Here is a 72,089-nt window from a genome sequence, read left to right as displayed (position 1 = left end):
GCTGACGCGCGCTCCTGACCGTTCCATCGTTTCCCTGGTGCGCAACTAAATAACATTTTTAGCATTTTATGAAATTTGTCACCGGCGCCATTTTTTATCAATAATTTCGACGGCAAATGTCGATGATTTGATGCCCCAAAACCCAAATAAAAGTGTTTTCCAATCACTACACTAATTGTTACCTCATTCCCCACCTGTTCCAGAATATTTAACACACTTTCACAGAATAATCAATTATCATTTTACACAAAGATATTGCCCAGTGTCTGTTTTCACCAAATCTAATTTTCCGAATAACGTTTAACACTTCAAGGGGATGAATTAACAGTAAAAAACTCAAATAAATGTAAACGTTGTCTTACCTGTGTGGGTGTAGTTCGTCTCAGGCAGGTGCTCCGCCGGAAACAGGGTCTGCTGAGGGCCTTTTTCGGGCTGGTTGGTTTCCCACGAAGTTGAGTCGTCCAAGAGTGTTGTTTTCCAACAAGATGTGCTTTCAGTAGATTATCTCGCTCGCTCAATGAGTTCGCTTTCCAAAGTTTTGCTCTGGTCAAAATCCAAGTGCAAAAGGAGGAACCGGGAAGTTCTGATGGCTTTATATAGGCCCGCATGACCTCATGGTCGTTCTGATTCTAAGCGTGTTAATGACACGCCACCTACGATCCATACGGAAGAGACATTTTTCATTGTTTCATAATTGTTAAAGCAGAATCAAATGACTTATTTTGAACATGATTTTCTGAGTTTCATAATGCTGCTGGAGATAAAGTAGTTTTGTCTTCTCCTTTATCCCACTGTGGCACGCACAGATATGTACAGGGCATCATCCTGGACAGTTAAGCATTTATTTGTCACCTGTCTTGACAATTTAAAGGACCCAGATCGCAAAATATTATCCAATTTATTAAGTGTTCAAATGAATAGAAGTGCAGCTGCATTGCATTTTCCTTTTAACTTGCTTCCTCATTTTTCATTTTTTATTATTTAGAGTTTTGTAAGGTTTCAAAATGTTCCAGTTGTCTTTCCCCCAACAAGGGACATCACAGTTGGGGGAAATGTGGGACTGATTACCTCGGGCCCCAATATGAGGTGAAAAGTTGTTTTTCCCTAACTAATATGTGCAGTAACTAAAATAAAACTGGCTTAAGAAAAATGTGTTAAGGCTAATCTTTTAATCAGAAACAACAACATTGGAAGCTTTCGGAGATTGCTCTCACCCCTTAAAGGTGCGAAATGGTTTACTCCCCAGAATTTGGTGCTATGCCCCTGTTTGTAGTATTCAGAACCTTTATTTATTACCTCTTAATAGTTAATTCGCAGTACTTCCAGTTGTAAAGAGGACTCTGGGCTGCTTAGGTGAGTGACGGCACAGGCATAGACTTCATGGGGACACAGGGGTATTTACAACGTTTGCATTTACATTTACACCTTAAAATGATGCAAAAACCACACAAGTTGGTGCACGAACCAGAATGCTGAAAAATGAATGTTTGGAGCTGAAAATATTTCTTGTTGAAAACCACCAAAACCCTCATTTCACGTGTGTCCCCTCCCCAATGTTGAAATGAACCTATGCCCTTGATGTCCAAAGACCCTTCACCCCCTGGTGCACGCCACTGTCTTCTACACAGGTGGCCCATGTAGTAAAGTGTACAGGGGCCACAACTATGCGGACAGTGCTGATTGTTCAGTGAAAAATGGTCTTTTGTCATATTTTGACCTTTCAGCCATAGAACAGTAACTCATATAACATTAAACTGAATAAAATATGTTTGGTGATTTTTTTGGGACCTTGGTAATCAAATAAGGTTACATGAGTCTAATTTCAGTGACATGAAAACACTTTTCTCATCACGATTTCGTACAATTAGATTTTTTTTTTTCCATTCACCCCACAACCATAACAAACAAACAGATACTGTAAGTGGTCAACAAATAAACAATATGTTCACTCTTTGGTAGCACCATATGGTTAAGCTTTGGTTGTATAAAGCTGGGCTTTTGGAAACACAAAATTTTTTACCATTTTCTGACGTTTTAAAGACAAAAAATAAATCAAGTGATCAAGAAAATAATCAACAAATTAATCACGACGAAAATAATCTTTAGTTGTGAGTTGCAAAAATGTCATTGTCAAGGAAAGGCAATATTTAATATTGAGGAAAGATATATAGCGTGAGGATACACACACGCACACACACACACACACACACACACACACACACACACACAAACACATACACACATATATATATACACAATTTTAATTCATTAAATTTTGTTTTTAATGTCTCACTGTAGATGGATTTTTAAAAAAAAAATTAATTAATTAATTAATTAATTAATTAATATATTTATTTATTTATTCATTTATACTTGGTGTTCTGTCTGTTGTTGTTTTCATTGTCTCGTTTTTTCGTGTTGTGCCAAATTCTCCTCGGAATGTTAGCCGGAACCATTGTATGAGAAGCGGTTTCTTCGACCTCTGAGCAACGCTGCACTGCTGGCGGAGGAAATGGCGTCCGTCAGATGCAGAGGAGTTTACAGTTGCCAACCTGTCAAGTCTCCTCGAAGCTGACACGTAAGAAATGTCACAGCCTCTCACCGTACCAGGCTCAGCGGGCACAGAAATATGTTTTTAAGCGCAGAGAGACGCAGCTTGTGTCGGATGTTGAAGACGTAACAGGTAAGCGCCGCTGTCAGACATTTCCTCCTCTCTGTCCCCGCACACAGGCGTTAGCTCGGCGGCTAACCCGTTAGCTTTAATCCCATAATCTCAGTAGTTAGCCGGAGGTGGTTTGCCTCTGTGGGTACGGTGCCCTTATCGAGGTGGCAAGCGTGTTGGTGTCTCCCTAGAGTTATTTCGTCAGTAGTTGAGTGTGGCTGAGTGGGTGATATTAAATGAAACGCCACGTGTATTTGGCAAGCTAAACAGTTAGCCACTGTTAAACCAGTTTCGACAACACCCACCTCACTGTGAGCGGCTGCCAGGACCTTCAGTCTGACTGTTACTTCTTCCAGAGCCAGCACCCTGAACTGACTGTCCCCCCTCTGTCCCGTGGGCCTGCTGTGATCTCTACATTAACATATTTGCTGCTGAGCCACCATTTGTCCTGCAATTAATACTCATATTTAAAAGTGAGTTAGCTTTGCAAAAAGATTTCACATTTTGGACGTTCAACGGGGCGCCTTCAAGTCCTGAAGAGTCTAAAATAGTCTGATTACGAGAAAAAGAGTCACTTTGGTTTTATGTGTGAGGCCCCACAATATGACATTGTCTAAGGGTCGACAGATTATTGGCCTGGCCGATTATTGGGGCTGATATTTGACAATGATCACTATAAAATCAATTCTTTAAAAAGTGCAAAGAAAGTGTCAGCATGGGGGGGCTCTTAATTTGTGAAATCATTAACAACTAATAATCCGTATTGGTTTCGGTCCTAAAAAAACCCAATATTGGTCGACCCCTGTATATTATCACGATACTTAAGCCACCATACGTTATCATTGCAAATTTAAACGTTTTGCAGTATATGTATTACGATATGTTGAGATTTATTCCATTCTCCAAAAGGCAAATTGTGTGTCTATAACTCAAACTTGGTCAACATCTTTTTTTATCTAATACGATAAAGTCTCTTAAGTCTCTTTAGTCGTTCTTATAGCAGCAACATTTTTCTAGTTGACTGAAAAGCAATTGAATATATCATTCTAATAGGTTACTAAACATTTGATTGAAATTTGCAATATTAATTTATATGATAAAAAGCAATACCTGGCTTCTGTGTATCAATACAGTATTGCTACATAAAATATCAAGGTACTATGCTGTATCAAAATCTCCCCCCTACCTCTAGTACCTTCATGAAATGTAACGTGTTCTGTAACGTGTGCAGTGGCGGTTCTTAGTTGTAAAACATTTAGTTGTACGATCATGTTCAGTGACACTAAAGCTGTTCACTTCTAGGCCGTTTCAAATGCTGGACAATTCTAGCGGTACCAAATGTATGAAGCACAAAGCATAAAACAATAAACACAAGAATACTCATTCAGTGTTAATGTACATGTTATGTGTCACTGCCCAGGATTAATCACAATGTTTTTCTCTTTGGATGAATTTGGAGTGAAATATTCGCCACAGTTAGGGGGTGTCAGAGGGGGTCTGTTCAATTCTGCAAGGAAGACAACATTAAATTGATGAAATTACCATACCATAACCATCTCAGATAAAATATTTCAGTTTTAGGTATCACCGTATATTATTTCTATTGTTGTTGTTGTTATAATGACTATTAAATGAATGAAAAGAGAAGGGTTTTGAAACCATGAAACAATTTTTAAATGTTGGAATGAGTAAAAGGTTTGACAGACAGTTGAGGGGGGAAAGGAGATGCGTGCACAAGTGAGATTCTCTCTCCAGTTGTGTCTTTTTCCAGTAACTTAGAAGAGCAAATGTACACGGTACAAAAACCATCACCTTTGATTTGACAGTGTAACCCTGCAAACCCACTGAAAATTATAAACATGTTTTTATTCCACAAACTATGCCAAACTTCTCAGTGCATCTGTGTTCATTAAAAAATGTGATCTGAAAATATGAAAAATAATCCAGAGTTTCCTGATTTCCTGATACATCAGGAAATATCTCTTAAGAAGCAGTTTGTTCCAACCCGCAATACTTTAAACCTTTCCATAAGCAGTGCTACAGGACATTTCATTAGTCCTCAAAGTGCTGAATTTTGATACTCAGCCCTATTTTGAATAAGAGAACTTAATTTCTTGTCAAAGCTTCATTTCTTCTTAAAGAAATGACAGTAAATCTACCCTGTATTTTGCTGTCTTGACATTTTGTTTCTGTTTTTACTGCTACAGGAACTCCAGACTCTGACCTTTGGGAGCGTTGCTGGTACTGTTGACCCCTTGCAGAGAAATGGCCAATGAGCAGAAACACAGCAGGGCTGAAACATTTGTGCTGGCTGGATCAAATGGTCACAATGGCCAACAGTGGCAGACTGGTCTGAGTAACTCGGTCGGTCATCCTCCAGGCACGAACCACATGTCGAGGATGGCCCGCGTTGCTTCAGATGTGAGACATAAGTGTGCGGCCTACGTGCTCGCACTGAGACCATGGAGCTTCAGTGCCTCGCTCACACCAGTGGCCCTCGGCAGCGCCTTGGCGTACAAACTGGACGGTTCTGTGGACTTGGTCATCCTGATGGTGTGCGCGGTGACTGTCCTCGTTGTCCACGGGGCAGGCAACCTTGTGAACACCTACTATGACTTCTCCAAAGGGATTGACCACAAGAAGAGCGACGACAGGACTCTTGTGGATGAAATCTTGGCACCGCAGGATGTTGTAATGTTTGGAGCGCTGTTATATTCTTTGGGGTGCTTGTGTGCCACTCTGCTCTATTTCCTGTCTACACTTAGACTGGAGCACCTAGCCCTTATTTACTTCGGGGGACTGTCCAGCTCTTTTTTATACACTGGAGGTGAGTAAAATATTAACTCAAATCTCTTGGATTGCTGCATCATTTTGTCATCTGCCGCCCCAGTCACTAAAAGCGTGCGCACACACACACACACACACACACACACACACACACATCTAATGTTTAAAGGAGTTGTATGTGACTTTCATATCCATGACTCAGAGTCTGAGCTGGGATTGCCTGCACATGGCCCTCAACATGGAGGTGAACAGTGCTAACACCTTGAATGTTGCCGACAGCCTGAACTATTAAAGGCAACAGTGCCAACAGAGATGACGGTTATTATACCAACGCCGTCCTGCTGCTGTGGGTCAGGAAGTGATTATCAGCAGTAGTTGCCGTATTAGCGCAGTGCAGAGCAGTTGCAGCAGCTAGCCAGTGGGAAACACATAAAATTAAATCTTGCGGCTCTTTTATAATTTTATCGAACCAGATGGCTTAAATCTAGATAGTGAAATGAATCCTATCGCGGGGGTTTTGACGCAAAAAAATCACTTACTGATTTACAGTCGTCTCTTTCCCAATGTAAGTCGATAGGGAAAAGTCTTTCAGGGCGGGTCATGCCTTGCTGGTAAGTACATATTTTATTGGACAGAGACAGGTCGGTTCAATCAAAACAAAAAATCTCACGTGCTTATCCTTGCAGCTAGTTTTGACTTTAATATGTCAAGCTTTAGGAGTTGGGAATATATTTTTACTTTACATTTGGCAGACATTGCCGTCAGCATCGACTGTTCCCCAGATTTCTGCTAACTGAGCTGCAGTCACCTGTATGTTGGGATTTTGGTGAACTGGCCCCTTTAAGGCAGTTGGTATGTTTTTCAAACATTACACCAATGTGTTACATTTCTTCATGAAGCGAAGTGCAACTCTGAATGAATGGCTATTTATCATTCCCAGTGAAGTCTGTCTTACAGTCTGCACCGTCCATTAGAATCTCATTTAGCAACACAGGGAATCTTGTTAAAACGATGGGATTTTCTATTCTGTTACAGCCAAATGTTGTGGGTCTAAAAGTTTGCCAGATCAGTTATCTGCTCCACGACTCAAACTGCTCAATCACATACTACAAAAATAAATAACTCAGGAGGAGTTCAGCCTGGGCTGCGTTCATGAACTCACAAAAATGTCGGAATTTAGAGAGGTATAATAAAAAAGGACGCACAAGATTAATAATAATAAAAAAAAAAAAAACGATCTCAGGAGGGTTGACACCCCCTACTCCAACTCTATTTCTGTAGGAAACACTACAAATATAGAACAGAAGTCTTCATTACAACCCGAGGGTGATGAGTTTAAAAGTTCACCAGTCAGAGAATAAAGAGATGATACTTGATGCATTATGGGAAGTGCAGGATCCAGTGATTTTTAAACCCATCCATGATAAGGACTGCAAGTCAGGATACCACTGTTCTCTGTACACAGATACTGAAAATGTATGCAGGATTTCCAAGTAATAGGACAAGATTTGGGTATCACAAGTGTTCTGGTTTATCATCAGACAATACAGTGTTTCCCGAAGAATGACAGTGTATGTGTGGTGTTTTTATTTTTTTTTTTTTTGAATGGCTGTGTCTCCCTTAGTATCATTCTGTGTCCTCTCCCTAAAATCGGAGGTTTGTCAGGTTGCATAATCGCAGCGCAGTGGGCAAACCTCTCCATGACTTCTTTTTTTCCTCTACAGCGGTTTGTCTCTTACAGCGTGCAAAATTGATCTGTCGATCAGGATACCACCGCCCCTGCACCATTGATTTTGACCATTCTTTTACTAATACTAGACTGATGGAATACTCTTCTATGTACACTCTCACTCAGAGCCCCAAAGACTGTGTGCCTAGTGATTAAGGTAGCTTTCACTCATATTTTTTTGCATTAGTGTAGTGAGTTTTCCTGTGAGGCTCAATATAACATAAATTTTAATCTGTTCCAAACACTACAAATGACTGTCATGATTTGCACATATTGAACCAGAGAGTAAGAATGAAAGCATACACTCTGTACGCTCAGGATTTAATGACACTTTGTCAACAACCACTAATCAAAATGTTAAATGTGGCTTCTGTTTGCTCTTTTCCCAAGGCATCGGCCTTAAATACGTGGCCCTAGGAGATGTGGTAATCCTCATCACATTTGGCCCGCTGGCGGTCATGTTTTCCCACGCGGTGCAGGTCGGCTACCTGTCAGCGCTGCCGCTGGTCTACGCCGTCCCGCTGGCCCTCAACACAGAAGCCATCCTCCACAGCAACAACACCAGAGACATGGACTCTGACAAGCAGGCAGGCATCGTCACCCTGGCCATCCTCATAGGCCCTACGCTGTCCTACGTCCTCTACAACCTCCTGCTCTTCGTCCCCTACGTGCTCTTCTGCATCCTCGCTACCCGTTACACCATCAGCATGGCGCTGCCTCTCCTCACGCTGCCCATGGCCTTCCCCCTGGAGAAGCAGTTCCGCAGCCGATGCTACGCCAAGATCCCCCAGAAGACGGCCAAGCTCAACCTCCTCATGGGACTTTTCTACGTGTTTGGGATAATTCTGGCACCTCCTGGCAGCTTGCCGTCACTGTGATTAATTAGCTTTGATATTTCAAAATTTTGTTTTAATACAAACTAGTTTTATGTACCTCTTTGTATTTGTACGAAGCAATCTGAGGGCTTTCACCGGCTTTAATTTATTGTCATATTTATATGTTGAACAGAGATTTAGATGAGGTCCTGCTCTGTGACACTGAAGGCATAATCAGGTGTTTTTTTCTCAGTATTAAACCTGCTGTAGTATGTTGGCAAAGGGAAGAAGTGTTGGTGTTATTTTGTAGAGGTAGGCAACATTTTCATCATCTAAGGACTGACCACAAACCTACAGTTGCCATATTTGTTCTTTAAGACATAACACTGATACCTAAAAGCATAAATAAACCATTATTCTCATATCTCAACATTGTACTTATTGCACGGTACATGCTGTTAATTTGTTCATTGTGATTTTTTTTTTTTCCTTTGGAGAGCCAAATAGTATTTCATTGGATAATAAAACTCACTGATGCTGCTGTCCCATGTATTCCTTTTGGATCAAAGTTCACTTTTCTTCCAGCTGAAACAAATATAAAGTCCAAGCAAGCAATTTGACATAAAAATGCTGAACAGTTTTTACATTGTTTTTTGATTTACGTTGAAAATGAGATTTCAATACATGCAAAAACAGCAATCTCCTTTCAAAATGTGGCAGCTAAATGACTGCCAGACAGCTTAAATTGACTATTAACTGCATTTTTGGACCTTATAAATAATATGTAAAAATGTAGGTTCTAGTTTCACCAAGTCATAAATCTACAACTACACTTTAGACCTGCATATATTCATTTATACAGACCAGACCGCGGTAATATTTTATTTCTTTGTGACTTGTGATTTGATAAGCAACATGCCATAAACCTATTTCCATGTATGTGTTCTGACAAAGGAGGACTTGTTTCATTAAATGCAAACAGAAAACAATAATTTCACAATTTAACAATAATAATAATAGATGGAAGTGACCCATAATGTAAGAAAATGCATTAAAAAAATGTACTTTTACAAAAAAAAAACTCGTAATTTGTGCAGCACAGTCTTTGTCAGCAGGGGGCAGTATTGGACAACCATTTAGCCACCATGCATAAAAACCTGTACAGGCTCTTTTATTCCTAAGTGTCTTATTTGTAGGGTCAGAAGTATTTGTTTGTAGGTCAGCTTGTAGGTCTTATCTGCACATTTTGGATCTTCAAAATGTATTGGGGTTGAGCCCAATACATGAAGGAATCCAGTTTCTGAATATAATGTCTCAATATCTCCACTCCCAATGAAGGAAAATCCTCATTTGGGTATCTTTTTTTCTTGTGATCAAAATGATTTGAAACTCATCCTGAGATCTCTCTCTAAATACTTAAAAAAAATTAAATAAAGGAGCATCTGATCAAACTATGTTTAAAAAACCAATTTCCAAAAATTTCCAGTTTTGTGCCCGTTTAAAACCCCAAACATTCTGAGTACAGATACAGATCATTTGGTTGGTTGACCAGATACAGAAACATGCACAGATAATGATGTACTCACTCATCCCGACCATTCATTTTATTACAGTGTGTAACGCTTGAGTAACACAGTTCTTTTAATTAACCCATTTCCATTTCTAAACTTTTTTTTCATTACTCTCCTGTAACATACAGTAGCCCACATAATACTTTATATCATAATCGGTTACCTAAAGAAAGAAAAAAAAACCAAAAACACGTATCACTTTGCGTGCAATCTGCACAATGTGCTATTCAATGTCCTTATTTATTTAATACTTTCGTAAAAATAAATCAAATCAGATCAAAGTTTATCGATATAGCACCTTTCATACAATCGTGCAGCCCAGCAAGCAAGGTTAAAATAAATAAATTAATAAATATAAGTCGAAAAAAACAAACAAACATGAGATTAAAAAAAAAGACTAATGAGCAAACAAGTTGTTATTTCATGTTCATATTGTTTACACTGAGTACATTTAAACTCCAATACATTGTTATGTTCTCATTAAGAATCTGCTCCTCACTGCATCTGTATGGGTGCTCCAGTCTCCACCCACAGCCCCAAGACATCAGTGGGCAATTAGAGATTTCCACTCCCATGTTGTAAACATTAATTAATTTTCTAATAAATAAGTTCCTGTTTGTTTCTGTTAGTGTCCAGAATATAGATTACAATATTAACATTAACATACTGTAAAATTTAATGCAGTTGTGGCTATTCATTTAGTTGTCTAAAGTGACTCCTTGTGGACATTAATGTGCCACTTGGATGGAATTTAACATGAGGACAAATAAGAGAGAGAGGGACGCTTATCAGGAGACATGAGTCAAACTAAATGGCTGACTTTTGAAGCCTCTATGGCCACCAGGGGTCCGACAAAGACCTGATTACTAGTAATGATTTGGGGAATTAGGGTCTGTTTTTGTGCTGATTTTGTTTTTATAAATGCACTTTGCAAAAAAAAGGCAACTCCACTGATCAGATTCGATTTACCTTAACCCTTTCACATCTGGATTAACACTGGTTTTCTTGTGCTGCCTTGTGATGCTTTTCACAAGCATTTGAACCTCTGACACCTGAAAAAGATGAGTTTAATTTGTTTTGAAAACATGGGAGAAGGGCGAAGAGCAATGTGGCAAGAAATCCCTGCAAATTAAAAAGATTATCCCCCTCCCTCTCTCTCTTTTTTAAAGCATTTTATTAAAGTCTTTTTATTTCATTTCTGTTTCAGTCATTTTCTTTTAACTCCTTACTAATTTCTTGCCCATTTTGATGCCATTCTTTGTTAAGTTGCTCATTGTCTTCTCCATGTATGTTTGAAAGAAATCAAGCCAGTTCGCTCACGTTTCAGAGGGTACAATGATTTTGTAGGTTTTTTAATATGGATGTTTGCACATTGCAAAATTTATTACAACTTCTACCCGACTATAGTAAGTACAAGCTATACTCTATTGCTGTGGCATCCAGCCTGTTGAGCAGTTGTTTTGGGGGTAACGTAACAATGGTTATTAGTGAAAATATCTGTTAGTATTTGTCTTTTAGTACTCATCACTGCAGTAATCTGTAGTGAGTAAGCTGTCTGTTTGCTGCAGGATGAGAGGGGAAATCAAACTGTACGGATAAAACGGCATCTGCCATAAGCTTGGAGGAGTAGCGGGAAGGCCTTCAATATTTTTTTAAAAGCTCTCTCCCTCTCCCCAGGAAATGTACCTTGTTTGAACCGTGTGAATTGTAATGCCACGATCAAAGGGCAAAATTTTTTACATCCTCACACAGGGAAAAAAAAGAGAAAAAAAAAGTCAGGAGTAGAATCACAAGTAGGGCCACACATGGGGTCCAACTGTTGAAATGTCCTTGTGGATTTTGCTATGTGGGCATGACAAAAAGGGAATGGAGAATTAAAAAAAAAATTAACTTAAGAGCAGCATCAGAAATAGGGGTGAGAGGTCTCCTGTAGCTGGACACGGTTCAGGTGTGTTAAGGCCACTGCTGAGGAGAGGAGATGAGTTCATACATGCACATGCATGCGTTTTCTTATTAGTAGTATGCAAATCAATTGATCACTTTTCTGGTTATTGCAAAAACAAAATGTCGTATTTTTGTTACCCACTAGTATTTATCTTTTGATTATTGTTTTGATTGTTTTAGGCCCATCTGTAGTTGTATTTTCTTTGGAGGTTCTGCTACACAATACAATACAGTGAGTTTACATGTGTACATGCATTTTCTATTAATAGTGTGATGGTGTTGTTTTGATGATCTGTATCAGCTGGTGGTTAATCAGCTGTAGGTTCCTGGCTGTTGTTTAGTAGGGTGTCACACCCACAAATGTTTCAGCTGAGGAAAACCCAGAGGGTGGGACACGTCCGTTTCCCTCTGCTGCTGCGCATCATTAAAAGTGGTACATTTGCTAGTGCTGACAACTTCATTTGCTTATTTATTAATAAAAAAATCATTTATTTGATATTTATTGATAATTTCAGGTACAGTGTATAATCCACGCCACACCACAACAAATGAACCATACAAAAAAAAAAAAAAAAAAATCACAATAGACCTTGTTTAAAGACATAATTACAAAAATGATCACAAATCTTAAATCTTAAATCTTTTATCTAATCTATTCTTAAAAGAGTTATGGAAGGAGCCCTCACTACAACCTGTGGAAGCTTCTTCCATGCTTTTACACAAAGTGTGATTTTTTTTTCTTTCAGAGATACACTTTAGAGTCATAATTATTATTCCAAAATGGGATGACAGGCTCAGCTGTAAAATCACATATTCTGTCAACAAGCTGATAGATCTCAGTTACACAATATCTTTTCTTTCTTTTCTTTTTTTTTTTTTTAAGAAATCAAACCAATTTTCTCAGGTTTCAGGGTATAAATGCTTATGAAAAGGGTTTAAATGCAGCACAAAACTGATATTTCTCCAGGTTTAAAAGGGTTAATTTATGAGGACACCAAAATGAACTTGGAATTGCAAGATATCTGTCTAGTTATTTCTATATATTTTTTTGCGAAAATATATTCTTATTATTGCCTGCATAGAGTTTTCCCCTAAAAACGTTTTATTGTGTGGCCTATATAGTATATTTTCAAGAGGAATGAATGTAGGTTATTTGTAATACTGTCACCTCGTGTTTGTATTTCAAGTAAAATGCAGATATACAAAACGATCTACTGCCACCTACTTCTATTATACTGATCGTCCAATTTAATAAAAACAATGCAGCAATTCATAAGCACGTCGACCTGAGAGGATTGTGTTTTCTGCGGCTGGTTTCCTGAAACAAAACCTACTTGAATTGAGGTTTTGGTATGTTTATTACGAGGAGCACGTGAAGGCAGCATTAGCAGTGACGTAATGCATGGGCGTGTTGTCATGGCTGTGTGCTGCAAAACCTTTCAATATAGTAAATACTTATTTGTCCTAAAACAAGCCATGTCAGCGTTAATGACGGACAGCGACATGGAATTATATTTGACCTCAAAGTAAAAATTCCTGACAAAGGCCCGGTAAGTAGCTACATCATGAAATAAGTTGTTTTTATAGCATTAAAGGATGGCCAAACATGGGTTAGCTAGCTAGCGTCACCGTAGACAAGCTAGTAGTACGCACAAATGCACCGTCGGCTTATTTGATAAAGCCACGCAGAATTATTTTCACATTATTGATAAATTAATGCAACCCCAAGTGTAGTTATATGTCATAGTATATTGCTGGCACATGGTACATGTTATCCTGCAAGCAGCGTTTCATTTCTTTGAAAATGAGACGTGCCCAGTGAATTTGCCTGTCACAGATATTTCTAAACTACAACAGCGTTGGTGGGCGAGAGGAAGCAGCTCGAGATGATTGTTAGCGCTAGCTGTTAATTTTAGAAACTGACACTTGAGCCATGAGAACAAATGCTGGTGGTTAATTCATATGTTTGCCGATGGGTTTCGCCAAAAATTTCATTGTTGGTCTGCCCTTTTTATGGTCCAAGTGCCCTTTACAGTAACGGAAACAATGAAATGTGCACATTTTTAAACGACGTTTGGTTTGACGTTGTCTCGCATTACAGGACGGGCTGAGTCTGGGCTTTGATTTGATTAGCGGGTAAGCTAAGTTTGGCTAGCTGTCTAGTGGGGTGTCATGTTGTTTTACTGTTCTTGTCAGCATTGGTTAAGTTGTCAGTTTGTACTTCATAGAGCACCTGACTTATTTTTCTTTATATTTTTTAAAGTACTGAAGTATGGGAGCATAATGAGCACACTTAACCGTTGTCATCGATGATATGATACTAGTTGCAGCGTGCTGCACTGACATGTTAGGACCATGATATTCTGTATAAAGAGCTGTGGCTGTTGCACAAGATCTAACCAATTACTTCCACTTGTCATGTGTCTGGTCATTTTGGTAGTGATGAAGCAGAGCCCAGCAGCAGCTGCCACATACTGGAGCTGCAACTGGACATAGTCAGGATTGCTCTCAGCCACACCTACTTTGGAGCAAAGTTTCAGTCATCTGCTGTGTCTTTCTCTTGTTGCCCCCCTTGGCTCCACAAATCTAAAACACAAGCTTGCTGGCTTGCATCACAGAAATGCCCTCTGGTTTAGAGATAATCGCTTGCAACTGAGAAGAAATGGGGAAAATATTGTGTGGAAATTCTCAAGGTAAGAGTTCATGGGTACACACTAAGGGATAACTTTTTGGAAAAGGGTTACCACTTTGTTCATCTCGCTGTTGGTATTTCAGGGGTGCATTGTGCAAAAACTGTCTGTGGTAGTGTGGGTCTGTTTTTGTCTGTTTGTGTTTTCGTGCCTGGTCTCTTAATAGACCTTTTCCCATAAATTCCTGGTACGCATTTCTGCACATGTTTCTTTTTAGGAGTTTTAGACTGAAAGTCAAATGACTTTTACCCAATTACTGCAGATTCCACACATACGGATCATTTCTAGAGATATTCTTTAAAAATATGTAGAATTTATGAGCATCATATTTACAGATGCACGTTAATAAGGTTAGATACAAAATGTTGCGCTTTTATAGTGAAATTTGGATGTTGCACCAGCATAAGGACAAAAATAAGGACAGGACCTAATTTGTGGATTATAGCAGTTTGAATCAGGAATGCTTGCTGTGTTCTTGTGTAGCTTTTTAAACATGCAGTGTGTTTTTTAAGGAAATTATCAAACTAAAATTTAAAAGGAAAAAAAAAAACATACCTTGCTGACACACTGGCATGATATACCAATGTGTAGTCTGACAGTAGTTGACACCACGACAGAGTGGCAGTGTTCACAGTAAACAGTATGCCCAGCTAAAGGCCAAACCTGTATTATGTGATTGAGGTTGCAACAACAGCATTGCTGCCAAGTAGCCACTGGCTTTAAATGTGATTGGTTTGTGCTATGCAACTGTCCAGTGGAGTGTAATTCCTCCTGGGGTGGAATGGTCTTTGCAAGTCTGAAAACACTTTTTTTTAAAAAGGAAATTAAATGTTTCAGAATCCTTCCAGATAATAGGCAACAATAATATCGATTCAGTTCTATAATAAGCGATCAGTAAAGCCCTGTCATTTCCATTATACCGCTACTAGATGACACTGATGGGCCAGTAATCTTGCAAACAATTAAGGCCTTTTTTGGAAGTTAAAAATGTCAGTATCAAAGGACAGTTCACCCCAAAATCAAATATTTTCCACCTCACTTGTGCTATTTATTAGTCTAGACTGTATTGGTGTGAGCTGCTGAGTGTAGGGATGTCTGACTTCTTTCTTGTAACTACATGGCACTCAGCTTGTGGTGCTCAAAGCACAAAAAAAAAATAAAATAGCAATTTCTGTTTCCAGAAACCATTTCCCTGCTGTATCAAAGTGCAGGAGGGAGCGTGTGTCCACTGTTAACTCACCTCGCACCACTCGTCACACGTCACAGCTCAGCCGAGGACGGCACCATCTCTATGGCTGATATCTCCAACACTCTGCAACTCACTCCAAAACAATCTAGATTGATAAGTAGCTCTACAGGTTAGAGGGAAAATATATATTTTTGATTTTAAAGCAATTTTAGCCTGTCTACTACTGGTGCAGCAGGACTGTTGACCAGTGAGCTGCTGTGTTTTGCCTAAGGCTGAGCAATTTGATGATATATGTACAGTATATACAATAAGTATGCAACAAAAAAATAATCATGTGTCAATATCAAAATTGTGTGACGGAAGGTTTTATCTGTATAGCTCACCCTAAACTTTCCCTAATGGCCTGATGACACGTGTTAAAGACTGGAGACTGCAACTTACTGCTTCGATCTTTATAGCTAGACTGAGGATTCAGACCAGCGGCCCTCTGGTCCTAAGCCAGTCCTGTAATAGTTACAAAGATAACAGTTTGAGTTGCAACGTGTTGTGCTGCCCTGAGAGCGTCAGCACATCAGAGTCATCCAGTTTGATATGGGCTGTGTAAACGTCATTGATCTCTGTGAGAATATTTGGAGCTTGTGACAGCAACTCGTGAGAGGATAAGATCCAGTAAAAATGCAGTAAGTCCAGATTAGATCAATGTTTTATGTATGTAAGTGAGATAAAGGGTGATGTGCCATCATGGTGATAGTCAGGTCTGAATTCACAAAAACACAGAAGATAGGGGCTTGAGTCTGAGCAGGATGGCATGCTCAAGTAGTCCGGGCACACGGGACAGGAACAGAGTATTTGATTTCATTTGCTGTTCTGTCTGCACTTTTGTAATTTATCCATGTTTTTTTAATAATAATTGAATATATTAAAAACACATGAAAAAAATGTAAATAATTAACAAAAGTACTGCATACCCCCGTGTTTAAGTTATGAATGTAATTTTTTTTGTCATGTACACTGATTCTATTTACTTTTTAATCTACCTTCAGACTAGATGCCCATTAAACTTTTACTTTTTAACCTCAAATAACCAAAATCTAAATGTCTAAAGACAAATAGACGTGTTATAGATATTTATTAAACATCTTCTCAACGTTAAATTGCTCAGTGGGAAGCTTTGTGTTTTTCCCAAGCAGCAGCCTTATTTTAGCAGTGCTCTTGGTCTGATGACGGCCGTGTGTGTGTGTGTGTGTGTCACCGTCTATTTGAAGAGCTGTATGAATGAATGCCCCCTTTTATGTGACGTCTACCAACAAGTCTATTACACGAACAGCAGCAGCTTTGTTTACAAGATGGACGAGTGGTGTGATGAACTTCATTATAAGCCAGTGTCGCGACCGCTTCCTGAGCCCCCATTCATTCATTGGCTACTTGTGTCCCAATTATAGCAGCTGTACATTCATGTATGCGTGCCAGCATCAACAGAATGCTGTTTTGGCTCATTTTTGGAACCATATTGTTGACATCTCCCGCAGCTGTGAACACATTGAAGAGCATTGTTTAAGGCTATGAAAACATTCGGAAAGACACACACACACACACACACACACACACACACACACAAAATCTTCCTCTTTCGTCTTTCCTGTGAGAGCCTGCAGGAGACTCTGGGCTGGTATTGCCAGCTCACCAGCAGCAGTTGCACAAGCCAGCTTGCGACTAAAAATGAGGATCATGGCAGGTGCCCATTCATCAAAATCTCCTCCAGCCCCACCCCTTTTCTTTTCCCTAAGCCCCCCCATACACACATACACACATCCAAAAAAAAACCCCAAAAAAAACAACACCCAGACCCTCCCCCCCAAAACATATTGCCCCTCCCCCCTCCCCTCTGTCCTCTGCTTGTCTGCTCATTGGCAGTGGAGCAAATGCTGTCCCCGCGCGCTATGAAACAGAGGACTGTATATCTGTATGTAGAGCCCGATGCGCATGTGTTTGTGCATACTGATCAGTAAACACAGCGTTGGCCTCACACGCGTGTTAGCGACGCTCTCGTCCTCGGTGATGGAATATAGCATCAGAGGAGTCCTATGCGGAGCACAGCCAGTTGGCCTGTTTTTATGTGAGAGCAAGGGAACGTCGACCTGAATGCAGTGCTCATTGGGTAGCCACTCTCCCTGGCTCTCTCCTCTCCTCTCCTCTTCCTCCTCCTCCTCCTTCATGGTGGTAATCCTTGCTGACACAACGCACAAAGGACTAAATGCTGGCTGCATCCTCCAGCAGCACGGCTCCCTCCTCTTCCTCCTCCAGCTCTGATCCTCTCCAGCCAGGCTGTTCGCTTTTACAGGGGGACGCTGTTTCTGTAAGACTGCTTGCTACTGTATAGCACATCTCTGGAATACCGGCCTGGCTGCACTCCTCCTCCGCCCCCTGTATCCCCTCCTCCTCCACCTCCTCCTCGGACGGTTCATTCAGGGAGTGCATCAGAACTGGGCTTCAGCCCCAAGGAAGCGTTTTTTTAATCTCGCTGGAAGCTGGTGGGACCACTGGTAGTTTTTTTTATTTCATTTAGCAGGAGGTAGGAGCTGCTTTCTCTCATTGCCTTTTTCTGTCGGTCTTTCCATTCATTCTCTTGCACATCACTGTACCAACAGGTAAACCAGCTAAACAGGACATGCTTTATTTATCAAGTAATGCAGTTTCAGTCATGACTGTCGGGGTACTGATAGCACGTTTTTCTTGTCAGACAGGAGTCCATCTCTGATTGGCATTTTAGAAATGAGATTAGCTTTACAGAGTCCTCCCTCTGTGAATGAAATATTGCTGCTGTCATAGACTTTCACAGTGGACTTAGCTGATTTCACTGTTTACTTCCTAGAGAGGTAAATGATCATGTGCAAAGACAGCACATATGCAGCTGCTATGCACCATGTTACAATTGTCCCACATGTCACTGCAATCTGTAGTAAAGCTAGTAGATGTGTTAAGCAGGCAGGCAGACATCTGGCTGGCTTTGCTGCTGCTTATCACTGTTTGTGTAGACTGGTGACGATCAAACAGGCAAAAAATGTTTTCCCTGACCTGCAAGTCTGCTGACGTCAAAGTGGTTTTGGGTTGTGGATTCTTTATTGCAAGTAACCTAATTACAGCAATTTTAGTTCTCAGGTTAGACTTGTTTGAGTAGCTATTATAACATTAGGTACTTGAAGAGGTAGTTCTGATTTTTTGAAGTGGTGTTGTATGGGGCACTTATCCATAGTATATTACACACAGTCGTCAGTCTGCACGCCCCCATTGTGGAGAAGCAGACTGGAATCTGACACAGAAGCTACGCAATGTACCGCTGTGGAGGGGTCAGCAACAAACTATATTTTATCCACCTAAAAAAAAAAATCAATGTTAGTTTAAGTGTATGCTATAGTGAGAGTATTTTCACAGCCTTACTTTTCCATCAGACAGACCGTTCTGCTGGTGACGCTGTTCATTACTTAAAGTTCCCCATCTATGCTCTTGTTAAAGCCACCAGATTCAATTTACAAAAACTGTCATTTTAACTTGCTGAATACAGGAGCATCTTGTCAAACACTGAGCTGACATGTACGCTAGTTTGTAGAATTGTGTGAGTTTGTTGAATCCGAACTAAACCTTTTAAATGCTAAATGCACACAATAATACAAATGAAATAACTGTTTGAGGCAGCAGTTTAACAGCAGCTCCTGTGTTCAGTGATGTTAAATCACAGTTTTTCTCAGTGGACTCTGGCTGGACAGCGATATAATTTTATTTACCTGCTGTAAACCTTTAGGTCCTTTTACACTGCTTGTTTGAAGTGGGACTGTTGTGCCATTATGCAGCCTTGCTGTTCTTTATAAAAGGTACGATAGCAGAACCGGGGGACAGGGTCGTCTTGCCTTGAAGCCACCACAGGAACTAGTTAGTGGACCGAAATGGTGTCTGTATAAAAAGGAAAGCTGGCATATAAAGTGTTACCAATGCATGTTATATGCCACATTAGAGGCCACTGTCTCTCACAAGGCTACTGTCTGACATTAAGGTAAAGCAGTAAAAATATTCAAAATATAGTGTCCTGTAAAACTGATATTTACTTTTTTTTTTTTTTTTTTAGGTGGGACTTTTTTATGTGGCTAAAATATGTTTAGTTTCTGACCCCCGTGTTTGATTACAGCCTGATTTGCCCAACTTGGGATGTGCCCATTGACATCTGCTATATGCAGTACACTGACTATGAAAAATCTGAACTATCCCTTTAACTCTATCATATAGATAATGGTTACAGTGCCATGAGAATTGGTATCAAATCATTTTAATCATACAGTGTAACAGTCATTTAAGGAGGATGATTGCATTGCTGAGAACACTTTATTGATTTACACGATCCTATCCAGGCATGGCCCGGATAAGATTAAATGATGTCTTTGTTTCAGGTTAAGTTGGTACGAGTTGGGGTTGAGAGCGTAATGCGCATGTAGCAACATGTGACTCAGTGTTGACTTTTGAAGTGACGCTTGACATGAGGCTCAAGCTTGGACTGATAGAGCAGTTTGCCCCTACAGTTGTGTAAATTAAGCTGATTTGGACTAAAGTCAGAAAACTCATGACATGATCAATGCTTCCTCACACCACTGATTATGCGACAGTGTCCCACTCTTACACAGAGTGATGTATTAACTTGAAACACAGTCCTCTCGCACCGTCATCACAGCTCTTTTGGAAGTCAGTTCTTTACCTAACGCAGCCAGTATGTGTTTTTTTTTTCTTTCACAGATAAGGCATCAGGCTTGTCCAGTCCTTGAGCAACATCTGTCAGACAAAAAAACCAAGCAGTGGAGAATAGAACTGCGTGTTCTAAAACAAAGAGCAAAGTTCACAGCAAACCAAATACTAAGACCGAACCAGAGAGGGTTCACTCCCCCGTTAGTAGGATGGCTGCTTCATAGCGCTCAGGATTTCTGATGCTCCTGCTGGTTGGGGGATAATAGCAGCGCAGGGCTTGTGGTGTCACGGCACACTGGAATCATACTGCTGCCGACATGTTCAAAAGTGGGCTGAAGATCATGGGGCGTGAGTATGATAATCTATGATAATTTGTTGGTAATAATCTAAGCACATTGTCTTAAAACGAACAGTAAGTCTTAGGGACTCGTGGTTCGCTGTGGTAGAGTTTTTGTCAAAAAGGCTCTGGGGATAAAGTTTGCTGATAGGAAGAATTCTGCCGGTATCAAGTTGCTTTTTAAATCTGTTGTTGCAGCCAAGCTTTGTAAGGATTCTCTTGGACAAATCTGACAGATATTTCAAGACATCTATGTGACACATTTTGGATTAGTTTCAATAGTTATTTATATGCGATCATTAGGAATTATTTTCCACAGCGCACAGCGCTTGTTTGAGTGAGATTTGAGAAAAGGAAGTAGGCCAAGCACAAGCCTGAAATGGAAAATGGAAAAGTCTTATTTTTAGGCCTGTCGCCCACTCTGAAGAAATCTTTGTAAATGTGTTATTTGCTCCGGGTCCTTATTGATTTTCCTAAAAAGTCCTCTAGCCACCAGATGTTTCAGACATGAACCAGTTCCAGCAGGCTTGAACTCATTTCTGATATTAAGGCTGATGACGCTAAAGCCAGAGAGCTTGTGTGTGTGTGGATTGCACTTTGCTAAGCATCAAGGTCCAGTGGCAGTGATATGAAAAAAAGAAACAGCACAGGCAAACAGCCTCTTCTTATTAGACATTAGAGCGAGGATATAAGCCAGTCAGACCACGTGTCACAGCACATACAGCACAAGCAGGCCTCCGCTGCCTCACACAGTAGCTCGTATCTGATGGCACTGGGTCAGCGAGTAATAATACTCCTGACTCATTTTCCATTTTGAGGCTGCTCACTGACTTTTATCGGTGTGTGGATCTGGGTCTGCCTGTGTGCGGGGCAAAGAATTTTAAATATGCCATATCCATGTAGCTATGTGGGTAGATACAGCCCCTGCCCTTTATTACACTGCATTACTGAAACCCGCAGCAGGGACACGAGCGCAGTCATTCTATCGCTTCTAAAACGTTTTGTTTAATCAAAACAAGCGGACAGTCACAGGGAAGACTGACCACACACAGCTCTGTGATGGACTGTCTCTCAGTTGATCCTGCTCCCACTGATCCACCGTCTCACTCTCGCTCACTTTGTGGAGGTTGCGATCATGTTGGATCCGATTGACATTCATTGACCTAATCCTTGTTCATATGTAGTAAATTACAAAATGTTGCAATATATCTTTTTTAAAACTCATGCACAATGTCCTCATCTTTATAGAAAGACAATATAGTGTTTTGATAATAATTCAGTTTCAAAATATACTGTTTTCTAAAAATGTCCACCTGAAAATGATATTGCAGTTGCATTGTCAATTATATATTGATGTTTAAATCACCATGTGCAGCAGTTAAAAAAAAAGGAAAGAAAAGTTGACCAGTTGAACCATCCTTAGCGTAATACAACCACTTTGTGGAAATTGCATAATATTCCTGAGCAATTTTGGACCATGTGCAATTGTTGAGCATTTGTTTATGGTGTGTGTGTTTATTTGTGTTGTGGCCAAACGCCTGTCTGGTTGTTTGTGTGAAGGAGGTTGACGTTGCCCATCCAGATCGGCCCTCAGCAGTGTGTATGACGGAAGCCAGCCCATCTGTTATTGCAGGCAGAGAGCTGTAATCCTGCCTGTTAGCCCTCAGTCTATCTGTAAACTGTGATTTGTTGAATCTTTACGATTCCAACTTCCAATTTTTAAACCAGCTGACTGTGTCCAGGTTACGCTTAGTTTTTGTCAGGTGAAATGTTGCTGTTGTTCAAAAGGCGGTTAAATTTGACTGTAACATTCTCCTGCCAAGCTAGGTTTAAACTTTTTTTAAAGGAAAATTGTATCAGATTTAGGGGGGATTTAGTAGCATCCAGTGGTGAGGATTGCAGATCACAACCAGCTGAAACTTTTTACCAGAATCCAAAATTATCTGCAGAGTTCTGTTTCTCTCCAAAACAACCTGGTGATTAAACCAGTACAAACATTGAATAAAGCATTAAAAACATTTAAAATATCTGCGTTTCAATGGTGCCTGTTGCAGAGGGTCTACTTACTTTGGTGGTATGAAAACACGAAATTGCAAATGTACAAGTGTCTAGAGCCAGTGTTCGGTTTGTACGTTCTGGGCTACTGAAGACACATGGCAGGGCATGGCAATCTCTGTAGACGAGGACCCGCCCCCCGTGTAGCTATAAATGGCTCATTTTAAGGATTTTAATGGAATGGATTGGATTCTAAAGTAATGAAAACACAATGATTCGTATTTTCAGGTGATTAGACACTGAAGAAAACATTATCATTATTTTTAATTTCTGCAAGTAAATCCTCCTAAAACCTTAACACTTGACCTGAGCTTTACTGGTTTACCGTTATAATGCTGCAAGACTTTGCCTGTTGTTAAACTTTTTCAGACTGCCTGTTATCCGCCTGTGGCAGATCTGTTGAATAATTACTTTTGACATTTGAACATTAATGTAGTAATAATTAGCAGATCATATTTGTCTTTTTAAGTGTTTTTAAGTGACATCATTGGTATTAATAGCTGGCACAGATTTTACATTCAGCAATTAGTGAACACAATCAGAACAGATTTCATCATCAAGTCCTGGAACTTGTCCTGCTGGTTGCTGCAGACAACATAACCCACAAGATATGAAAATACACGAGTAAACACAGAAGTGTAAATATGAAAATGGAAGCTGAAATACACGCTGTTCAGACCAGACGTAATTGTGCAAACACATGGCACACTGAATGGTTTTTACATCTCAGTATTTAAGTTTTTTTCTTGTTCCTACAACTGTGCTTTTAAGACGTTATTAACAATCACCTTTAAAGCTTTTAGAGAGGTTCTGCGTGATACACGTTGCCTGCTCTTTCCTGATAGCTGCTGAGTTGCGATTTTCAAAGCTCGAGGCTGCTTCACTGGTCCAAAATTTCAAAAAGCAGTAATAGCTTTGTTGGTATGTAGTAATAGCTTACTGCTGTTTAGGATGCAATTTTGGGATTCACTCTCATTTTCTAGCTGTCCATCTGTCAACACCAAACAATAACGTGCTCTGGGATTTAAGAAGATGAGGGTATTTTTTTATTAAATATTTCTGCCATGTGCAGCTTGAACCGTGTATTCATCATTTTTTTGGAGCGTGCATCTGTAAGTGGTGTTATTGTAGAGGCAAAAGATAAAGCTGGCAGGGAGAAGTGGTGTGCCTGTAGATGTTGGATAGCAGCTTGTGTAGGTACAGTCATCCCCTGAATCCCCTGTGTTGCATCTACCTGTCAGTACCATTCCCAGTCTATTTAATAATGATTAGATATCAGTGTGTTCGCCTGCATCCTCTCTGGAACACACAGTGTGGGGGGAAGCAGAGTTGGTGGTGTGGGAGGTGGTGGGTTTGTGTTTTAAATGTAGGTGGTAGGTTCAGTTTTTTTTCTGTCTGTGTCTGCAAAACAGTTCCTTTATTCATGATGCTGTTGTGGGCCTGCTTTTTTGCAAATGTTGAAGTAAGGCTTTTTAGTGTGTGAAGAAAATGTTCTCTTCCCCGTATGTGGTTTAAGTGTGGTGGATTTCAGGTCAGTTCATTATGATTGTATTCTTAGTTACCGGTACTACATCCACACACACCCAGAACGCAGAGAGCTGCGTTAAGGCCGTCCACTGCTCGTGAAAGCTCCCCTGTTTGCATGCTGAAATGTTTAATGATTGGCTGGGATATTATTGCAGTGCATAAAAGAGGCTAAGCCGACAGAAAATGGAGAATAAGCAGCCTGCTTTCCCTCCTTTGATCCCCTACATCCCATATGTTTTCATGCTTAAGCAGATGCCTTTTAATACCAAAATGACATTGTAATCTTGATAAGCGTGCAAGTGTAATCTCAGCGGCATTACAGACATCTGTCCGCCCTATTATTGAAAGGCTTTTTTATTTTTACTAAAAGGTATGACAGAACTAGCAGTCTTTATACTATGAAAATTAAAAAAAAAAAAGACAGATAAATGGGAGGTATTTGGTGAGCTTTAGACAACATTCAAACAAATGTGGATAACCTTTCAAACCGTGTGCACTTGTTGGAAGTTTTCTGTCCACACCGACATTTATAGATCATTTACTAAATTTTTGCTGTCTGCAGAAAAAGCTTAGCTCCCTTCCTCGTCCTTGTGATGTAGATCGATGGTGGTTGTAAACAGGGAAATGATGGATTAACACCACCATCTGCTGAGGACAGTGGACAGATGTATTGACTCTTTTGACAAACATGGCACTTGATTTTAGGGTAAGCTCCCCTTCTGTGACCTCAGACTGTCTCATTAATTACTTACTTTGTGTTACAGCATGGCCAGTCACATAATAATGTGCTGTTGTTGTTCTGCGTGATGATGGCTTTACAAGCATGTAAAAATGATTGGATTGAGGGTGATAAATGCTACCAACCCTAACTGTAATTCCTGGGTGCGACTCTCACTTTTCCAACCTACTTGAGATGAAACAAGTCCCAGTACTGTATGATGAAAGCATCAACAGCGGCATTCCCATGGAAACCGTGTCCATGAGGGTCTTGCAAAATATGACAGTTACAGTAGCCTGGAAAATATTTGAATTTTATGAATTTACTGTTAATCAGACCACAGTTAAAATGAGTATTAGCTAGCTAGTACACACTGCAGTCCCTCCACTTGACTCCCCACAACAAGGACACTGCTCTTCTGGGAGGAGAAGGGGGGACAGCTCTGGGGATGGAGATTCAGTCAGTAGCTGTAGTAACTTAAATCCAGCCAGCGCAAAGCCCAGACCCATGGGTTACTGTGGGCTGTTTGCAGAAACTAAAAGGTTACTGATCCTGCAGTAAGTTGGGGCATCTAGGATCAGCAAATTTTCTGTTCATCTGTTCACTGTCCATTACACAGGTTAGACGCAGCACTGCTGCTGGCCATCAGCCTGCTGCGACCCCTGGCGCTTGGGTTTGCACTGGCTGAATTCAAGTTGCTACAGGCACTAACTGAAGGTTTGTCTCCAAAACTGTAGCCCACAGTCCTCCTGGCGAGTCTCCACGCAGCTAGTAGTAAGGTGGAGGGACTGCTGGGAGTGCTAGCTTGTCTCATTTGTAACCATTGAATGCATCAGATTCAGTGTCCTGTACTGCTATTTTCCAAGCTATGCAATAGCTTTTATATTTTACAGGAACTGTTGAAGTGTGGTTTCCACCAGAATCCAGCTATTGATGCTTTTGTCATACAGTAGTAGCTGTGTTTATAACTAAAGCAGGGTGAAATGACGGTAGATGCTTCCTGGACTATCAGCTTCTTCACATTGCTAGAAAATGGACATTGGTTTTTGAGAAACTTTTATCACTAAATTGTCTTCCTCTACACTTCAACACCTAAAGCCTCTTAGATAGTGCTTTTTGTATCCAGTGTTTGGGTTCCCATGGTCATGGAGAACCTGGAAAATTAATTGAATTTCACAATCCCATTTTCCAGGCCAGGAAAAGTCATGGATTTAGTGAAAAATCATTGAAAGTTGGGGAAAAGTCATGGAATTTCTTTGTTGTGTAATGAAATTGTCACAGTAATCCCACTGTCTTATCATAATTTAATATAACAGCAAATTTATTTTCTGTAGCTGTCGACATAATGTAGCTCTAACAGGCGTAGGTGTGTAACGTTTTGTTTATCATCATGTACTTTTCTTCATTCTCTCCCTGCGTTTGGTCTCTCTCTTCATGTATCCCAGCAAGAGGAAATGATTTGGTAACAGAGTTTGAATCTGTTACGCTTGAAAAATGCTGGGCAGTAGGTCAAGAAAAAAAAAAGTTGTGGCTCCTTGAATAGTCATGAGAAAGTTTTGAAATGTTGTCCAAAATGTGTGGGAACCCTGGGGTGTTGATAAATACATAGTGGGGCATGAATTTGAGCCTGTCTTTCACCGTAAAAAATGACAACACAAAAGTTAGGACATGTACTTCACTTTCAAGAGGGACTTTGTCAGAACTCTTCAGCAGACTTTCTTTTCCTAAATACTGTTTTAGGAAATAAGCATAAACACAGGTAGACAATCACGATGTACATTCTGCAGGCTGTAATTTAAAAGCTTTAGTTATATTGTAGGTAGTCTATATGGACAAATGTTATCCTCTGTCACAGAGATTTTTGTTGTAGTATCAGACACAGATATTGCACTGCAGTATCAAAATGACCGCTTTATATTTGTTTTAAATCTCAGTGGAGACGGAGCACAGACCGCACCAGCGTATAAAAGAAGATTTTTGATCACAAGTGATTAATGGGTGCGATTAGCTGTCTGCTGATTGTCATGTTCCTCAGCAAAAGTTCCTTTGTTGTATTGCTGACTCAAGCCGCCTCATCAATGCTGCTTCCTTCCTGTTAGTTCTTGTTTCTAGCACCCATTCATTCAAAACACTGGAGTCATCAGTCAAGGGTGTGAATGTGCGAGCTGTCGTGCGTCCATACTTGTGATGAGACTGTGCCATTTTTTTGTCCCAAAATCCAGACTCATGAAAAAAATGATTTGTGTTGCTTGTTTTAGGATGCACTGTAGGATACTCAGCTCACACATTTACAAATTGAAACCTCATGGTCGTTAGGTTTAAGCAGTTGAGTTTTACGGTTGAATGAAGCCAGTGGACTGTCTTTCTAAGGATGGGAGCACAAGTGTGTGTGTGTGCGTGTGTGTGCTTGATTAGCGCAGCAGGGCGTAGCAGTCAGTGTCCAGCTGCTCTCTCCAGAAATGTGCCGTGTCACACAGCAAGACCTTGAGTGAATGATCCACCAGCAAAGAGAGAAACACTGCTCTGAAATTAATGAGACATATGGCATGTTGCTTTATGAGTCCCTCAGCAGCCACTGAGAAACTTGTAGGCAGGCAACACACAGGTTGTGTCTTTTCCCTTTTTTAAAAGCAGTGGACTGAACCCCAAATTTTCCAAAGCCAGAGGAAAGTGTTGACATTAACTCAAGACAAACTGGCAAGAAACAAGTTCTGACCAACTGAAAGATGGCAACTTATCTACTTCATTTGTTGTTGTGCTGCTGTTTTTTCCAGGGCTCTGTTGAAATTTATGAAAAATGTAGTGGAAATGAATCTTTATTTTGTATTGTCAACAGTGATAACAGGTGATGTTTTTTTTGTAGGCAGACATGGATTGTAGGGTCCCAGTGATTGCTGTGTCAAAGAGCCCATGAACTTTCACTGGATTATTGCAGAAAATAAGCTTTGTGGCAAGCAAACATTTATGATACTTACAAGTTTTGTTCAGCAAGGTCATCCTTACAAGTCAACACTACTTTTATGATTTTGAAGGTGTAAATGCATTCGCCGATATAAATGTAACATTGCAAATCTAAGGTTGCATGGGTTAATGTTGCCACCACAGCAAGGCTGTAAAGCCATTGGGGTGATGATGTGTAATCTCATCTAACCACTTGTTAGCAACTGACTTTTTTAAGACTTAAGCTTCAAAATTCACAATGCGGGTATTTACATTTTATTAAAAAGAGCAACATGTGAAAGTCTCGTAACCTTGTGTCAACCACAAACTTTATTTTAGGGATCGAACCAAAAAATCATACAGGAAACCCATTGACTTCAATAAGTGTTAGGGTGCACCACTCTCTGGGTGTATGCCAATAAAGTTGTCCCTTTAAATGGGAGTTCTAGATGAGCACAGAGCTGATGCACCACTGCATTCATCCACATTTTTTTAATCTCTTACTCAGTACACATGCCAGAATCAATGAACACCTCTGCCAACAGGAAATGGGCACAGAGAAACATTGCAACGTACTGTGTGTCCAGTGAGAGTAAGCATGCTAACCTAGCATCAATGGGTCGCCGAGTTGAATGGCCGTTGGTCATGGCTAGTTTTATAATAAAAATAATAATAAAAATGTTATTTATATAGCACCTTTTAAAAACAGAGTTTACAAAGTGTTTTTATGAACAAAGCAAAAGCCGAAATGAAATACTTATCAGTGTAAAGTAAAACAAATAGTTTTTAACAGAGATGGGAAGAGCTGTGAACTGCGGCCAGAAGTGATGCACCAGTGTCTTTTTATTCCGCGCAATTATTTTTGGTCTAGCACTGGGTGCGCACGCCACAATTGCCACAAATTCACCACTGCCCCCATTTGTTACACCCATTTATTTACTTATTTGTACTTGCAGTATATTGCTATGACCTTGCTTCTGTATGATTTTCCTGGTTTCATTGAACTTTTATCTTCTCTCACCTCCAGTCACCCCTGATCTGTTCCCGGAAACACCCCTGGTGCCATCCCTGCCCGCAATATCATCGGCACGAGCCGCCTCCGTCCCTCACAAGCCCCACAGGCGCAGCAGCAGCGGAAGTGACAGCGCTGCCAGGCCCCGGCCGTTGCGCTCAGCCCCCAGGCCAGGCCCCAGCAGAGGCAGCATGGAGGTGGGCATGCGCGTGGTGCGTGGCCTGGACTGGAAATGGGGAAACCAGGATGACGGCGAGGGCCACGTGGGCACGGTGGTGGAGATCGGGCGGCAGGGCAGCACTACCACGCCAGACAAGACAGTGGTTGTGCAGTGGGACAGCGGCACGAGAACTAACTACCGCACTGGCTACCAGGGTTCCTACGACCTCCTGCTTTACGATAATGCTCAAATCGGTAAGCGCTGATGACTACGATAATATGAAAACACTCGGTCAACAAGAGCTGGTTCTAGTTTTAAATGTCCTAGTGTCAATTTGAGTTTTAGTATAACAAGCCGATTTTTCTGTTTATTCAATTTGCAGCTGTGTGAATGCTCTTGATCATAGAAATCAAATACACCATTTCTCATGCCTACACTTGCTACTGCGGTGATGAATGTTTGGGACCTTAAAATGTGGTCAGTGGAGAAGTAACATAGAAAGCCCTGCCTTAAAGGGATAGTTTGGATTTTTTAAAGTGTGGTTGCATGAGTTACTTCATCCAGTACGGACATATTGCATACAGTAGATGCCAGTCAGCACACCCCCAATTCAGAGAAGTAGTCTGGACAGAAGCTAAGCAATTTCCTGCTGTGGATGAGGTCAACATGACAACATATTTTAGCCACCTAAAAAAAGTCCCACCTAAAGCAATTAATATCAGTTTAAGTGTACGCTATAGTTAGAGTATTTTCACCATTTTACCTTGTTGTCAGACAGTTTTCTGACAGGAAACTTAAGCCAGACTCCATTGAGAAAAACAGCGATGTAACATCATTGAACGAACATAAGCTGCTGGTGTTACCACTGCCTCAGTCAGTTAGTTTGTCTTATTGTGTGATGTTGGTGTTTTAAAGAGTTATTATAGATACACCTGAGTCACACAAACTAGCTGATCAAAATAGCAGTAGACAAGCAGCTCTAATGTTTAGCAAGCAAGAAATACTAGTTTTGTCAAGGCTGGTGGCTTTGACAAAAGCATCGATGATGAAATGAAACCGTTAACAGCTTCCCAGTCGGAACAGGCTGCCAGACAGAAAGGTAAAGCTGTGAAAATACTCTCAGTATAGTGTACACTTAAACTGTTATTGATTAGTATAGATTGGACTTTCTATAGGCAGCTAAAATTTTGCTGCTGATCTCATCCATAGCAGTGCATTGCTTAGCTTCTGTGTTAGCACTCCTGCCCTTCTCCAAACAGGGGGCCTGCAAACACACATCTACTGTATGTGATACACTGACTATGGATAAGAACCCCATTCAACCCCACTGCAAAAAATCTGAACTATCCCTTTAACCTGATAAGACATCATTATTTGTCTCTGTATCGGTGTTACTGCCCTATGGTCTTTTTTTGCAAAAATTACCAGCTTTTTACACACACACACACACACACACACTCACACTCACACACACACACACAGCGTCCACAAAGCCCTTATTGACTAGGCATGTTGCAGTTAAGACTATCTCTCATCATCAGCCATCCACCTCTATTCTGAACCCAAATGACACATGCAATAATGCAGGACTCATTAGCACTTTGCTCCATTTAAAGCAACATTTTTCTGCCTCAGAAGCTTGCCCTTCAATCAATGGAGCGAAAGAGAAGACGAGATGAGGAGCTAAGGGGGCGGGGATATTTTTGTCATGATGTTTGTGCCTCAGTTCTCCCACATGTCATGATATGAGTGTCTGTGTTAAGTAACATCGCCAAGGAGATGACATATGCCTTGAATGCTTCAGTGACTTGTGTTTGTGAGACGCATAGTTTAGCACTTGCATCTTAGCATAGAGACCTCAGGCGTGTTAAATTTATAACCCCACTCGCCTTTCTTTAACCACTTCTTCTTCCCCTCCAGGCGTGCGTCACTCCAACATCATCTGTGACAGCTGCAAGAAGCATGGCATCATGGGAATGCGGTGGAAGTGCAAAGTGTGCTTTGACTACGACCTGTGCACCCAGTGTTACATGAACAACAAGCATGACCTGAGCCACGCTTTCGAACGTTACGAGACGGCGCATTCCCAGCCGTGAGTACCGCACCGCCACTTCCCCTGCACGATTGATCCTCATTTAAATTCTAATTATGGCGTCATCCGTTACAATGTCTCTGTTGGACTAGCTTGCTCTGTTCAGATCCAGTTCCTCTCGCAGAGGTAAGACCTTAATAGTGCTGTTTCCTCCAATTAACTTTCATTAGTCTGGCGTCTGTCTACACAGGCCAGCGGGGCTTTTATAGCAATATCATCAGGTTTTCCACGTTTGGACATGTCTGTGGTCAGGATGTCTTCTCAATTACCTGGCCAGATATTACTAAGTTTTTATCCAAAAGACTGTATTTTCTTTAATTAATGGCTAGCCATGTCAGCTCAGGCAAACCACACTTGGCCTCGCTGTGGATGAATGTTGATTCCAAGTGTCCTACGTATCCAGATTAACTGGAGTGAGTTCTCCCTTCAGAATCCACTCTTCTGCATCAGTTCACAGTAAAGCTCCAAACCGCTTCAGGCACTGTCTGAATGTCAGCTGGATGGCCTGTTCTCGTTTTAACGAGGTGATATGTATGACCCAGATTTCTTCTATAGTTTGGCCTGGTCCAGGTCCAACACAGCTCCATCTATTTTCCTGCGCCTGCTGTCCAGTGAATGATACAAATAGGGGCGAGGATCAAAACTTGTTACTCTTGAGCTTCGATTTGATTAAATCTTCTCGTTAGCTATTTGGTGCAGAAGTGGTAGTGGTTACTATGTTTGTCTGAAGAGTTGATTCAGTTAGGATGAGAACAAAAGTGTATATCCATTAAAGCCATTATGTGTAGAATTAAGAACATTCTGACTTGGACTTTAACTTCGAACATAACAAATTCAAAATTTGCCATTAAAATGGCTTGTTTTTCAAAATCTTAAACCTGGTCATTACTTGAATCCAGTATCCTGCTGATTTTGTTCACCTTTCTGCTATTATTTTCTGCAATGACACACTTACTTGATTTGCCAAAAGTCCTTATTTAAGTCGTTTTGGATTTAGTTTTGAGTCCACATTTGATTATGGACCATTGTGACTCAGATGGTTGTGACTGAAATGGAGCTGCGCACCAATTTACAGATTCAGGCTTCAAGTGAAACTTGGCCTGCAGTTATCATTTAGCATTCTGACAGTAGTTGGAATCTCATTTCGTCTCCCACCTCAGTTTCTCTTCAGAAGTATTGATTTGTCATTGTAGGCCAAATGTTTGACTCAGCAGTGTCCTTCATTAAGGTGTTTTTTTTTGGTTGGAACAAACACCTCTATGTGACCCTCAGAGCAGGTCAAAACAGGTCACTGCCTTCCATCTGTTGACGCTGCATAAATACACACTCGTTTTCACTGTCAAGCACTTTTTTTTTTTTCTTTTTTTTTTTTTTACCTCATGTTTGTATTTTATTTGAGAAATCTTAATGAGTGCAATGATTTATAATAATTCACAGTATAGTACATTACAGTTTTAGGATACCTTAAATAAGGTCATCAGTTAATTGAAAGAGGATCAGATGTGTTGTGATAGTTGTTGACATTATTTGCCTTTGTGGATAAATGTATCATTCACGTCTTTAATATTATTTATTTGAATTTTATAGTAATCCCAAGCAACTTTGGTATGTAACATCTGATTGAGACAAATCAAAATCTAGAAAACTAAAACTAAGTCAAACATGTCACCCCTCTTTTAGGGTTAAGGCACCTTTATACCAGTGCAGTGTTGAGTAATATGTAATAATTATGACTTAATCGTACTGTAAGAATTTGCTTTTGTTTTGGTAGTCTTATACTGAAAGGATCTGTTTATTAGTTAAGTGCGTGACATTGGTTGAGATAGCATTAAAAGTAGAATGTTTATCAAATTTCTGCTGCACAGTGCATTTAGTTTTTTTTAGTTTTTTTTTTTTTGCTAAAGCCCTAATTTGATTTAAGCACTTATTTAAGATGAATCATTTAATTTTAAAATTAATTTACACCCTAATGTCTGATATAGAAAAATAATTTATATAAAACTCAAAAGATTAAGAATTAAAGACAACTGTAAGATATGGTGCAGGGTACATTTTTTTAAACGGATGAATATTGCATTTTATAATACTGCTATCCCTTTAATTCGTTTGACCAGTCTGAATGGATATGAGAAAATCTAGCTCCATTCAAGACGATTGTCCGCAGCACTTCTGAGGCCTGGCTCAGTTATTGCTTTCATGGAGATTATTTTTATTGAATCTAAAACATGAATAGTATATTGATATCCATGGCAGGCAGAGAAGACTGACTCTGACAAGGTCATTCAGCCAGCCATGTCAGTGCATTCTTTAAGCGTCACTGGTCATAGCTAAGTTCTGTCTAGTATTATGTATTTATGACTTTTTAGACACTGCTCAGGATGATAGTTTTGCGCGCATCATTTACCACTCTGTGTTCTGTATTTGCTCACTGAGAGCTGTGTCCTTTAGATGAACCTATTTCTGATTTGCCATATTTTATCATTCATAGATTGTTCTACACCACTATTTTCCAATCATTCATTTGTGTCCTATTTGCAATTACACACCCCACGGAGGTGATATTGAATGGAGTTTCAGCTTTACATATTTTGAAGAACAAGTTGATTTTCACACGAAGGTTGTACTGGAATGAAATTTGATCTACAGGTTTAATTTAATATTTCGAGCAGTAGTTGTTTTTTTTAGTTAGTGTGCTGTGCAGTGTACTTCTGAGGTCATTGGGTCCCCAGATTTTGCTGCTGAGTGAGCGCTCTGTACTTCAAGGCTGCTCTTTGGTACAGATAGCTCAGGACATGATGCAGTGGCTCAGAAGAGGAGAGATTTTGCACGATAAGGCTTAGATATTACATCATCTTCTGCCTTCTGATTAGGAGTTGTTAATATACAGCTGACGGCAACAAAATATGATACAGTCTCTGGCTTTTGTTTGATATCAAGTGTCGGCAAAAAAAAGTCACTGTCACATGGAATGTCCCGCTGAACCTCGTTCAAACTTTGAAATTTTATATGAAAAAAAAGAAGAAAAAAAAGATAGTCAAAAATTCATATTGAACAGCCAAATCGGATTCAACAGACATAATTCCGAGTTGGGTACCGCCCTAAAATCTGCAACATTTTTTGCTGACACTAGGAATCAAACATAAGCCAGACACTGTATTATATTAAGTTGCTGTAAGCTGTAAATTCACCACTCTTAAGCAGAGGGCATGTCCGACCCGGATCTGGAAAAGCCTTTCTTTCTCTGGGTAGCTGCCTCAGACTCACTCAGACTCACGCTGGGTCTGAATCTGCAGCTTCCTGTACCGAAGAGCAGCGTGAAATTGGAAAGCGCTCACTCTGCGGCTATATCTGGGAACCAAAATGTCTCCAGAAGTACACTGTAGCTTGACTGACAAAAAAATAATAAAGACCCCCAACTGCTCAACTTGAATGATCTCACTAGACTAAGGGGTCTCTGACTGATGATTTGAATCTTCTACTTTCAGGGGCCACATTTGTGTGATCATGTGCATGCATTTTGGATCAAATGTGAGTTTTTATGTTCCATTTAGGGATGTCCTGATCAGATCATTATCTGGCCAGATCAACTCAATTTTGAATTGATCAGTTATTTCGAGCACTCCCCTCCTTTGTTTACGCCCTCCGTCATGCAAGTGTTGTAATCAGATTTGCAGCAGATATTCTAGTTTTATTGTAATACTGCTACTCCAATAAGTAGAAAAGTTTTTCTTCATGTTCAACTGAAGCTGTTAAACCACTTTAAGTGGAAATGACATTTTTGTTGTTCATTTTGAGTGAACTAGTTTTACTACAGTGCTGAAACATGCACAATTGCGACAGATTTTAATTTGTTGTGACTGGGAATGTTAACGTTAAGCTATAAAACTACTTTGAAGTGGAATTGTGATTATATCACTCTTTTTTTGTGTTCTGTTCTTTTATTACAACTGTACACTTTGTGGATTTTAGAGCAGTTTCTGAAGGCACTTATTATTGCTTGTATACTTTGTTATTTTTATATATTTGGGGGGCTTTTATGGCCTTTATGTGATAGGACAGCAGGGGAGATGACAGGAAATGGGGGTGAGAGAGAGTGGGGATGACATGCAACAAAGGGCTGCCAGTGGGACTCGAACCCAGGGCAGCTGCAACGAGGACACATAACCTCCGAATATGGGGCACGCTCTACCAACTGAGCTGCCCTGCACCCCTTGAGAGCATTTTTTAAGATATTTTAATTTGTTTACTTTGTAAAAGTAAAATGAAGAACCCTTTCAGGAACTGTTTGGATGCAGACATTCTTTCTTGTATTGCATTGCAGAGCAATTATGCTGTGAAGCATATACACTGGATTGATTTTAATAACTTTAAAGTACTTCAAGTGTGCATTGTGCAGCTGTATTATCTAAATAAATAGTCACATCAGGACTCGGTATTGGCAGATACTCAAAATCAAATGACTCGGATCTGAATGGGGGGCAAAAAAACATTATCGACACATGCCTAATTCCATTGTTAATCGACTCTTGCATTTGCATCGGCTGTCACCACATTATCAGTGTCGAGCATATCCTGACTGTGGGTTGTGCTGGACAACAAAGAGAAGGAAGTCAAAAGAGAGATTTTTGATCAATACTTCCCTGCTCATCATATTACCATGAAATTATCCATTGATAACATTCAGTCTTTGTCGTCTCTCTCTTCATCCCCTTATCAAAGACATCTTTGCATAATCTCAGTAAAAATGGAGTTGGGATTGTCACCCAGCAAAGGGACAGCGTGTACAAGTGGGAGAACATCACATGAAAGTCACTTCTTTTTTCGTCAGATGAATGAAATAGAAGAGCAGTCGGGAGTTTGTGGCACTAAACACACAGTGCTTTATTTTCAGACCACACTGACCCATATTTCACTGACAGTGTTTCAAAAGACTAATTTATAATCTGGCAGTCATGGGACACATTTGGTATTTGTCTGGAAAGGCAAATTTAGCTTGGTTTCATAATGAGCGGGGATTCTTGTTGTGCCAGCAGTGATTTATGGGAGGAGACTGGGGTTTGGGCTTAACATAGTTAAGAGGGACACCTTTCATGTGGACCGAACATGTGTGAGGGTTTAATGATGATTTAAGCAGAGTGGATCTATTTGTACTTCATGGACATAGGCAGAAACTTTATTGGTGCCCCGAGGGGACAATGAGAAGCTGTCAACGCTGTAAAAACCGCTGCAGCTCAGTGACACTCGAGCCGCACCATCACAAACATGGTGTGAGACCTGAGCCGGATGTACTGTCCATGAGTGTTCCATTGTAATTACAACAGATTTAACTGGATTAGCATGCCGCATTCTCACGGCAGCATATGCGTGTACCATATGTTTACGAGGAGATGGTTGGTATGCAGCTGGTTAATCGGCTCTTCAACACACAAACAACACACACGCAGATCCAGGGAACATATCCGGTCAACTCAATGCCTAATCCTTTTCTTGCACATCAAGCTCTACCGCTCCACCTGACCTCCCCAATTCAGGTGGAGCAGCAGAAGTAGTAAAGTTAAAAGCAAAACCCCCACTGCTAGCCTGAAGAGTTTTTCCAGTGCTGTCTCTCGGAGTCAGAATTGTCTGGAATTTCAACCTGAATTTGGTTTTGCTTAGCTAACTGCAATTTCTATGCTCATTTCTTGCTCCAAAATGTATGTATGTCCATTGCAAACGTGTTCAAACTTCACTAGCCAGTCAATAGATTGCCATTGTTTTTTAGGCTGGAATAGTGAAGTAAATCTATCAGCTACTTGCATGTATTACCTGCATTTGACTTGTGGCTAGTATGTCAGTCTGAATTTGGGATGATAACAATTAATTGGTCAAAGGAATTTAATCAAACATGTGAAATCCAATCAGTTAATCCATAGATTGCTGTCAAAGCATATGCAATATGTTGCTGTGCGCTTTGATATTATTTTTCAAATAATGATTAATTGATTTATTGATCATTCGTTTTTACCAGTAATCAATTGTGGAAAGTAGATTCGAGAATAAAGGATCAAACGTTGTCGATGCAAAGTGAAAACATCAATACATATTGTCATTTTTAAGATACGCCTTTATTTTGAATTTTCCATGGCACGTTTCTCACCATTTTCATCCACGCAAACTTCCCTCCTAAGCACTTAAATAGAGCTCGCAGCCTTGCACCAGGCAGATAATGGTAAACATCCAAGAAAAAGATAATAAAGGTATTTACTAGGATGCATGGTATTAGATTTTTGGCCAATATCCATATTGATATCCATATCCAATATCCATATTGATTGATACATCCACTTTTCCTTCACCTAGTGATTATCAAGACTCTTCTATAGTGGAATTAACATCATACTATGCATACTCTTATTGTGATGGCCCACCAGCAGATGGAGACATAAAATACAATGCTTTTCAGTGTAAGTAATATTCATTCATAGTGAAAAATAAGAAAAATACTTCAACTTAGGGTTGATGTTTTGTACGTCTTCACTTTGTCAAAAAAAATGCTTTGCGATATCAGCAGAAATCAGCATGATGGCTGAATCCAATATTTCATTTTAAAGCCAATATCTGCTGATACTGATGACGTGCTAATATTGTTGTACATCCCTCATATTTACTGATGTCACCTCACATTGATTGCAGCCCCCTGAATCAAATAGAAATTGTATTGTGGAACACTTTATGATATCAGCAAGTACATCTTTTTTCCAGAGAATCAGTATAATGTCGTATGGTGATGAAACTTGTGATTTACATCCCAAGTGCCTAGTGCTAATTTTTGCACCCTGGTTTCAGTGCTTTGGTTGTTGAAGTGTAGATTGACACAAAGTCAAGCCATCATGCCACCCACAGCTGGTATTATCACACCAACTTTTTTCTGACAGACACCAATCTGATTTAAATTCTTATTTTCTGCTCCTGTTTTCAACAGTAAAACTAACCCTTGGCTGACTGTTGACCCAGCCGCTGTGTCAGTAGGTGCAAGTCTCTTGTCCTGATCCTGTCTGAGAGCAGAGGTGACATTTGGCTGAGCAGGATTAGAAATCTTGATCCCTTGAAGGAGCTGTTGTCTTTCTCAGAGCGGCAACACCGAGAATCCCTTCAGTCAGTCCTTCAAGTCTGAACTAAATCAGCTTTGTGTCATCAGGAAATTGGCACAGGTTGCTACATTCTCTCCGTAACCCTTAATACTACAAGTTCAATAAGTTTCTTACTATAGCCATGATTGTTAGGTGTTGCCATATATAGCCTGAATTCCTGGAAAGCCTCAAACACAGCAACGCAACTAATTTATTGCATTGAAGCAATGCATAAAAATGTATTTGTACAGACCCTATGTAATGTATGTACAGCATTTTCTTTTATCTTGTTTATCATATTTATATATATGAATATATATATAATTTTTTTTTAAGTGATCTTATTGCATTGTGAATATGTTGTGTATGGTACTTATATGTCTCTTTTATATCTTTTGTATGTATTGTCTTGCTCTTATCTGGACCATTGAGTCTGTAATAAAGTTTATTATTATTATTATTATACAGACACCAGGTAAGCACGCTCATGCTCTATGCTTTGCCCTGAGGTGGCCTGCTTTCTGATGGCTCTGCTGTCCAGGGATTAGGCTCAAAGCTCTGTTTACAGATGCACTCTTGTCAGCCACAGACCTGTCCAAGCCCAGTCCCACGCTGAGATTTACTGTTAGTTGGCTCTGAGAGCCAAATGTACTGCTGTTTCCTGCCACAGTGCCCAGGAACCTGGAAAATCTGGTCACTGATGGGGGATGAAGTTATCCAAGGCTAACTTTAAGCAATACCCTGGCGCTAGAGAAACATGCAGGAGCAGCAAAGTCTCGTTTAGGCTCCCTGAGGACGACAGCTCTCACAAGGCTCTTTCTCTTTTGATCAAACTGGATTTTATATGACTTTGAGTAAATCCAAAAAGCTGTTTGGTTTAAATGGAAGCCGGGGTGTGATCTCGTCAAGAAAGTATGGGAATAGGCAGCTCCTTTGCGCCAAGATCTGATCAAATCTTTACCATAAGGTATGTCAGATTTTGAAGTTATGACAGTCTCTGTGTCTGAATCTGTATTTGCACTTGATGCATAGAAATGTTTTTTTTTATGGTTTTTTTTTTACACTTTCTAGAAAAATACTTTGTCTTAAATAGGGTAGATCGAACTTATTTCTTGACCACTTGTGGAAGAGCTACCACAGATGAGACATTGTTAAGCAAACTAAGCCATCTGTCAGGCAGCTGACATACATACTGTAAATATCAGGAGCACGGGATGGCTTTAGACAGGTAGCACCGTGCTAATAATAGGAAAAGAAGACGGCTGATTCTTGTGTCAAAACATTCTTAAAGGGTTTTGTAGGTTTTTATGAGGTAGGAAATGTATTTAACATGCTAGGATACATGTTATGTATTTTGGCACAAAATGTTTAATGTAAACAAAACCAAGCTCACGTACACAAAATCTCTACAAGATACTTTGTTGTCTGTTGAAAGGAGATCACAGCAGCTTGTTTTGTTTAAACTCAATATACAGTAGCCATTTTTTTCTGATACATTAACGGGTTAGGTTTTTATCTAAGTGTCCTTCTCAAACAGTATTGTGTGTTCTTCAGTAAATCCTTTAAGTTGCACAGGATTAATCTGTTGAATTTGGTTCCGTCCATCTGTCAATGGACTTTCTAGTTATCGGGATTTGGTATGACAACAGTATTTCGTTGAATCTGACTTATGGTTCAGACACAAAACTTCTGTGGGTTTGGCAGCAGATATAGCCCATGTCTATTGTCATCAAGGATTTTTTTTTCCTTCATAACTTGCATTTCATAAGCTTGATTATCAATCACGAACATTTTTGACAGATGTATAAACCTTAAAAACTGCAATCCCTTATCATGACCAATTTATATAGGGATGCACCGATTTATCAGCTGAGCTTCGGTAACGGCATTGTTGACTGCCATTGACCTACGGCACATAAGCTGTCATTCACCGAAGGCAGTTGCTAATGTTTTCCATTGTGTCACATCGATATTTCGCACAGGTTAAAAAGCAGAGCTCCCATCGTCCTAGAAGTCAAACAGAGATCTTCTCTGGATGACTTTGTGACGTAAAGACGCAGTAAATTCACCATCATAGTGTCAGAGGGAGCACCTGGTTTTGTTCCTGATAAAGTTACATTGTGAACAAAAAAAATTGTTAACACTAGCTGTGTTGCAGCAGGCAGTGGCCAAAACTAACGGAGGTTGCATTGAGTTACATTATTATGACAAACCCCAGGGTGTAACATACACACTATTCCTCTGTTTTTTTGCAAGAAAGTTAAATAAATACCATTTTTTGAAGGAGAAATGTGTAGATGTTTTACAGCAATTTAAAATATATATTGCAGAAAAAAAGTTTTTTAATTAGAAAAGAATGTGTTTTTAATGGTTCTTCAGTAAATTTGTATGTTTTAACTGGATTTCATTTATAATGAAGATTTCTTTGTTTCCCTGGTACAAAAAGGGGGATTAATAACACAGAGACTTAAATAACAACAGCAAAAAACATCCTAATTGGGAGAATTGCTATTTTAAGCATCAGTATTGGCTCAGAATTTCACAAGGGGTGCATCCCTAATAATGAAGTAAATGTATTTGCTCATAACTATTATAATACTGCGTCTTTTCCGTATTTTGTGGCTTTTCGGGGTGTGTGTCTGCCTTGGCTGGTCACAGATTCAAAGCTTGGTTTTTATTATGCATACTTCGCGGCCAGGTTTTGTAGATTTCATATCAAGCCTTAATGTTGTCTGAAATGGTCTGTAGAGCACTTTGCTCAGCTGTGTCTCCATGATCTTATCACAGAGTGAGCTTGGCACCGAGGCAGAACCTCCCACGGATCATCCTCAAAGGAATCTTCCAGGGGGTTAAAGTGGTTCGTGGACCTGACTGGGATTGGGGCAACCAAGACGGTGAGTGCTGTGTGTGGGGGGAATGTTCTTAACCACTAACTCGACACTGCAAGCTCAGCAGGCCCCCTACCTTCTTAAAGCATGGAGCTGTACCTCTTCAAAGCATTTCACCATCCACAACCCATAATAACATTTTAACCTCACGTCTCATTAACCCGCAAAATGTCGTGTTAGTATGTGTCTGTGTGCATTTATGTTGCCAGTGACTCATCTGTCTGTTCCACAGATGTGCCTGTCTGTGAGTGTCTTTACACAGTCCCTGTGCCATAACATTTGTCTTCTTTGTTTTTCTTTTTCCAGCCCAGTGTAGTGGCATAAACTGAGAAGCCCCTTCACTTAAAATATAGTCTATGGTGCACATTTTGAGCTTTTGGTTTCCATGATTATCTGCAGTTTTATAATATGTGTCGAACTACGAGTCTACACTGCTGTTTTGAAAAAAATGTGCTCTCTTTCAGAAGCAGACAGCTTGCATTGGCAGATGTTTGAAATAGTTCAAATGATAATTGAAAGCAATCTTCCACGTTAGTGGGCAAAATTAAAGCCCCTGAGTGTTCCCTCTGGGGAAAGCGGGAATGCTAATACGTCTTTATGTTTTCTGGTCTGGGGTCATCGTTGTCTCTGAGAATAGCATCACTCCCTTTTCTGGGCTGGAGCGAATGAGTCAAAATGTCCTTTTGGTGTCTTTGAAATCAATGCCCCGGGGTTTGGTTAAGTCACTCATCAGGCTTGAATGGTGTATGCGGTAAGCGCATACGGGGAGCTCTGAGCATGCTCAGAAACCCCCAGCCCGCCATGTCGTGTCACGGGTCACTGGTTTAGCTAGTGTGGTTAGGCACTGAGGCAGCTTGATGACTTTACTGGCTTGACAAGAGTTTATTTACATCATAAAACCTGATGTCAAGATCTGAAACCACAATGTGAAACATTCTATTGTTTTATGGTGTTTCTTTTTTTTTTTTTATTGGTCGTTTTTTTGTCTTTGAATCAAGAATGGAGCATTTTGTTTTCTCAGTTTGATTCATAGAGAAACTAGGACTGAGCTGGCTCTAGAAAATGGAAGTGAATGACACTATTCAGCTTATGTCTCTATAGGGAAATTGTTTCTCACACACCTCTGTGTCCTCATCTCATTTATGTCATGTTTATATTGTGCTTGTCAAATCTGACTGTGCACATTTTTCTCTTGATGAAAAACATGCCAAACTCTGTTCCTTTTATCTAACATCTTTTCTTTCTAAGCTGAATTTTCTTTCATGCTTTTATCTCGCCCCTTCTCCCACACACTGATGCATTATTGTTTCTTGCATATTTGTGTGTGTGTGTATTTATGTGTGTGTAGGCGGGGAGGGTAAGGTTGGGAAGGTAGTGGACATTCGCGGCTGGGACACAGAGTCTGGTCGCAGCGTGGCCAGCGTCACCTGGTCTAATGGCACCACCAATGTCTACCGAATGGGCCACAAGGGCAAGGTAGACCTCAAATACGTGTCTGATGGCCAAGGAGGCTTCTATTACAAGGACCACCTACCAAAGCTCGGTAAGACAGACAGAATTCTATTTCGAAGTTTGCTCTAAGTCATTTATTTCTCATTTGTTTAAGGGAGTAAACCGTGCATATTTGACAGTTAATAGCCTTCAAAAACTGGATTCTAGTCTGTCACTACTTACAGATAAATAAAGGTCAGCTCTCCTCTTCATCTTTAACCTATAAATAATTTCTTTGTCATATAGGAATTGGCATTCAAAAACATACTAGGCGTTATTGTAATGTTTTTTGGTATTATTGCACGACAGTTTAAAACACGAGTTTAAATATGAATGTCTGCAGAAAATGTGCTGACTCTAAACTGTTGCTGGTGCTTGCTTTGGAAAACCCTCATGAGTGTCCAACATTAACACCTGTCCATCAGGGGAGCACGCAGAGCTGCAGCGCCAGGAGAGTGCTGACGGCCACTCCTTCCAGCAGGGCGACAAGGTCAAGTGTCTCTTGGAGGTGGACATCCTGCGACAGATGCAGGAGGGCCACGGAGGGTGGAACCCCAAAATGGCTGAGGTATTAAAGTCTTACACTCTGCCAGAAAGACGAATCACAAAGGTCCAAACATATTAAAGGAGCTTTATTGGATATTCAGAACATTAACATAGCAGCTTACCAGTATTTGCTATTGTTATGGCCCAGACAAATAAGGGAAGCACACCCAAGGAATAAATTAAAAATGGGAATTTTATTTAATAAAGTTTGTTTTTTTTAATGTTATGAATGCCAAAGCTTACAAAAGGATGCTTACAGGAAAACCTACTGCCAAATAAACTTAAATAATGCAAAAATTACATTAACTGTACAGAAAAGTGAAAAGAGTTCCTGTACACTGTCCTACTAATTGCAATAAACTTTATTTAAATATGAAGAGTTTAGGCCTTAGATGTTTATCTTTACTATACAGAAAAGAAAAAGACTTCCAAAGATAACATAACATGGGGCCGTGGAAAATGCGGAACATTGAGACAATGTCTGGCTACTGGAGCTGCAACAGCAATGTTCAGGTATATATTGGAGTAATGGTGCCTGAGCAGAGAATGAAGTCATGCTCTCTCTCTGTATGTTGTATTCGGAGCTTCTCTGTCCTTTGCTGTGGTAGACAGTCCAGCTGCACACACATTTTAGTGCATTGCTGCCACTCTGCATTGTTCTTATATGGCAGTTACCACTGATATTAAGACAGTGCTGTTGCAGAAAAGTAGCACTCACCCTCCGTTTTCCCCCCAGGACACAATGTTAGCTATCTTAGTATTGCTGTCGTTGTTAGCAATATTCAAGCAGTTAGCATTGTAGCCACCTCAGCCAACTCCATGTTGAGAGCTGTGTGTAGACAACCTCTGAGTCAAAGATGCACTCTGATTACCGTACAGAGCTTCTTTAAAAACAGACGGTTTTACATAACTCCCTATCGAGTTCCTCTGTAATGTAGAAGTTCCAAGTGAACTTCACTTGTTTTTTTTTCAGACAAGTTGCAATGACCTATTTGTACTTTGCCCATTGTATGTACTCTTTATGTTTTAGATAAACATGGCCTCACAGACAAAACACCAGGTCTCCCGAGCTTGCTGTACAGAATATTTATATAGGTGGCTCAGATGGACGTTAGCGTGCAACAGAGTGAAAGGAAACAGAGCATTCAACTCTCAAATCACAGCTGCTAAAGGGAACATTAAGGTCACAGCATTGCAGAGGGAGAACCCTGGGTGACACAGCCTATTTGTGTTCTCAGTACATTTGCCGGATCGGGACTGTTCATAGAATCACTGACCGAGGAGATGTCAGAGTCCAGTACAGCAACAACATCCGCTGGACTTTCCATCCTGGGGCTCTCACCAAGGTAGGATCTCACTGTAAGATGTCACATGGGACAGAACTTCACTTTAAACGCGAGCGTAGTTGGATTATCACTATTTTTTTTATCAGTTTGGTAGGCTAGGAATTTTTTTTAATTATTTGTCCATCATTTTGTCCACTAGGTGAACACGTTTGGAGTTGGCGAACTTGTAAGAGTGTTGGAGGACATCGAGAGTGTGAAGAGACTGCAGGCCGGCCATGGGGAGTGGACAGACAGCATGGCTCCTGTATGCTCATTTAGCCTGATAATAGCTGTTAGACTGATCATACTTACTCTTCATGGTATTTCAGCTATAGTTATAAAGACTGAATTAATGCCATACTGAGGCAGGGGTGTGGACTAGAGATCTTCAAGGGTCCAAAATAACGCACCTGAACCCTAATTAGGAAATTTGTTCCAAAATAAAAATGGTCATTATTTTTTTTAAACATGTATTTGCCGGACCCATTTTTGCCCGAGTTATTACAGACCTGACCTGTTGCATGTCCAAGAGGAGAGAGACGTCTGGGGTTAATGTCTACTTTTAAAGTGGACACAAAGTCTGAATATGTCTCCATTCTTTGATTGTTTATATTCCTTTAGTTGGTAAGGCACCAATCAAAATAATAATCAAAAGGGCTTCTCTTAAATTAATCAAATTTTGCATATTGTTGGGCACACTATCCCTCTTACCAGTGCTCAGCTTTAAACTTGCTGGTGCTTCTGATCAATTCTTTTATTTTTTTTAACTTTTGCTCTTGTAATCTGATCGTAAGTAAGCCTGATCATCACGTAATCAATAATAAGAAACAGACCTGAGACCCAACCTGGACTCGCTTGACCATAATAAAATATGGACCTGAACTTGTACAGGTTCTGATTCAGTTTCTAGGGTCCAGGTAGATTTGTGAAGAACTCGAAGAACATGAATCTATAAACTAAGGTCACGAAAATTTTGAAATTCAATTGACAATATCAAAAAAACAAATTGTAACTCGACTTGGACCTTCACACCAGTAACTGCAATTTTCAAGTTTCAAGTCCTAAACGAAGTCCCCTAATTAAAGTCTTGATAAAGGCCTTGCATATGTTGATGTGCAGCTTGTATTGGGATGTAATAACTTGAAACTTCTAAAACAATGACTTTGCCTCACCTCTGTATTCTGGCATCTTCAGGTTACCTCCCTGTCTGTCTGATGTTAACTTCATTACTTGCTAAAGTAAAGCCTTTATTTGGCAGACCTTCCTCTGATTTAAAAGTGACCTACTTCCTGAAAATTGGGTGTACATCAGGAACTCACCAAATTTAGAGCCACTTCTCCAAATGGGGCCTGGTTATTTTTCCTAAAATGAAAGAAGCACTGAATTCATTCCTCAAAAAAATAATGAATAGTTCCTGGTGGATTAGTTCTGGTCTTTATCTCTTTACTTGTCCTCTCCAAAAAGGCACTTTTTCACCAATCCACACCACATCCACCTTACTCACCGTTTTTTTTCCTAGGTGCTTGGCCAGGCGGGGAAGGTGTTGAAAGTGTATGCAGATGGTGACCTACGGGTGGCGTTTGGAGGCCAGACGTGGACGTTCAACCCAGCGTGCCTCTCGGCCCAGACCGTGGAGGTGGACGCCAACCTCATGACGGCCGAGAACCCCAACGAATCTGGAAGTAAGGCCTCTGCCGGGACGAGGGGGCTCATCGCTAACACTTCAGCTCCAGCTTCTGCATGCACTCATTCTCCCCCCCCCCGCCCTCATTCCAGCAGCTCTGCCTGTTTTCACATCCAGGCTGCAACTACGGCATTCATGGCCACAGTTGCGCTTGCTTTTTGCAGCAGTGTGTGTAATATGTGTCATTTCTTGAAAATGTTCTTCACTATATCATGTCATGATCCTGCATGTTGACAGCGAGAAGCTTTGGCAGCACAGCGGACATTTATCATCATGTCAGAAGTTCCCAGCAGTCTCTCAGTCATGACTAAATCTGTTCTGTGCATGTGCTCACCTCAGCAGCCGGGAGCTTGTGTGAGTTTGTGGATGTGTGTGTGGTCAGATTGCACTGCATGAAGGGGCATTTTGACTCATTCATGTGGTTTTGCATTTACCGCAGCTTTGACAAACCCATTAACCCATTTGTCTGCTATTTTAGCTCTCTGGAAGGCTTTGCGACACCATTTCTAATCATATTAGACTCATTAAGCTAAATGAATCCTTTTGTCTCTCTTGTCTGTCCCCTTTTCACAACCTCCCCTCCCCTCCATCTCCAACTGCCTGCGTCTCTGTTCAGGTACTGTCATCTCAGTGTTGGAGAAGCTGCTGTCTCAGTCCACAGAGCAGGACAATCCCAGCCGGCTGGTCATTGAGGCAGCACACGGCAGTGCCAACAAAGTGCGGGAGTTGGTGCAGAAGTATCCTGACAAGGTTAGTGCAGCACTCCTTCTCTTTGCTGCAGTCCGCTGCCCGTTCCAAGAGCTCTTTCCACCACGACACCAAGACAGGGGGTGGGGGAAGTTAAGGGCCAGAGTGACTTAGTGAACCAGATAAGGCAAAGGACACACCAAACACAGTCTGTCTGATGAAGCTAATGACTCTGGACTATCCAGATTTTCACACACCACTCTAATATCTTTCAAAACTATTGATGCAGCACAGCACTGGGGCAGAGCATTTTTCTTCCCCCTTCGCCTTAATGGATATAGTACTGTATATGAATCAAACATGGTTTATGCTGTAAACTATATGTTACTCTCTCATTAACACACATATTTAATGAAGAGAACTGTGAGGAATTACATGAGATATATGAGATACGTTAATAAACTGAAATTTATTCTCAGAATTTCATGGCGTTGCTTTGGTCAAGAGAAGACACTCTAAGACTGATTATTAAATCCAGCTTGGGAGAGCAAGAGAATGATCAGGGATCGAACCAAAATTAGTTACTCACCCTGCATTACGATGACTTTGTGAAGGAAACTGTATTTATACACTCATGCCAGTTACAAGGCATCATTTTTTTCCGGATGTCCATCCCATTCTTATGAATGTGATATCCCAAGAAAGCTGCGAGGGAATTTCTTCAAATTTGGCACAAACATCCACTTGGACTCAACAATGAATTGATTTGTTTTTGTTGGTCACAGGTCAAAGGTCAAGGTCATTGTGATCTGGTTTGTCTCATTCTCGTGACTGCAGTTTCTCAAGAAGACGTAAATGGAATCTGAAAGCCATAAAAACACAAAATCTATTTTAGATTTTCTATTTTTAAATGACAGTCGCAAACCAAAAGACTTAAGTGAAAACCACCACATCTCCTTAAAACCGAAATACTAGAACCAGAGTCTGGTTAGAGTGTGTGAGTGTGTATTTGCAGTTTAAGGTCAATGGTAATTCAGCTAAAATTAATGGTGCTAACTCGAGTCAGCCTACAGAATACAACACATTATATTTAATGTTACATATGACTTACACATATGCATTACATAATGTAACTCAAGGACTTTTTTTGTTACGTCCTTGACTACAGTTCTACTTGGTGATGACTCCACTACTTATTAGGATTATGTATCAAGTGTGTGACGAACGTGGTTGTAGTTCATGCTCAGATTATTTCCAGGCAGTCTACATTCAGCTCTGTTAGCGTCCAGGCCACCAACCCGTTCTAATGTATCTCCAACCACGTTTGTGTCCCTGGCAGGTGGATATAAAGAACCAGGGCAAGACTGCACTGCAGGTTGCTGCTCACCAAGGCCACATGGAGGTGGTGAAGGCCCTGCTGCAGGCCAACAGCTCCATCGAGGTCAAGGATGAAGACGGAGACACGGCATTGCACTACACTGCCTTTGGGTAAGGAAGCAATCGCAGTTTTCGTGCACACATTTAAGTGCACAATAGTACAGAGCGAGAGCACTTGAGTTCACAAGAAGATACAGCCCTGCTCCTTTTGACTGGCAGATGTACCACAGAGCTCTCATTCCTAATGTTTCCTTGTAGCCTGATAATCCATTCACAGAAGCGACAGCATTAAAGTGTTGCCTAATCAGCCAGCTCTATCTCCTCCTCCTCTCGCCACAGTAACACATTCTCAGGAAGTCGACGTTCAACAAAATCTCCTCGGGAATTCATACTTGTCGAAAATAACTTCGTCGGCTTGCAGCAGTGGCGCATCAGGCAAACAAAATGACAGAGTTTAAAAAGAATGACATTTGGGTAATTTAGCATGCAACCCTTCAGCAGAGGGTTTTCAGAACAAGCTTTTGAGATGTTCATTGGAAGTAGAGCTGGAAAATCTTGAAAAGCGCTGTTTAATCACTCGACAGGAATGATGATCAATCTGTTTACATGTCTTTTTTTTTTGTTTATGATGTCTTTCCATTCAGTAACCAGGCAGAGATCACACGGCTGCTGTTGAGCAAGGGGGCAAATGTTAACCTCCTGAACAACTCCATGTGCACGGCGCTCCACATTGCAGTCAACAAGGGCTTCACTGACGTGGTGCGAGTGCTGACCGAGCATTCGGCTGACGTCAATCTCCAGGTGAGAGGGCCGAAGCTGCCTCATACCTCAGATTGCTCTACAAACCCAAGTGAACGTGTTTGTGTATTTAATTCTTCGTCATTTTTCTCATTTTTTTTCTTCCCCACATATTATTTATCTACATTAACTGATTTATTATTTGGTATAAAGACCAAGTGAAAACTGTGCTGGGGCAGTTTTAGTAGCATTTAATACCACTGGTTATGTAGGTGTGAAATGATTAGCCATTTGCTCACACTTTGTCATGTGTGATAAGAGATGGGAATCACACAGTTCACCCAGTTCATAGTTTGGTTTGACATCTGTGCTAAAATGGCCTGAGGAGTGTCTCTAGTCTTTGTGTACAATAATACATGTACCGCACAAATACACATTTATAGAAAAACAATTTCAGAACAAATAAAACAAACTAAATACCTTGTGTCCTAAAACCTGGAGATGAGTTAGCTATTAGCACTCCCGTTTCCCTCATCTTGAAATCAGTGGGTTTTTTAAAAGGGTTTTTGGTTAGATGCCTGAAATAAGGTCTGTGGTGAGCAAACGCTAAACACACTTTCACATTTTGTTCTTGCAAAGGTCTAAAATATAAGTCAGTAAATAACCCACTCATGAATTTTGAATCTTTTATGTGTCATAAAAAAGGCAGGATACAGAGTGTCATCAAGACGACTGTGACTTTTCAGCAGGAGTCGTCACCTACATGCGTCTAAGGGCCAGAATTTTTCTTGTCAGACACTGTGAGGGCCAGATGCTCTCGTAAAATGAAATGAAATAATATAATGCTTTCGATTTTAACAGTGAATATTAAAGGCTTCTGTTAGTAAACTTAATTTCCCTTTTGGGGTTAAAGTGCAAGCTGCAAACTTGTCTTTTCCAATGAAGGCTGCAGTAATTTCACAAAACATATTTACATGAATTCGTTTGTATCTTATCTTTAACAATATGCAGCATGACTGTGTCAGTAACAGCTCTCAGAGTTTCCACATCGCCTGCACTCGTCTATATTAGTTACATGGAGGGTTAAGAGAACAGCAGAACTTCTACAGCTGCCAACAGCCCGCCATCACTATGTTAGAGAATGAGTGAAATCAAAGCAACGTAGTTGGGCTGGAGCACCAGGCCCCCAAATCACTAAATCCACCCCTGATAAGAAGGAGAGCAGCAGAGAGCAGCTGGATGAGGTCTGTCACTGCTGCTCTCAGTCTGCTCTGATGGATCTGTCGATCAGCTGTGTGATCAGCCAGCTGTGATGTTTCTTTGTCAATCTTTGAAAATAGTAAAATTAATCTCTGGGCTCATTTACTTTGGCTCAGACAGGAATATGTGGCACGAGCTGCGCTCTAGTATCCAAATGCGCGCACGCACCTGGCGCACAGTCTGTATTCAGGCACTTTTAATAAAAACAAAACAAAAAGTATTTTTGTGCATTTTCGGTATTTATTCTCTAACCAGCTGCCGTTGGATGCTCCGTCAGATTCGCCTCCTTCGTACATTGGGGCGGACTTGACCCCCGGTCCTAAATCGGGAGAAATACAGGAGAGATGGGACACCGGGAGGACACCGGGAGAGGGCAGGGGAAACGGAGGTGTCCCGGGAAAATCGTGAGGTTTGGCAAGTTTGCTTGTAGCTCCTGAGGGGAAATACACGGTGTACTTTTGTCAGCCCTACTCATAAACCCCTCTAACGTTCAGGCCTGGCGGGGGTCTCTAGTCTCGTTAACATTGTAGGGAAACACTGCAGATTTGCAGCGGGTCGCTGTCCTGTCATACCGCACACAGCAGGAAAATGTCTCCGCTGATGTGGACTGCTTTTTACCGGATGATTGTGGTACGACGCGGTCTCGTGCATTTAGACACACTGCCTCTGTTTGAGATGTTGAAACAACGTGGTCGCGCTGCTGCCTTTAGTTGCAACAGTCTTTAATCTGGGCTATTCCTGAATTCAGTAATATTCTGGCGGCTTGATGGAAATCTCTGGCGGGCCAGATGTGGCCGATGTGGCCGCCAATTGACGTTCACTGCATTGCGTTTGAGTTTTAGAAAATTATATGTGGTTCATTTGTGAAGATTATTTTACTGAACCGAACATGTGAGTATCTTAAACCTTTGTTTGCCACAAAAGTGATAGTAATCCGGGTTAAACAGTTTAAATAATATCCGAATGAACAGTATTTTCTCCAATAATCCGAAATCCAACAGAAATATCCCACACGGTTTTTGAGGAGGGAATTAGGGCAACGCTCATGTCCGCACTGGTCAACAGAAAAATACACGTCATGCATTTTGTCCTAAATATGTGTTGTTTTTATTTAAAAAAAACCCCAACAACACATATAAATTGTAAAATAGGCAATCCCAACCATTGATAAATTTAGCTTGTTTTGTAGATAAGTGTGAAATATCATGTGTAGTCCACCCTAGTGCATCTAAATACACTCTCTGGTCCACCCTAAACCAGTGTCGCATAATAACCACTGTTTCATTTTGAGTGGTGGGGGTAGCTTATTAGTATTAGAATATCAAATACATAATGTTATGTGAAGTGTAAAATTTCATTCTGAGAATGAGCCCCATTCGCCATTAGTACTTACAATCCCATGTTACCAGTGACGCTAACGGTCTGTATCCGTGATCACCACTATCATATCTCCTGAAACCCAGTTGTAACGCCAACCGAATATCCCAGCAGGTATGTGTTGAAACACGTGACCAAGCTGATGTCAACCACGGCATTCCCTGCCATGTCAATCAGGGCACAGTCGGCCTAAGTTCTGGGGAGGAATCTCCAAGCTTTGTCTTCAGCGCGCAGCTCAGAGAGCACATTCTTTGAATGTCCAGATGGGTACAGATAATCGCGCAGTATTTATATCATACGTTTATAAATGTATCCACGGTCATGGTGTCACCATTTTTTTTAAAAATTGCCCCTCGTTACGTTAATCGCTAAGAAAAATCTTTAATGGGTACGCTAGTTTGCGCGTTAAAAAAGATCGTCTCTTGTTTGTAAATTGGGCAACTAATTATTGAATTAAAACATTAAAAAACCGCAAGGGATCATGGGAAATTTAAAGTCACAATACGGAAGTAATGGACACCACAAACGTTCTGTTATTATTTAAACGGTTGTAACCTGAATTACTATCACTTCCAGATTTACAGGTTATTTCTGCTTGTGATAAAAACTGTCTCAGTGCCTTTTTTAATCCCCAAAAAAGTAGTTCATGTTCTTCAATGCAAAGAATTATGTAGTTTATTTATTAATTTATTTTTTTGGAAGAAATAACTAGGCTATATCATTGACTTTCTTCCATGAATATGTTTTACCCATTTGCTAAATTATATTTAATAACGACAAACTGATGATGTACCCTGTTTCAGGATAAAAACTAACATTTAATTAAGTGTGACAACATTAAAAACATTACAAGCTAGCAAACTAAAATTAATCCAAGACTGAATTTTACTTTAATTTTATTTATTTATTTATTTACTGAATTTTATTTTTATGTTACATAAAAGTAAATTAAATTATTTAAAAATTTTGCCCAGTGAATGGGTGCATTTTTTAAAGCACTATATTTCATGTCTGCATCTACCACTTTGCCATTACAATAAGATGTTCTCTGCAGCCAGGTGCAAAAAAAATGTGCGTATGTCAGCATTGGCAATCAGCCACAATGACTTCAAATATTGGCATGTGTGATATTGGCAAAAAAATCCAATGTTGTGCTTCTCCACCTACAAAGCCTCATCATGCCCTCTCTGACTCAGTCACTGGTCAGGAGCTCATGACTCAGCTAGTAGACATGAGTAGCCAGTGGTCGTCGTTGAGTGAGCGTTTGAGTAGCCAGTAAGTGAGTTTCTCTGGCAGTGTCAGCCATTTGCTGAACACATGTCATGTCTCACACATTTCCCTTCCAAGTAGATGTAAACACACAAATACAAACATTTATGGTGTTTTACTGTGACCCTGCTGAATTTCAGCCCTCAGCCTCATTAAGGCAATTTAGTCTCTCTCTCAGGGCATTTTCCTCACTGTCTAACATGCCTGCAACAAGCCCCCGAATACACTAACAACCATTTTTTTTTCTGCTTGAGTAGTGTGGCTACTCAGCTAAAAACAGCAGCCCACAGTTTGTTTTTGTTTTTGGCCACACACAATCAGAATGGACTGCAGCATCCATCACACTACAAATATAGATTCAGAATACATACAGTGTTCATGCCAGGATTACACATCAGTTTCGCGAACAAAATCATGTCATTGGTGCAGACTGACACCTCTATATTATAAAAAATATTGTAGATGTGACTGCAATGTATGTATTATAGATATTCATTGATTCATGGTGCTGTTTGGAAAGTTAAATTCCCTGCTACCCTCTACTTAGACACTATGATTCTACAGTAACCACTGAAACAAGTTTTCAACAGGATTTTGGATTTTGCTGTGTCGTGTCTCAACATGCCTCATGTAGAGGCCCAAAGAGATGAGTTCCCACGTGTACAACAGCCTCACTCACCAAATGTTTCTTCTCACTCAGGATTCATACGGGGACACACCGCTCCATGATGCCATCGCTAAAGATTTCCGCAATATAATCGAAATCCTGGTCTTGGTGCCCAACATTGACTTCACACAGCAGAACCACAGAGGCTTCAATCTGCTGCACCACGCCGCACTCAAAGGAAACAAACTGTGAGTAGAGATCATATTCAGAACTTTCTGCTTTCTTACTGAGGCGCCACACATATCACAAAAAGTAACATTAGAATTTGGATTTTTACCCAAGCACTTAAATGTAGTTGGGATTTTCATGGGGTCGTCATATAGCATGATTAATGAAACTGCATCCAGTTTTCCTGCAGATCCTTAAAAAGTCTTAAAAGGCATTGACACAATGAATCTCAATTAAGGCCTTTATTGATATTAAAATATCTTAAATTAATCTTTCAAAAGTCTAAGAAAAGTTAAAATATGGGAAGTAGTACTACTCTAAATAATTCATTCTTATAATAGCAAACAAACAAAAACAGAATGGTCTCATATACTGCCAAAATGTCATTTTTATCTTACAGTAAGCATTTGTCAAAATGGTCCCTAACCCTAGGAAATCGATGTGAGTTTATGTTTTTTTTCTTCAATTAAAAAAATATAATAATTAAATATAATAATAAAAATATTATATTTAATAGAATTGGTTTTAAATTTCATTCCGAGTGGTATTAAAAAAAAAGCTTCAAAAAAGAAGCTTTAAGTCCATTTGGCATCATTTGGTTCCTCTGTAGTGGCTCCAACATTCAGCCTATGTTGTTTGTCACTTGGATCTGAACTTGAAAAACGTTCCACATGTGACTTACCATAGTTGGATGCGGTTAAGAATGGCCATAGTCCCAATTATGGTCAATAATAGCAAAGGGAGTTTTAAATCAGCAGTATTTTGGAGTGGTCTGGTATGAATGAACCTTTTGAAGGTTCAGCCACTCACATTCATCAGCGTTATTTCCGAAATGTATTTTGTAATATAAATCTAGGCAGTCTTCTATGATGTTTGCCAGTCAGTATTGACAAATACTAGCCACATTTTCTAGGTGTGCACTCCTCAAATTTAGCTTTACCAAATAAATCCAAAAGCGTTTGAGACGTAAAATGAAAAAAAAATCCAGTCGATGTAGGAAGCGTGAAGTCTGTTCTGCTCAGTTGTTCTCTGTGTCTTGGTAGTTTGAATGCACATATCTGGTGTGAGCCTTGGAAATGATGGTTATGGGCTTGTGTTTGTGGGCTTGTGAATCTCTCCTGTGTGTTCAAATGTGGACTCAAAGGTCAACTCTCACGCACACACTACTCGTTACAGAAACTGAGCTCATCTCCCACACAGCTGCTGCTGCTGCTGTCAGCAGGATGGAAGTCAGTATCAGGCAAAAATGCAGCATTTATTTTTGCACCGTTTCCCTACACACTGACTTTCCAGAACTACATTTAGTGTAGTCATTTTTCAGCATCGCAGAAACAGAAATTCAAGTAAAAAAAAAAAAAAAAATCTGAACAAACAGTGAAAGAGTGTACCAGATCTTTTTTTCCCCAAAAATCTCATCACAGCAGCCATGAGAGCTGTCATAACTTTGCCACTGTTTGTATCACAGTGCTTATTGAAAGGCGAAAGTAAAACACATTATTCTTAATTCAAATAAGAAAAGATGAATTTCCTGCAAAACTCTTTCATGTATTGTATGAGTCGCCACAGGAACACAAATAGGGAGCTGGTTAAAGATCAGCTCAAACATTTCACTCTCCTCTGAGGTGCTCGAGGACAAACATCGGGGCTGCCTCGCTGACACCTGTCACAAAGCCTCCATTGTATTCGGACTGTGTTGGTTTCAGGCTGGTTGACACTGAAGGTGCTCAATCACAGCTGAGCCTTGACGCCGCGCTGACCGGGCAGGCAGAAAACTGAATGTTCTCACAATGATAAGGTTTCAACCCTCAAACACAACTCTTCTGTCTGGCTCCTTGTTTTTGGCGTGCCGGTGTCCTCCTCTGTCCATGTTGCATCACATCAGCACCCACACAACCAGAATAGCCTGGAAATGTAGAGAGAACAGACCCAATGTGAATGATTCACCTTATTAGAAAACGCCACAGTCCTCAGCAGTACTCTGGATTGATTTTAAAAGTAACTTATTGTACTTTATGTCTTTTGTGTCTTATGTAAAATATTTCAATGTCATCATGTCCTAGATTTCTTTATATGGAAATCTGCTTCAGACATGCTACTGCAAGTGTTAACATTATGTAGCATACGCTGCTAAATGTAGCTACATGTTATGCACATGTATGCATGTAATCTGCGTTGCTGATATTGTTAGTTTCTCCACGATTTCAGGTCACATACAGTGTGATAGTAAGCCTCCTCACAGGCCCGAGTGACAACTTGGTATTTTGTGCTCCAAGTCTGACCATGGTGAAGTTCCCAGAGCTTTTATGACCTCGTATAAACTTTCCTTCCGAAATTATAAGAAAACCATGTAATGGAAAATTGTCCCTGGCTCTTTTTATAAAGAGGTGCCATGAAGGAGAGGAAGCGGGACTGAAAAACACCAGCATCACCATAAATTTCCTCCCTGAAGTGATGCCACTTCATTCAAGGTTTCAATTAGACACTTTTTGAAGTGCATTTTATGTCTTTTGAAGGATAATGTCTTTGCAATGTATATTAAAAAAACTGGGAGCCCTGCTGTTGTCATTAGTGAAGATTGTCAGGCTGTAAGTAGATAACCATAGCTCGGTCCTTTGGTAATTTGCTTGCAGACTCTCGAAAATCCACTTAACGCCCGTCTGTCATGTACAAAACCAGTGAAAAATGACCGCGAGTCAATCCATTTTTCTCGTCAAATGAAAGCTTTGAAGTGATAAATTCACCTCCCTGTGACCCACATTTCTTCGTAACTCCACCAACCAGCCATCTCATTGTACACACTTTGAAAAAGATCCTAAAAAAAAGAAAATCTCAGGACAGACTGTACATGAGTGCAGCATGTGGACAAACCGAGCAGGGGAAAAAGGCAGTCAACAGGCAAGCGAGAGAGGAAAAAAAAGCATGCGAGCAGAGGCCGCGGAAGACACTCATTTAATAAATGTCCGATCTGTTCTGGCAAGTGTCATATGTGCAGTGCTGGGAGTTAAGGCTGCGCACTCCAGCATTCATTTAGCTTGACATCAGCCGCTGCGCCAAAAGTAGAGACACAGGATTTACAGTATTCAGGACTGGATCGGTTCACTAGTTCATTCATATATCACCAGCAGGCCTACAGTGCATTTACACAGTACAGGTGAGGTGTGTTTGTCATTTTTTCCTGCTTTGTTGTGTCTTAAATATGATTTGTGATATACGGTTCGAATGTGTGCAGGCATTATATTGAGGGTAGACACATTTTTTCACTGTTTATCAACTGTTTAACATGAGATTCACTTGAGTAAATTTAAACGATCGGAATTAATAGATATTGTGGATTTTCCTTTCTATGCTCATTGATGTTTATCTACTTTTTATTTACTATCACCAAAGTACAATGCGTACCTCTGCTTGGAATTTTTCTCCAAAAAATTGATGATTGCTTTGCTCCACTTTGAAAGTAAAGATCATCCATAAAAGTAGATTTTGTGTTTGATCCAAGGCTGTATGGAGTTCCTGTGAGCAGCTGTGGCCTGTCTGTTGTTTTTTTGTGACAGAAAGATGAGAATGTTTTGTTTATTAGTGTATTTATTTATTGTGAGGAAATGGAAAAAAGAGGGCTGGAGGCCAAGTTCACAAACAGTCCTGGGAAAGAAAAGAAACAAGGCAGGCAGCCAGATTTCTTCTGGAGTTTTTAGCTCGACAGAAGAGGCGAATGGATGTACGGGCTTCTTAGTCTGTTTACGGTATTTACTTGGAAAGAATATTTGTATGGATTTCTCCCTCTTTTCTTTAATCTCACATCCTTCCAGCTTCTTTGTTTTCTCCTTACTTTCATCAAATCCTTTTTGATCTCAGACAGTTTGTTCTATTTTTCCTATTTACTTCTCTTTCTGTAGCTACATTGTGACTTTTTTACTGGCACGCACAAGACAGATATCACAGCATACTCACTCTCACAGCTAATTATACATCAAAATACTTTATTTTATTTTCTTTTGTCACTTCCACAGTCAAAGAATTAGAACTAGTCATGGTACATTTCTTCTGTTTTTCTTTTATCGGGCTTTGATTAGGAGCCAAGTCACAAACAAGCATGATGCAAACTCCCAAAAATAACCAAATGATGACTTCAGTCTCCAGAGAAGTCATCACCAGCATGCCTGAGATGCCCTCTAGCTGCTGTGTGCAAAGGCATGTTTGCACAAAAATTGCCCTGAAACGTCAGCCCAAGACTGAATATTCATGAACACATAGAAGTAACGATTATGGAAATAAGTCAGAGAAATGAGGCGTAGCGGACGCAAAGGTGACGCAATGGACACGGCTGTGTGTCCTTCAGATGTGCGAGGGGGAGCTCCACAGCTTACGAGGGTGCTCTGGAGACGACTCCAAAGCAGGAATGATATTTCCCTCAATACCTTCACCACACACACACACACACACACACACACACACACACACACACACACACACACACACACACACACACAGAGCTGCATTGCAGGTACAAATGACCTCCAACACAATGTCTCCCCAACTGCTTTCATCCTTAGTAATACGGCCCGAGGAGATCCCGGCCATACGTGACTACACATGTAACAAAGCAGCCTGCTCTCTCAGCGGTCAAGCTCTCAGTAAAGCATTTGAAATGAATCAGCAAACTGCTACTAATGAGCCTGTAAACGTAATTGGTTAGTTATCATTATTAAAGCTGCTTTAAAGCAGCCACTTTTTACACGGATGCAAAAATAATTGCATTTGTCTTGTTCCCTGTACACTACTAAGGGGATTTCAACAGTGTTATACAGAAATGATTACACTATCTTGTTGCATCATTTAAGAGAGTTGGTGTGTTGATGAACAAAGATAGCTTACAGTTTGTTTCAGTGAATCTGTCACTCAGATTCACTGAAACAAGATTTTTGTGATTCTTGTTTTCTTAGTATTAAAAAAAAGTAGATAAAAAGGACATTACATAATGAAGTAATCAGAATTCTCATACAAAGTAATAATCATTTTTAAATACTTTTTTTCATCGGTCATCTGTGTCCCCCCCGTAAAGCTTGCTGGCGTCTGCAGGTCCCTTAAAGTCTTAAAAGTCTTAAATCCAGTGGTATAAATATTAGACCTTAAAGGTCATGAAATAGTTGAACAGAGTTGAAACTTGAATTTGTTAGGTCTTAGTTGCTACCAACATATTTTATCTTACTTCATTTATCCATCTTTAAATTTCTTTTTGTCAATGTTAGTCAAGCTTTTCTGTGTGAAAGTCCACATCTCTGATTTTTCACATTTTAAAGCTACCTTATACGTCATTTTCCTTTATACTTGCACTTACCTGTTGGCAAAATTTAGATTAACCTAACTCACTCTAATAACCATATTCATACATGGAACCTTCAATGCTTGATTAAGAAAAATATGATTTGTCCAGAAATCACAGTCTTAAATTTGGTTAAAAATCTTGAAAAAGTCCTAAAAAGCAATAAATGTAAGTGTCTGATTGTAGTCGTCACCCTGGACGTTTTTCCATTATAGTACGTATTGCACTGACACTTGTGTTTTATAGTAATTGGCTGGATTGGCAATGAAGTAGCTTGGGTTGTATTACTGTATGCACGATTGGTTGCTCATTGGTTATGACTTGTATTGATATTCTGCATGATGTCTGCATGCCGGTTACTGAGCAATGTCTTTACATCTTCCAGTTTGTTAGTTTTATAAGTGATAATGAGGAGCCGTCTGTCGAGGGATGGAAGTTCAAAAAGAGAATGTTAAGCTAGGAGCAATAATTGTCCCTTGTGTGCTCTCCATCAGTCTGTGCCATTCTGATAAATTAACTGACCTTAAAATAAAAAAATAAAAACTGACACCAGCCTCATCTATTAACACCAGTGTTTCCAAACAGTGAAATCCAGCAGAGCTACCATTAAAATTAGCCTGAAGTCAATAGTAAAGTTGTGTCACGTCACACCAAAGCCTCCATGGTGGCACGCCAGCTTCCTGGGTGCCCGCTAAGGCTGTCGTCTTCAATTTCACACGTCATAAAGCAAACTCAGCTACAAAGCAGAGGACAACTCAACAATGCAGCCTGGCCTCACTCTGCAGCATCAGCCCGCTGCGTGAATCACAACAAAAAAAGTTGTAATAGTCTCACTTCAGTGAATGTGGTCTCAAAGCTTCTCTTTTATTAACCCTCACATAGAAGATAACAAGCTTAAATCTGACAAACCTAGAAGGACGCCAATGAGGATGGTTTAATTGTTCGACGTTGAAAAATTTGAGTGTTTGATACTCTCAGTTGACCTTTGAGATGTTGGAATTTGATAATCTTACCATATTATAGCGCGCTGGTTCAATACTGAACACAATGAAGGGTGAGTTGGCTGTGTTTAGTGAGAGCTGGCTGCCTGTAATGCGTCAGTGTTTTCTTGTTAGATCGGCTTGTTATCAGTTCTACAACAGCTGCGTCTCTGTCCAAGCTGAGGTCAAGTACACAGAGCTTCGTATTCTGAGAGGTGCATACAGTCTGCAGTGGTGTGATGTACTGTCAATGTGTGTGATCATGTTCATGTGTGTAATACTAAGCTCACATCAAGATCTGGGTATCAAATTTCTTAAATATTTTATATAGCATCACATTTAATCAGAGTATTGATATTCCCCTCTGACCAATATTAGAATCCCTTTTAATACTACTGGGCTCTTTCTTGTAACATCGCCATTTACCATCTTTTTAAGTGGGAGACTTTGTAGTAAAAAGCACTTGGGCAACTACTACAGATATAACTGGTCTTAATTTAAGCCCGGAGTGTTGTGCACCCCGGCTAATAGAGTCTCATGTTGTTTGTTCCGGTGGCAGGGCCACAGAGAAGATCTTGGCCAGAGCGCGACAGCTGGTGGACGTTAAGAAGGACGACGGCTTCTCTGCGCTGCACCTGGCCTCCCTCAACAACCACCGGGATGTTGCCGAGATCCTCATCAAGGAGGTGAGCTGAAGAGCGGAGCACATCAGAATCCTTTAAAACTGTTTTGATACTTAACTGCCTCTTTTGAATTTAGAGTAATACAGGTCCGTTTTGTACATTTAATTTAAAATTAAATGTTTTCAATTTGTCCGTCTATCTCATTCTCATGAATGCATTATCTCAAGAACGCCTTTGAGAAATTTTTCCAGTTTGGCATAAACATTCACTTGGACACAGGAATGTACTGATAAGATTTTGGTGGTCATAGGTCAAAGGTCAATGTCACTGTGGCATCATCTGTCTGATTCTTGTAAAAGCAAAATCTCACAAACACCTTGCAGGAATTTTGTCAAATCTGACAAATGCGTTAACTTGGACTTTATGACAAACTGATTAGATTTTGGTGTTCAATGGTCAAGGTCTCTGAGACCTTGCATCCGTCTTATTCTTGTAAACGCAACACCTTAAGAACACATTGAGCATCTGGGTGTCCTCAGATTTGGCACAGACATCCACCTGGACTCAAGAATGATCCCATTAAAATTTTGTAGTCAAAGCCAAAGGTCAAAGGGCACTTTGACCTCACAAGGCATGCTTTTGGCTATTACTCAAGAATTCATATGCTAATTATGATAACATTTCACACAAATGTCAAATTATATACTTGTATAATAATGACTTGTTGACATTTTATATCCAAAAGGTCAAAGGTCAACTTCACTGTTACATTATAACAGGACATTTGATCAGATACTGAATTGCTCATACTTATTTTGGGTGCCACCTTGAAACTGTGCTGATAAGATATAGAACTCCTGTGCTGCCGAGGGGAAGATGTGTGTGAAGCAGTCAGTTTTTCACAGACATAAATGTAAACTGTAAATGCAACTTGACTTGTGCGCGTAATTGTAATTCTATTTTTCCTATTCCTCCTCTTCCACAGGGACGCTGTGACATCAACATCCGTAACAACCGGAACCAGACGGCGCTGCAGCTGGCGGTAACGCAGGGCCACACCGACCTGGTGCAACTGCTGGTGTCCGAGGGCGCAGACGTCAACATGGAGGATGAGGATGGCGACACGGCCATGCACGTTGCCCTTCTCCGCCCACAGCTGGCCAATGTTATGCTTAGCCCTGCCGTGGGAACCAGCACCAGTGAAGAGAGCAGCGAGGGTTGCTCCTCCACATCGCTCTACTGCAGGGTGAGAACTAATTAGGTTACTTATTTTATTTTTAAGTGTTATTAATTTTTACGAAGAGCTTCTAGAGTTGTAATAAAGGAACAACTGCTCTCAGATCAGTCACCGTTTGCCAGGGTTGGGGGAGGAGGTAGTTACATACGCATTCCAACATAAATCTTCATTTTATCTTGTTTAGGGGAAAACTCTGATTAAAAAGCGCAAACTGGCAGTTTTTCTTCAAAGTAGTGATAATATATGTCCACATGAAGAAAGAAAGCTTTACTACTAAAATACACTTTACCAACCTTGCTGAGAATATGGCTTGACTCTTATGTTATTGTGTTTCATTGACACTACTCACCTCATAATGGGAAGGAGTTATAATGTGTCTACTGCTGTTGAGTGATGCATTACCACTGAATTCTGGGTATTCTTGAGACTGAATAAGCTGTAAAGAGACAGCACAGCTTTGAAAAGATGTGAAATGGCGTGCACATACTCAAGATTGGTGAGAGTGTAAATAAAAACCCAAGAGATGGATACGAAAGAGACAATCCACAACAAATAAAGAGCCAAAGGAAGAGCACATGGAACATTCAACAAGGAGTAAATATAGACTGAATGACGGGTAAACAGACATTAAAAAGTGAGTTGATTAAGACTAAATGTGGGGAAAAAAGGATTAAGGCAGTGTTAAAAAGGTAACAACAGACTCAAAGCAGAGTAAACAGGGACTTAAGGGATACCGAAGCAGGGAGGGACAGGTAAACAAAAACAGAGGGAAGGAATGTTAAAGTATTTGTTTATCATGTGAGGGGTTGATTCAGGATAAAGGAGTTAGTTGGCTTTACCAGGTAAATGAGGGGGATGAATGGCTAAGAGGCGGGAAAAGAAGTCAGGCTGGATTACTTTAAGGTGAGGGTTAACTAAGGAGAAAAGGGAGTGAATTTGTTGTGTAAACAGTGCAGGAGAGAGGGGTTAAATGAGGAGAAAGTCATCAGATTGGAGTGGTACTATGTGAAAGTTAGAGCAGGTGTTACAGCTTTATTTTCTAGAGAAAAAATATAAATATTGAAAAAAAAGTATTGTACATCTTAATAGTAACATAAATTTTAAGATATAGAGTCTCAACATTTAGGATTTATTTAATTAGAAACAAAGATTACATCATCTTTAATCTCATATTGCTGCTTTAAGAGCCAATATTGGCAAGAGACTGAGCCTGGTGGTGTAATGAAAGGAAGGAGGAAGTGCTGAAGGGTTGAAAAGTGAAGAGGGCCCACTCACTGTAGCAATATAGATTTGGCAAAGACAGAGCTCTAGTTAAGATGTCTGTGATCAATTTAGGAGTACGGTGTAAACACACCGTGCCATTTTTTCCCGAGAGGATGTCTTAAACTTGGACAGGACCTCACTCGGTTTATATAAGGAGGCTTAAAAGAAGTCATGTGGTATTATTCATCCTCAGAGGCACATAAATTACTGACTGAATCCTCATGTGTCCCTCTAGTGCATCTAACCTTAAGGTGACATTTGTTACGTTATTTAACAAATGTCATTTCTGCACCACTTGCAGTCAGCAACAACTACCTGTGATTCTTTTGCGTATTTCTTACCTCATATGTTTTCAGAAACATACTTTATCTTGCTGTGTTACTGTAATTTGAGATTGTTTGTTATCAGCAGGCCACCATACTTTTTGTGTCAAACTAGCCAAGCTCTCATAACGTCGTCCACCAACGGGAGTGTTTATTGGTCTCATACTACGTATTGCCTTCTAATAGCTATAGGTTTTCTACCTTTTAAGTAGAATGCCAAAGCCCCTTTTCTCTTTTTTCACTTGTCATGTAGCACCACTTTCAAAAGATTTTGCATCCGTCTGCTGCATAGACAGCCCAGTTTTATGAAAAGACCATCTCTCCCACAGTAAACTACTTCTCAATACCAGCATTAATTGATTTATTTATTTTTTTGACCTTCAACATAACAAGCTTTAAACTCAACACTAACACATTATCAACTTATAGAATTGTGATGGTGAATGTGTTAACATTAGGGCACACTTGGAGGAGCATTATAGCAACATTCATTTGGAGATGTGTGCAATAGTCCAATATTTATTCTTGTTTTAGCTCCCTTTTTGGTCTCTACCCACTCCTGAGGGAGAAATCTGACTGTGGGGGCATCACGCTTTTTAAGAGTAAAGTTGTGGGTCATAAAGCCATTACTATTCATTGTGGATTCATCACTATGAGGGACACCTCTCAATTCTGATAATCAAGCCCATTACAGGGCAGTAACACTTGCCACGTTGCAAACCTGTCCATGGCCTTTGGTTGCCATCAGTGGCTACCACTTTTTTCAAATACAAAAATATGAACAGCAAAGGGTGCAGTCCAGAATGAACAATTTTTAGCATTTGTTGCATTAGTGATACTTAAATATTGCTAGTCATTTGAGAACCGAACCAGATAACATTTCACGTGACAGCACCACACATGCTTTGGTGCGTTAACTTGTGTGCACGCAGGCATCTGTGTTAGAGACAATGCCCAAGCAAATTAAGTTTATTAATTGTCGAATGAAAAGTTCGACTAACCCGTCAACATCACAGACAAATGTGCTTATTGATCAAACAATGGCAAGGAATCAGATGAACCTGAAAGGAAAGCATAGTGAAAGTAAAGTTTTAAAAATACAAACTACAAGGAATCTTGTTTGGTAATTATAATCAAGTTTTCAAACACTCTTTTATGTGACATTTTTCATTATCAAGCTGACATATAGTATCTTAACTATAACTCAAAATTAAGGTGGTTTTAGTATTGAGCCCTGCATTAATAAATATCAGTCATATAATGTCAAAGAATCTTTTTAATGTCCTTTATGTTTTTCAGAGAGCCATTTACTCACACAAACTAGTTTTAATATTCCTCTTTAACAGACCTTGACTTGTTGCTTCATGCAGTACTTTTTATATGACTGCTACATCGGTTGGTGTCGAGATCATTGCACCAATAAAGAACGTCCTTTCCAGTCTACATGACCGCAAACACTGCAGCTCCACTCAACATCCTGGGCATCTGCCAAGCCAATGCACACACACACACACACACACACACACACACACACACACACACACACACACACACACACACACACACACACACACACACACACACACACACCCATGAAGGTGGCTCGGCTTAAGTGCTCAGGGCTGTTTTGGCCACTGTCAGCAGACGAGTAATTGAGGGAGTTCTTCAGCGCTGATTAGATTTTGGTTTATGTATCCGCTTCAGTTGGGTTGTGCTGGTTTAACATCATTTCCTTGTTGCTTGCTATCAGCTGTGTCCTAGACTAGGTTGTCTCATCTTCCACCATTTCTACAGTTTTAGCCCTAGTGAGAGTGTGTTTGTGGATGTGGGTCTGCCTCAAAATCTTGTTCTTTTTAACTGCAACTTCTCTCTTTTTCTGTCTTTCCTATCCTCTCTTCCCATCATCATCATCATGTGTATCCACAGCTGAGCGCTTCAGGTCTTCTGGGGAATACCGAGCTGAGCGTTGGTGCAGCTATCGCTTGTTTTCTAGCACAGGAAGGAGCTGACATCAACTATGCCAACCACAAGGGAAAGAGTCCCCTGGACCTGGTGGCAGACAGCACCATGCTGCAGCTCATCAAGAGCTTCTCTGAGAAACACAGGTCTGTACAAGCAGTGTTAACATTGATATAGCATGATATTATTAAAATATGTTGGACTGATAAACGAAAGAATAGATTTTTTTAAAGCCATGTTGCGTTTAAAACTGTCAATGCCTTTTTAATGTCAAACTTAACTCTAGTTGTGTGTTGCCTTTCAGGTTGCAGCGTCTGCAGGCCATCACATGTGGACAAGGTCTGAGCAGCGCCAGCCTGCGGCGAGTCCACACTACACCCAACACCATGACCAACCTGGTTCTCCCCACACCGCCGGGGCCCAGTGAATGCCTCATCTGCTCCGAGCTGGCTCTGCTGGTTCTCTTCTGCCCCTGCCAGCACAGCGTGGCCTGTGAAGGTTAGTGGAGGACTCTATGATGGCCACACTGTTATCAATAGGCAGATTGGCTAATATTGGCTAATAGATAGGCTAATATTTTTTAAAATATTTTAAAAATGTGGACAAGCCCTTGATACTGTAGCTGCACTTTTTGTTGTATTCTCTTTGTACCTTTTTTGTATCTCCTTGCTGACCTGGTCCTTGTCTAAACAGAGTGTGCCCATCGAATGAAGAAATGCATCAAATGCCAAGTCACAATCACCAAGAAAATTAGACAAGGTAAGAACAATCCTCTCATTCTTGTTATCTTGGATAATAAAGGTCGTCTATATATATTCATGTTTGGGACAAAAATAGCCCTGTGACTGACAGCTTTTATTTCTGTCTGACTGCAAACTTTTCTAACCTATTATCTGCATGTACTGGAGATTTCCTTTTTCAAGCCAGTTTTAAATTTAATTTCAAAGGTGTGACTGATTGTTGGCCTAATGTTTATTCATTAGGCCATTCATTATTTATTATTCGTTTTTTTTTAATTCACATGCATTGTGCATTTTTTTACATGGACACCCCAAAGAAGAAAAAAAAATCTGTGTCTGCAGCAGGGATATCAATAGTTAACTCTTCACTGGTTAACTGTTGAGAATATTTTTCACCAGTTACGCATATCAGGTCTATAGGTTAAATTTGCTGCTCTTCAGTTTACTGCACTGCGTACCACCTTGGTTTTGGAGCTAACGTTAGTTAGCGGCACCCCTCATTTGGCATTGGGGCTTTTAACGCCATTTCAACACAGCGTTGTTGTGGAAACATTGTCCCCACCCTCTGGCCTCCCCGCAGGTTGCGGCACTAAGTAGGTGGCCAGATTTTCAGCCACTGTCACACTTTAGCATTGTTAACTTAGCTGTGTTAGCACTGTTAGCAGGGTCATCACAGCTTTTGGTCCTAACATTAACAGTGCTAACGGTACTTAAGGGGGTTTGTTTCTTAATTTATAGTAACATTGCTGTCAGCAAAGCCAGCAGATAATAATATAAAAAAATAGAGATTTACATCACAAAACATTAAAATTCCACCACCTGTCTTTGAAATGTGGTGCAATAGCTCACTGACTCAGTGGAGCACTGGACTTATATGTAAATATGCACTGGACTTAATAAATGCCTATTGCATGTCACAGCATTTTCCTTTTTTCTTAATGAAAAATTTAAAGGTAATGGTTCGGGCTTTCAAAAACAAAAGGAACTGAAACAGACTTCGCTGGTTAGAAGCGTCAGTGAGACAGCTTTGGATGGGAGATTAAAGCAAAGGACAAGGACAAGCTACCAATAAAACTGTCAACCTCAAGCTGATATTATTAATACTGCTGAGAGAATTTTTAAGGATTAATTGGTATTCATACTATTCATAACTTTCATTGGTTTTAGGTTGTGTTTGTTTGAAAAACAATTGATGAAGCAATGTTTCTTTTATTGCTACTTGTTTTAAGTTGTTTGTTGATGTTCCCCAGCACAAATTGAAAATGAGGGTTCTCCCTCAATTATTTTTCAGAGGTTTGATATAAATTAAGTGATGATGATGAGGATCATGACATTGGACGTTTTGAGTCATACTATTATATACTCTTGCAGAGCTTTCATGAATTTAACTTCTGTAAACATAATAAAAAAGTAAGCTACATGTATTGTCCAAAAGTCTGTAAACTCAGTTTTTTAAGGCTTTGACAACATCCGTGCTGATGACCCCTCCCTCCTCTTCCACAGACCAAACGGAGGTGGACTGCAGCCCCGGCACCGAGAACTCGGAGCAGCACAACCTGCTGGAGCAGCTGCAGTCTCGCTACCGCCAGATGGAGGAGCGAATCACCTGCCCCATCTGCATCGACAACCACATCAAGCTAGTCTTCCAGTGCGGACACGCCTCCTGCATCGACTGCAGCGCCGCGCTCAAGACCTGCCCCATCTGCAGGCAGACCATCCGCGAGCGCATCCAGCTATTCGTCTGAGCTTTCTTTGTCCTCTCAGCTCTTATAACGACCCAAAGAGGAAGTGGGAGGGGGCTGGAGACAAGAGGAGGGTGGGAGGGGGGCAGCGGTTATCTTTTGAAGAACCAGTGACTTACATCTGCCTGTCGCACCCTCCAGCTCAACCCCCCCCCCCTCATCAAACACTCACTCAGCCCATCAGTTGCTTTACTATTAAACGCTGTGTTACGTTGCTGAAAGTCCACACTTTGTTACATTTTGCGTAGTCTCCCTCTCAAACAGCGCAGGCGGAAACACGCCGATCGCTTAATTTTCGGCGTCAGAACTGATGTTCCGCTGGGCCCAGATGAGGCAAAGACATGCCAGGGAGAAAAAAATAGTTCCCACTTCTTTTCCTCACTCACACCCAGCCTCCACCTCCTGTAATCTGTCCCATCTCTGCTGCTTTAAGTGGATGTCTGTTACCCATCATCCTCTCTGGCTCTCTGGCCTCCTCTGTTTACAAGGCTGCGCAGAATCTGTCCCCGTCTCCTCCTCGCCCCCTCGGCTTGTCCTGTGAATTATGTTTGCTCTCATTTGTACCGATCTCTTAATAATCAGTGTTAGTCTCTGCAGAGGGAGTTGGTATAACTAAAGGCTCTCTATATAGTCCCCAACCACTCGCCTGTATGCAAGGGGAAATACACACTATATATGCATGAATATATGCATATTGTAAAGCTGAAAATGACTGTGTTGTCATGGGTGATTTGTCGTCGTCGTTGTTTTATTTCTCTCTGGTTACATTTGTGGTTTTAAATGTACCGATCAGTACAGGTTTTTATTTATGTGTGAAAGGTGGTATTACTTAGTAATGTCCTTATTTTTTTCAGTTGGTGTTTGCTTGGCAAAACTGTTTTTTGTTTCTACTGAACTTCACCCCAAGCCTATGTCCTCTACTCAGGGTATCAAATCATTGAAAGCACTTGTGATATCCATAACAGGTTAAAGAGCTCCCCGAGATACACACACACACACACGCACACACACCATTACAGAGCTACGGGGTCATTTTAGTGGAGGGTCACTGAAAGAACAGGTAAACAATAACCAGGCGTAAATGTGCAATGTGACTCAAAATTTGCTAAAATTCACTTTATTAATGTTTAAGATTGAATTGTCATGTGACATGAATGTTTGCAGAAGAGTTTCTGCAACAAAACTGACATTTTAGTCTGAAAAAAAACAACCCAAAAGCATCCCAGAAGCCCCAGTCAGCTTTAAAGCATTGTGTTAGTGTCTGAAGACAGCAAGTCTGTCTGCCGTCTGACCGATGCAGAGACCCCCCAACGAGCAGCAGATACTCGTGTCCTGTTATTTATCCACCAGACGTATTGTAAGATATAGAATCAGACAGGCAAAAACGTGACATTGTTGTGTTGCACCTCTAGTTCCGCGTCTACCTTCCCACTGGAGTCATTTCTCCTTTCTCCTCTGGAGTTCTGGATTGTACATCATCTTCATCCTTTCTAATGTTTTGGTGTGTTTTCTTGAAGGGCTTATGCATATGAGAAAAAAAAATCGTATCTATTTTAATCGTTATTTAATTTTTATTTTCTATAATAAATTTCCAGAGACAGGAGGATTTTTTTTTGTCTTCAATAGATCCCAAATTTTGGGAGAGCCAATGTTAAAGATGTACATTTGAATGTCGGGGAAGAAAAATGTATCCTGTCTCACTCTGCCTTTTTTATGTGTAAAAAGAAAAAAAGAGATGTAAGAGAAGGAGCTGGAGAGGCCGAGACGTGTTTACGCCGAGTTTTACTTTGAGGAAAGAACTTTTACATCTGTGCCAAATCGCATGAGGATGTGCATGGGCATGCACGCCCGAATTTATCTAGACGCACTATGCTAAACCCCCTCCAAGCTCAAGTGAGGGTTCAATTATATCAGCAGTGTGACGTAAACTAAAAGCAAATGTTAGTATTTTCATTTTGTTCAAAATAAGAAGTGTTATCTCAGCACACTCAGTTACTGGTGTTAGAAGTCGAGCTAATGGTCTTAGCCTCCTAACTTTAGCTGTAGTGCTCTGAACCTCCTCATGTTCTCGATGACAAGTGACGCAACACTCACATTCGAAATATTATCAGTCCCATATTGTTTGGAGCTTTTTACAAGTATATATATTTATATTTTGTGAGACATTATCAATCAAGGGACACGTTTCTTACGGAAATTTCGACATTTTAAGGATTGTCTGCTGGTGTTCTTAGTTGATGGGTTTACAGGCAAAGGCAATAATGTTTTAGAAAAACGGGGAAGATGTTTGAGTTCTTTCTTTTTCTCCCCCTTAAGGAGGTCGCTGAGGGCGGAAAACAATTTCTGTATAAAAACACTATCAAAGCAGCAAATGTTACTATTGGTGTTTGTATAGTTCAGCTCTTGGAGTTCTGATGTTGGCCTTACTGTCCATTCCTCCTCTGTTGATGTTTTTTCAGTTGTATTCTGTACAAAAATATTTTGCAATAAATATGGAACTGTTTTCTAAGGACTTGGATGTAGATGTTTTGTTGTTATTCAGTTTTTTTTATGCCTCCTCAGCAGCAATAGCTGTGGCTGAAGGCTTTGGTTTTTTTAGGCTATTTGTACATGTGTACGTCAGTCTGCCCATTCTTGTTATATCTTAAGAACACAGTGAGGCAATTTCTTCAAATTTGGCACAATTGTCCACTTGGACTTGGAATTAACTTATTAGGTTTTGGTTGTCAAAGGTCAAGGTCACCGTGACCTAGCATCTGTCTCTGTCTTGTGAACACAATTTCTGAGGAAGTTCTGGAGGGAACTTCCTCAAATTTGGCACAAACGTCCACCTGGACACAAGGATGGACTGGTTAGATTTTGGGTGGTCAAAGGCCACTGTGACCTCACAAAACATGTTTTTGTCAGTAAATCAAGAATTTGTATGCAAATTTTCACAAAATGTCTCATAGGATAAAATGAGTAAAATAAATGAAGACATGGGATGTTCTGCAAAAACAAATTTCTGGCCAGTTTTCTATGCCATAGCTCAGGAGCAGAAGGGGAGACATTTGATGGAATAGTGACTTGATGACACAAATCTTGGGCTCCCACCTTGAAACTGTGCTGATTGCATAGATCTTCTGTGCTGCCAGGTTGAAGATGTGTGTAAAGCATCTATGTATTAGAATTTGATGCAACAACATCCATATTTGAAGCATTGTCTACTGTCATGAATACACATTGTACTTATTTTAATAATTTGACAGGAACAATGCGAATTTTACAGTTGTGTGGTGTCAATCTGTTGTGTTGTGATTAGTAAGTCTATATTTTAAACTTGTTTTAACAATGTTAGTAAGTAAATTAGATATGGTTAGTGGAGACAAAAATAGTAAGTTAAAGCTGTGCGAAAGTGTTTTGCGGCAGTGGGGCTCCAACTTCACGCCACCCCTGCATAAGTCTATACCCCACTTGGGCAACCCCAGTAAAAAACAAAACAAAACAAAATAAAAAAAGTCTGGACATACTACTGCCCACTACAAACAAGTCTAGTGAAATAAAAAAAAAGAAAAAAATCACTGAGTTATCCAAGTGTGTTTGCATATTACACAGGACCTTCATATTTAACACTGTCCACACATTTCTTATTCAATGCATTTTGAGTTAATGACATTTGTATCGCAGGAGCATATAAGAAAATGTTTTGAGATTTTGTCGAAGTGGAAAGGTGTAATATGACAACATTTCTTGACCTGCTTCACATCCACATTCTCAAGTTGTATCTGCTGTAACCCATTTAGCCCATTTAGCTGGCTGGTGCCTGTGCAGCGGCTCCACTTCCAGGCTGCTGTGTGCCACTTCTTAGTTCTAATTGTCTTACGGCTCAGATGGCTTTGGCATATGACTCAGCGCTTTAGCAGTGACGTCCTCTCTGAAGACAGGATGACAGCTTTGAACACTGGCTGTACTCACAACACTACTACAGTCTCTAACAAATGTTTTTGTTTTTAGAGAGCTACAAAGAAGCCTGTATGCTTTCAGTGAAAGTGGCCTGTGCTAACATGCAGTAAAGTATGCAAGATTTTGTCAGTACAGTTTGGTGGACTTAATAGTTATTATTAATTAACCCTAAAACATTAAAATAAACTTATATTATTTAAATCAATGGAGACTAACAAAGACTAATATTATTATGTTAGAGACTAGCATTATTATGTAAAAATATTCTTGGTTTTTGATAGAATTAAAATAAAAAGATTTACCTATAGACTGTGGTCTATGAATTTACCCAAATTGTACATAAATCCTAAACCTACAATTGTGATGTAGGCCCCAATAATTGAATAAGGAAAAGCTATTTAAAAACACATTTATTTTT

At 40.2% G+C, this 72,089-nt stretch overlaps 2 protein-coding genes across 6 annotated transcripts; both read left to right on the top strand.

Annotated features, from left to right (window-relative positions):
• Positions 1 to 2,483: 2,483 nt before the first annotated feature.
• ubiad1 (UbiA prenyltransferase domain containing 1) lies at positions 2,484 to 8,545 on the top strand. The gene is made up of 3 exons (XM_042491715.2): positions 2,484 to 2,683; positions 4,870 to 5,489; positions 7,569 to 8,545. Exons 2-3 carry the CDS (start codon positions 4,928 to 4,930, stop codon positions 8,054 to 8,056), a joined length of 1,050 nt encoding a protein of 349 aa, XP_042347649.1. The 5' UTR covers positions 2,484 to 2,683; positions 4,870 to 4,927; the 3' UTR covers positions 8,057 to 8,545.
• Positions 8,546 to 12,906: 4,361 nt separating this feature from the next.
• On the top strand, positions 12,907 to 70,241 carry mib2 (MIB E3 ubiquitin protein ligase 2). 5 transcript variants are annotated; one of them, XM_088082454.1, is made up of 19 exons: positions 12,907 to 13,058; positions 28,720 to 29,118; positions 30,785 to 30,956; positions 40,853 to 40,959; positions 42,302 to 42,496; positions 42,870 to 43,012; positions 44,229 to 44,336; positions 44,476 to 44,580; positions 45,835 to 45,997; positions 46,616 to 46,749; positions 48,026 to 48,174; positions 48,708 to 48,864; positions 53,408 to 53,562; positions 60,402 to 60,528; positions 61,451 to 61,711; positions 65,215 to 65,393; positions 65,552 to 65,745; positions 65,941 to 66,006; positions 67,491 to 70,241. In XM_088082454.1, the coding sequence occupies exons 2-19, from the start codon at positions 28,896 to 28,898 to the stop codon at positions 67,730 to 67,732; spliced, it is 2,880 nt and encodes a 959-aa protein (XP_087938580.1). In that variant the 5' UTR covers positions 12,907 to 13,058; positions 28,720 to 28,895; the 3' UTR covers positions 67,733 to 70,241. The 5 variants fall into 5 exon arrangements, with proteins under 5 accessions (XP_087938580.1, XP_087938579.1, XP_087938581.1 ...); XM_088082453.1 differs by lacking the exon at positions 12,907 to 13,058 and adding an exon at positions 14,000 to 14,201; XM_088082455.1 differs by lacking the exon at positions 12,907 to 13,058 and adding an exon at positions 17,348 to 17,959.
• The last annotated feature ends 1,848 nt before the right edge of the window (positions 70,242 to 72,089 follow it).

Source organism: Plectropomus leopardus, chromosome 9 (assembly GCF_026936395.1).
Source record: "Plectropomus leopardus strain MGB_pleo_1.0 chromosome 9, ASM2693639v1, whole genome shotgun sequence".
NCBI lineage: Eukaryota > Metazoa > Chordata > Actinopteri > Perciformes > Serranidae > Plectropomus > Plectropomus leopardus.
This window is presented reverse-complemented; position numbering and strand designations above follow the sequence as displayed.

Excerpts from the sequence above, each read along its gene's own strand:
- ubiad1 (XM_042491715.2), top strand. The coding sequence starts at position 4,928 with ATGGCCAATGAGCAGAAACACAGCAGGGCTGAAACATTTGTGCTGGCT. Across the intron at positions 5,490-7,568 it reads CTCTTTTTTATACACTGGAG|GCATCGGCCTTAAATACGTG; the intron begins GTGAGTAAAATA and ends TCTTTTCCCAAG.
- mib2 (XM_088082453.1), top strand. The coding sequence starts at position 14,171 with ATGGGGAAAATATTGTGTGGAAATTCTCAAG. Across the intron at positions 44,581-45,834 it reads GGACAGACAGCATGGCTCCT|GTGCTTGGCCAGGCGGGGAA; the intron begins GTATGCTCATTT and ends TTTTTTTCCTAG. Across the intron at positions 66,007-67,490 it reads CACCAAGAAAATTAGACAAG|ACCAAACGGAGGTGGACTGC; the intron begins GTAAGAACAATC and ends CCTCTTCCACAG.